The sequence below is a fragment of the Nuphar pumila genome, chromosome 7 (genome assembly GCF_984573655.1).
Source record: "Nuphar pumila chromosome 7, dmNupPumi1.hap1.1, whole genome shotgun sequence".
Classification (NCBI taxonomy): domain Eukaryota; kingdom Viridiplantae; phylum Streptophyta; class Magnoliopsida; order Nymphaeales; family Nymphaeaceae; genus Nuphar; species Nuphar pumila.
In genome coordinates this window covers 105,917,904-105,989,992 of record NC_143255.1, presented here as the reverse complement: position 1 = coordinate 105,989,992, position 72,089 = coordinate 105,917,904, and the positions used below count along the sequence as shown (strand labels likewise).

The window sequence follows — 72,089 nt, the reverse complement described above, 5'->3', positions numbered from 1 at the left end:
AGGGTTTTGTGAGTGATTATCAGAACTGGATGTTTCATGGAGAAGAATTTAGAAACGATTTTGATGCATGGGTGAATGTGGTGCACGATAATCCATATACGGAACTGATATTTGATGCCGCAGGAACAAAACTGGGTTCTGCTATGAGTTCTAGTGATGTAAGAACTGTCGTAGATGAAGAATCACCAAACGATGCAGCTAGTAGATTTTTTGATTTACTTAGAGATGCTGATGAGCCACTTTGGAACGATTGCGAGAGTCACACTATCTTGTCTGCAGATCTTCAACTAATGAATTTGAAGTCTGAGTATAATTTGAGTTAATCATGTTTTGACCGTTTGTACATGATTGTGAAGAGTATGTTGCTCAAAAATGAGAAATTGTCACAAAATTTCTATCGTGTGAAGGTTATGGTCAACGCTTTAGGTATGGGGTATAAAAAGATAGATGCTTGTCCAAATCACTGTATATTATATTTCAAGGATCAAGAAAACAACATATCATGCCCATCATGTAGGCATCCTCGGTTCAAGCCAAAGACAAGAGGTAATGGTAGCACGAGATCAAAAAAAGTTTCATACAAGTCGCTCTGCTACTTTCCTATCACTCCTAGATTGCAGCGATTGTATATGTCTTCAAGGACAGCTAAACATATGAGATGGCATGCAAATAAAGTTCGATACGATGAAAATAAGATCACGCATCTTGTTGACGCTGAAGCTTGGAAGCACTTTGATCGTACTCATCAGAACTTCGCAATGGAAGTGCGAAATGTTAGACTCGGTTTATGTACTGATGAATTTAATCCATTTGGGGGTAGATCAACTCCATACTCATGTTGGCCAGTATTTGTAACTCCATACAACCTTCCACCAAGCTTGTGTATGAAACGTCCAAATCTTTTCTTGTCTCTGTTGATCCGTGGTCCGACCTCACCTGGCCAAAATCTTGATATATATTTAAGGCCATTGATTAATGAACTAAAAGTACTATGGGATGACGGTGTTACCACGTATGATGCTCACAAAAAACAAAATTTCAACATAAAGGTCGTTGTTCTATGGACAATCAATAACTTCTCTGCATATGGTATGCTATCTGGTTGGAGCACACATGGGAGGTTGGTTTGTCCGTACTGCATGGAGGATTCCAAAGCTTTTAGATTGAGGCATGGAAGGAAGTCTTGCTAGTTTGAGTGTCATCGTCGATTTCTACCCAGCGACCATCCGTTCCGACGACAAAAGAATGTGTTTAAAGCAGGCACAACTGAAACGGAATGTCCATCCTCAAGATTGTCTGGCATAGAGATTCTAAGAAGATTGTGATACTTTCTAGATGTATTAACAGATGCCCGCAGTCCTACACCTTTCCGTGGATTTGGGAAGGATCAGAATTGGACAAAGAAATCTATTTTTTAGGAACTACCGTATTGGCCGACTCTATTGATACGACATAATTTGGATGTGATGCATGTGGAGAAAAATGTGTTTGATAATGTGTTCAATACAGTAATGAATGTTAAAGAAAAAACAAAGGATAATCCGAAGGCCCGTATGGATTTAAAATTAATATGTAAAAGACCAGAATTAGAACTCAAAGAGTATAATGGAAAAGTACTGAAACCAAAGGCAAAGTACGTGCTCGGACACGATCAAATAAAACATGTATGTCAATGGTTGAGACAACTGAGATTTCCAGATGGATGTCTCTAACATTGCTCGGGCTGTGAAGATTGACGATGGACAGTTATATGGGTTGAAGAACCATGATTGTCATATCTTTATGCAATGATTGATACCCCTAACATTCCATGATATGTTAGATAAACCTATATGGGAGGTATTGTCTGAGTTGAGCGGATTTTTCAGAACATTGTGTGCATCGAAGGTCGTAGTATCAGATGTAAAGAATCTCGAGGACTCTGTCATCACCACTGTTTGTCTGCTAGAAAAGATATTTCCGCCAACATTTTTCGATGTTATGGAACATTTGATTATACATCTGTCATATGAACTAAGGGTTGGTGGCCCTGTGCAATATCGATGGATGTACCCATTTGAAAGGTATATGTTTTTTTATATTTGTCTCTTTAATGACAGATATTTAAAATTTGAAATGTATATTCTTGTCAGATGTATGTTCGACCTAAAAAAAAAGGTTTGTAATAAAGCAAGAGTAGAAGGCTCTATTTGTGAGGCGTACACTTTAGAAGAGATTTCAAATTTCTCATCTATGTACTTCGAACCTCATATTGCAACACGTTACACATGTCCGCCCCATAACGATGATAGAGAACAAGTAATTGTTCCTGACAAGCTGACGATTTTTCAACCACTTGGGCATGCATTTGGTAGTTGTCGATCAAGGCTATTGACAGATCAAGAGCAAGACGCAGCACACATCTATATTCTTTTTAATTGCTCAGCAATCAACCCATACATTGAGTAAGTATATGTAGATGCAACACAATTATAAATCCTTTTATGTTCTATATGTGGATACATGGCTCGGTAATATAAGTATTTGTGGTTTGGAGACGATTTGATCTGGAGTTGCAAAGAGAAGTTTCACATCTCACTGATGCAGAAGTACAAAAAGAACGTGAAACTAAGTTTGTGGAGTGGTTGAAACAGTTGGTAAAGAAGCTAACATAAATTTTGTACTTATAAACAACACTAAGTTACTTAATTGATCATGATCACAATCATTGTTTATGTCTGTGCGTAGGTCCACCATGGTGATGTTAAAGATCAAGGAATATGTGATTTAGAAAATGGTCTGACCAAAGTTGTGCAATGCTACAACGGGTACATCGTAAATGGTTATTGATTTCATACAAAAGATTCCGGTATAAACAAATCAACGATAAATAGTGGCTTGTGTGTCAAGGGTAGCAGTTACGGTGAAAATGAACATGATTACTACGGTGTTATAGAGGAAATAATGGAGTTAACTTACTTAGGCATAAATAACAGGGTAACTTTATTCAAGTGTCATTGGTTTGATCCAACTGCAACAAGACTCGACAAAGCTTCAGGCATTGTGGAGGTGAATCATAAATCCAGGTTTGGAACATATGAACCATTCATATTAGCCTCGCAAGCTCAACAAGTTTATTATACTTCATATCCGAGTATAAAAAAGTCAGATAGAAATGAATGGTGGGCAGTTTGCAAGGTGAAGTTCAAATTATACCCCGAGTATGATCAGTTACAGGAAGATGAGTTAGCTGAAGACAACAATTACTATCAATCAGATGATGTCTATGACTTCGCTTATGGTCACAATGTTGTGCATGATATGCATGTCATATCTCCATTGGCCGATGAAACATTCATAGAGGAATGTGATCCAAATGTTGTACCAAGTGAATGGGCAAACAATGAAGTAGAAGAAGAAGAAGAAAGTCAAACTAGTGACGAAGAAGAATGCTCAAGCTAGTGAGCAAAATCTTGTACTACAAACCTCTATTTAAATGCATTGCAATACTTGATGTGAATGATTTGAATTATTTGAATGTATTGTAATACTTGATGCAAATGAATGAGTTGTATTGCAATACTTGGTGTGAATGATTAAAAATTTTATTTGGATGTCTTGTAATACTTGATACGAATGATTCGAATGCATTGCAATACTTGATGTGAATGATTTGAATTATTTGAATGTATTGTAATACTTGATGTGAATGCATGAGTTGTATTGCAACACTTGATGTGAATGATTAAAAATTTTATTTAAATGTATTGTGATACTTGATACGAATTATTTGAATGCATTGTAATACTTGATGTGAATGATTTGAATTGTTTGAATGTATTGTAATACTTGATTCGAATGCATTGCAATACTTGATGTGAATGATTTAAATTATTTGAATGTATTGTAATTTATGCAACGAATGATTTGAATTATTGCAATACTTGATGTGAATGATTTGAATTATTTGAATGTATTGTAATACTTGATGTGAATGATTTGAATGCATTGCAATGCTTGATGTGAATGACTTGAATGCATTGCAGTACCTAATATGAATGATTTGAATTATTATAATACTTGATGCAAATGACTTGAATGTATTGTAATACTTGATGTGAATTATTTGAATGTATTGTATGACATATGTTATTTGTTAGAATATGGTTCGTAGAGGTTACAGTGGTAGCTCATCCAGTAGTAGCTAGGCCCAACCTTCATCTTCACAGGCTCCTGTGATAGGTATATTGATTAACTAATTGGATGCTTGATTAGTTCAAATGCGCATTCTGAGAACTTCTAGCGTAGTTTTTTACAGATGATGTTTCGCTATACACGACCCACCTACACCAGTTAATCACACAAGTCAGGAGCCAACACAGGAAGCAGTGTCTTCTCAGTCTAGCACAAGAAGACTCATTCGAATAGTGTATATCGATAATCAGCCGTAAGTATTTTATTTTCAATTATTGCATATCTTATAAATATTTTATATTGATATTTATTGTGTAACAATTCATGTGCAGGACGAGGTTTGAGTCACAAGAAGTAGTATGGGAGATTAGGAATTCACTTCTTTAATATCTACCAGGACTGGTTGCTCAATGGAAAAAGTACCCAAAGGAGGTGTTAGACAGATTGTGGTCCTCATTAACGGTATACAGTTGTTCTTCATAGTTAATGTGTTTCATATTTAATTTTTTTAAGTAATGTCTACTAACTTTCTGAAAATATTTGTAGGCTTCGAATCAGTTCGCAACTACGGTGGAAGAAAATTATGCAAGGAAGGTGTGGCAGAAGGTGGTTGTCAATCGTTTTGCAGACATGCTGCACATTATGAAGACTGCAGCAAAAAAAGCATCTGGTGTAGTAGATGATCCACTACTGTGGAAGGGCCATGTCCCTATTACTATCAGGAGAGATTACTGGAATGAAATGTGCGATAAGTGGGCAGGAGATGCATTTAGAAATCGCTTTGCGAAGGCTGCACAAAATCGAGCGAAGATGCCCGAAGCCCATCTACACACAGGTGGATCTAAGACATTTGAGAGCCACCTGAAGAAAATGGTAACTCATCAATATATAATATTAAATTTATAAGTATTGTTGCAAACTTGTGTACTAAATCTTTTGTTCTTTAACTTCACAGGAAGCAGAAAAAGGAGGCAGTGTACCATATAAGAATGTGTTTGTTGAAACACATAAACGGAAGACCACGGGAGTCTTCGTATCAGAGAAGGCAAGAACAACGACGGTATATATTTATTCTATTAATAATCATTGCAATATACAAGTTATCATAATGTTATCATTAATTATTAATGCACACTTTAAACATTATTTTGTAGGAGGCATATGAGCAACAGATGGTAGAGCGATATAGCGATGACGCTACTCAACATCCATCATTTGATCCTGCAGCATGGGTGACTGCAGCAGGTGAACCCAAAAAAGGTCGTGTGTTCGGGTTTGGGAGTAATCTGAACACTTCACCAGTTATTGCTTCTTCTAGTTACGGCTCACAGGCTACTTTCATCGACATAAGCTTCAAGCAGCAGCCTATTCTTTCTGGTGATGATGTACGTCAGATCATTAAGAACATAATGAATGACTACTTCCATGACATTGTCGCCCCCTTTCTCCGAGATGAGATCACCAGTATTGTGTTGAATAGAGGATCTTCGATTGCAGGTCTCTCTCAGGTATAATCACATATTCAGTTTTTTGACTGCCTTAGCACACATATGAGCATTATAGAATCACATATATAACTTTTTGCCTGCCTTAGAGCACATATGAGCATGATAGAATCACATATTCAGTTTTTTTGCCTGCCTTAGAGCACATATGAACATGCTATAATCACATATTCAGTTTTTTGACTGCCTAAGAACATATGAGTATGATAGAATCACATATAAAGTTTTTTTGATTGCCTTAGAACACATATGAGCATGTTATAATCACATATTCAGTTTTTTGATATCCTAAGAACATATATGAGCATGTTATAATCACATATTCAGTTTTTTGACTACCTTAAAACACATATGAGCATGCCAAAATCACATATAGAGTTTTTTTACTGCCTTAGAACATATATCATTTATGATAGAATCACATATAAATTTTTTTTCTTTGACTGCCTTAGAGCACATATGAGCATGCTATAATCACATATTTAATTTTTTGACTGCCTTAGCACACATATGAGCATGATCGAATCACATATATAGCTTTTTGCCTGCCTTAAAGCACATCTGAGCATGGTAGAATCACATATAGAGTTTTTCTAGTTGTCTTAGAACACATATGAACATGCTATAATCACATATTCAATTTTTTGACTACCTTAGCACACATATGAGCATGATAGAATCACATATATAACTTTTTGCATGCCTTAGAGCACATATGAGTATGATAGAATCACATATAGAGTTTTTTTATTGCCTTAGAACACATATGAGCACATGATAGAATCACATATTGTGTGTAATTTATTTCATTATATTTTGTTTATCAATACTGACTGTTCTTTTCTTGTGTAGGCTGTCAGCGATAATCAGCGTAGCGGAGCTGAAGGGACGGATAAAGGCAATGAACAAGAAGATGCACAAAATCTTGGCGATGATTAGATTAATGTGTTGAAGAAGTTCTATTTTTTTATGTTTCCTAATTGTAATTATTGAATTGTAAATAATTAAACTTGTTAATTTTAAGGTGGAACGATTAATTGTTGTAAATTCCTTTTATATGGAATTTTTTGTGTGGTTTGTTTTTTATTTACAGGAAATATAAATTGTACCATTCTCGGTATTTAATTTTCAAATATTTTTTTTAATTTTTTTTCGTGTTTGCGATGAATTAGCGACGGAACCATCTGTCGGTATGTATATAAATATAGCGACGTCTTAGCAACGGATGTAAATCCATCGCCAAGCCGAGGTCGCCGTTTAGTACCGGCGGATTGGCGACGGAATAAAGCGCTCGTTAGTCTGTCGCAATTAGCGACGGATTTATTCCGTCGTCAGTTAGCGTCAAAAAATTTGCGACGTAAGCATATCGTCTCCTCGTCGTCGCTAATCTGTTGCTACACCTGTTAGCGACGGATTAGTGATGGATTCGCGACGAAATGTGGTCGTCGCTAATCTACTGCTTTGTTGTAGTGGGAGAAGAGCCGGGGGGTGGGGGGGATGTGGGTTTGAATAAGAACACAATATAAAAATAAAGGTGATATTTTATACAAATTATTTAAAATTATTTTTAGTTTTGAAATTTCCCATTTTTTTTACCCCTTAATAAGGCGTTATATGGAAAAGAACTTAGCAATACCATTAAAAAAAACTAATCTAAATTGTTAAAAAAACTAAAAATATCATAAATGTTTTTAAACAGACCACACATGTTACAGTGCAGATTGAGAAGGGGACTTGTCCCAAAAAAATATGATTTCAGACTCAAACAGACCAGGCTCAACTGATTCCAGCTCAACCGAATCTAGCAACATCATTTTGAGAAAGTTTTCTGACTCCAATCAATCCAGCAAGATCAGCTCTTGTGAGACCTTGAAAGCTAAATTGGGAAAGGCCAGCAATTACATCCTTAGTGAAAAATCAAATGAAGAAGGCAAGACTATCAATTACTGTGAGAAGCCAAGGAAAATGTTAGAAAGATTTTCAAATCAATTCAGTCTAAATGAAAAATCAGGAAGGTATGCCAGCCATGATAAATCAGGAAATGAAGAAGGCAAGTCTGCTAGTCATTACGGGAAGTCAAGGAAGGTTTTCAATGGAAAAAGAAAATTTGTAAGCTCCAGCACAAGCAAGAAGCTGTTGAAGAATTAAGAAAGAATTCAGTCAATGAAATCTGGCTTGATGGGAGTGAATTCAAATGCTATGTGTAGAAGATCCAACCTATGCATAGAAATAAACACTAGTAAAATCAACGTGAAGGACTGGCAAATTTATACTGTCCTTATCAAAAGAAAAAAACGTTGAAAGAGAACTATTTATGCCTGTATTGTTGAAAAAGTGAAACTAAAAAACAAGAGGACGACCTTTCCCATCGTGGACTTAGGCTCAGTTGGCTGAACCACGTTAATCCCTTGTCTCTGGTCTTTCTCTCTGATTTCCATGTTTTTGTTCATGGTATCAGTGCTGCAACTGTCAATCATTACCGGTTGATCACAGCCTCATCCTGGGTGCAGACACCATCACCCAAGTATGCGTACACAGCCAATCTTAACGTTGCCAACTTCGTTTCCATCAAACTGACTCATGCCATCTACCTGCTGTGGAAAACGCAGGTGCTTGGTTTGATTAAAAGCCAAGACCTTCAAGGTTTTGTCAATGGAGGCACTCCTATGCCTGAGCCCTTTTTAGTTGGCAGCAATGGAGAAAAGATTGAAAATCCCGATCACACTCTATGGAGGATATTAGATCCACTATTATGTGGCTGGATAACAGGTACACTATCCTAGGAAGTTCTTGGATTCGTGGTTGGTCTTGAGACAGCATCTCAAGTTTGGGGCGCTATTGAAGAAGAATTTGCCTTTGATTCACAAGAACGTGATCCAAATGCATTGCCAGAGGAATCAGTCCATTGCCGAATATATTACCTCATTCAAAAGCATCTGCAATGAATTGGCTGCCATAGCTGGGTAAGCCAGTTCCAAACAGCAGCAAGGTATTTTTTTTCTCTATGGGCTCGGACAAGAATACGAATCCTTTGTTACTACTTCAATGCTTAAAGCCACCATTTCCGTCATTCAAGAAGATCTTCTCACTTCTCGAGAGTCACGAGATGATGAGAACCATTAGAAGTTGGGAAGGTAATGTTTCGATAAATAAAAATGTGGCTTTTGTGAGTCAACGCCAAGAAAAAAAATTTATCCAACGGGAGGGATTTTAATAACAAATTCATGTCAAAAGGATGTGGGTTTTCCTAGATCGGTCTACAATCATCCAGATGCAATCTGGTCAAAATCAAAACCAGATCCAACAATTTCCATGGCAAACAACCTCAGTCCCCTCAAAACAAATAAAACACAAATCAAAAGTACAAGGGTTTGATTTGCCAAATTTGTTTCAAGCCAAACCATGAAGCATTAAAATGTCATCATTGATTTAATCAAATGTATCACACTGCAGATATTCCTCAAGCACTTGCGGCTATGTCCGTTTCTGACAACCAAGATCATGGATGGTTTCCAGACACTTTTGCTAGCTCTCATGTCACTGTGGACCCAAATAAGCTTTAAAATCTTTTTCAATATCATGGTCCAAAGAAAATCATGGGAGGAGATGGCAGTTAGCCACATCGTATCAACATTCATCGATGTCGGAAAAGAAAAAATAAATCTTCAAAATGTCTTAGTTGTTTCAGAAATAAAACAAAATCTTATTTTCGTTTGTAAACTAACTGCCAAACAATCTCTTGTTTTTGAATTTTTCTGCTGACAAATTTTTTATTAAGGACAAAAGGACCAGGAAAGTGATGGCTTCAGGGCGTAGATGCAGAGATGTTCTTTTTGGTGTGCCTGAAAGTGGTTACTCCTGATATCTGGCATCAATGATTGGGACACCCAAGTATAGATATTGTTGATTATTTGCGAAGAAAGAACTTTATTATTAGTTCGAAAACAATAAATAAGAACATTGGCTCTAGTTGTATTTCTTTATCTGAATCTAGTTGTAAGTGACCTTTCGACTCTGATTTATGCGGCCCTGCACCTATTGATTCCATTCAGGGGTTCAAATATTATGCAATATTAGTTGGTGATTGCACTCGTTTTATCTGGTTTTTTCCTTTGAAACGTAAGTCTGAGTTTTATGCACGCTTTATTTCATTTCATAAGATAGTTTCAAACTATTTTCAAAAGAATATCAAAAATCTTTCAATTTGAGGGACGAGGTGAATTTATTGGAAAAGAGTTTAAAAGCTATCTTCAAGATAATAGGATTCATCACAATATGTCATGCCCACACACTCACCAACAACATGGTCGGGCTGAGAGGCGACATAAAAGCATCGTTGGTCTCTCCATGATTTTTCAAAGCCAACATACCTAAAATATATTGGGTTGAAGCTTTTTATCCTGTTGTTTGCTTCTTAATCGGCTGCCAAGTACTCACTCTTTTATACATGATTTCACCTTATGAGTGTCTTTTTAATAAAGACTTGACTATTAGTATCTATATGTTTTTTGATCTAGTTGTGACCCATATCTAAGAAATTATGCAAAAAAATAAGTTTGAACCACATTATTTGTCTTTTATTTTCATGTTTCGTAAGGGATATCGTTGTCTTCATGTTGCAACAGTTTACATGAGTAGACATGTTATATTTTATGAGGGCATCTTTCCTTTTAATGACCTGCAAAACAAATCTAACGATAGCACTGAGACTACAACTTTTTGTGAATATGAAAACAGTGGTCTAAAATATAATCAGCGATATCAGATGCTATTAATGCTGGCAGTCCAGATGTTGATCGGCATATCAGCATCCAAGATCATCTTCACAATCAGGATCAACGCCATGTTATCTCTCACGTTGGACCAGACGCTGACCAGCATAGCTCAGGACGTCAAGCTCCTTCCTGCCATGATCCGTCTCCTGCAGCATGATGGATCAGATGATGAACAACATAGCACTGCTCAAGCCCTGTTTCCTGATTCAGAACAGTGTCCCATGGTCTCTTATGATGCAGGTGAACATTCAGATGGTTCATGCAATGACCTGTCTCATGATCAATGCAATGAACTCCCTGTCCAACCTGTCAACTCTGCTGATCCTAATCATACCGAAGCAGGTTATATGTTACACCCCCCCCCCCCCCCCCCCCCACCCACCCACCCACCCACCCAACAGGGCATCTCATGCTCGGGGGTCCCAAAAAGCACCACGTATTTAAGCATGTGTCTCGTATCCCCATGTTTGTCAGCATTAATTAGCGTTGGAGTTTGATGCGATTGCAAAGACTTAAGTACCCTCTCCTCCATTGGTGCAAAAAAAAATGATGATTCTAGAAAAGGAGTGGTTGTAAAGACTTAAGTGCCCCAAAGATGATTATTTAAGACCCAATCTCTGCAATGCAGGATTATCCGAGAAATAAATCTTCTTTTGAGGAGGTCATGAACATCAACCCTCTCACTCTCTCTCTTCCTTCTCTTTCTGCTTTTGTGCACATCCAGCATAAGATCCTACATTGCTCCATCAAACACCGACTCACCTGCACATTGACTGTTGTGGAGCCTAATTCAGAGTTTTTACCCTTACAGAATGAGGGTTTGGGGGCTCCTCCCAGCGTGGGTAGCATCGTTCAACTTGATGAGTTGTGGAGCCTGATTCATAGTTTTTGCCCTTATAGGAGGGGGTCTGAGGGCTCCTCTCAGCGTAAGTAGCATCATTCAACTTGATGAGTTGTGAAACCTGATTCATAGTTTTTGCCCTTACAGGAGGGGGTTTGGGGGCTCCTCCCAGCATGGGTAGCATCATTCAACTTGATGAGTTGTGGAGCCTGATTTAGAGTTTTTGCCCTTACAGGAGGGGGGTCCGAGGGCTCTCTCTCTCCCCCCCCCCCCCGGACGCGGGTTCGGATAACACTATAAATCACTGTGGAGCTTGTTGAAGACCCGAAAACACTATAAATTCATGTAGAAAGGCCCGACAATACTACAATTCGCAGTTGGAAGGCCGGATAACACTATAAATCATTGTGGGGCTCGTTGGAGACCCGAAAGCACTACAAATCATTGTAGGAAGGCCTGACAATACTACAAATCATTGTTGGAAGACCAGACAACACTATAAATCGTTATGGGGCTTGTTGGAGACCCGACAACACTAACAATCGTTGTAGAGGAGTCATTGAAAAAATTGTGGGAAAGAAATAGAAAAAGAAAAATAGAAAAATCATGGGAAGGGGTGTTACGAAAACCTCGAACAAGAAACTACTGAAGGAAACATGAGTCACACGATTAAACAAAACGCTTTATTGCTCTTTTTCGATAGTTAAAAGAGGGAAAGAAAAAAAAATTGGACAAGGCCCCAACAACATGGTCGTACCCGCGTCGGGGGGGGGGAGCCCCCGAACCTCCCTCCTGTAAGGGCAAAAACTCTAAATCAGGCTCCACAACTTATCAAGTTGAATGATGCTACCCACGCTAAGAGGAGCCCCCAAACCTGCTCTTGTAAGAGCAAAAACTATGAATCAGGCTCCCCAACTCATCAAGTTGAATGATGCTACAGTCAGTGTGCATGTCAGTCGGTGTTTGATGGAGCAATGTAGGATCGTCTGCTGGATGTGCACAGAAGTAGAAAGAGAAGGGAGAGAGAGTGAGAGGGTTGATGTTCATGGCCTTCTCCAGGGGGAACTTTTTGCCTCCCTTGATTTCTTCTCTAGAGAGAGAGGGGGTTTTACAGTGTTTTACGGAGAAAAAAGAAGATGACGATGAAAAGTTCAAACAGACATTTTTGATGGCTTAGGTTCGTTTCGTCGGATGACCATCGGATCGCCCGTTCACCATCAGATCGTCGGCTCACCATCGGTTCGCCGGATCACCACCGGTGAAACGATTAAGGTTTGCTTCGCTGTGTAGACTTTGAAGAGTCAACATCATCCTCGACTTTCTGGATGGAGGACAAGTTTATCCTTTTTTTGAACTGTTTGTTTTTCCTTTTTTGAATGAAGGGAATTTTTGTCATTTTCTCAAATTGTCATTTTATGAGAAGAATAGCAAGAAAGGGTATTTAAGTCTTTACAACCACACCAGACTCCAATGCTAAGTGATGTCAACATACATGGGAATACGAGCCCCATGTGCTTGTATACGTGGTGCTAATTCAGACCCCCGAACACAGACATGGGATTGAGTGAATCATCGGGGGAGAACATACACCACCCGATCAACGTGAACAGTTTGAACCTTATGTTCTCAACCTGAACAAATCTAATGATTTCCAAGATCCACCGCCCCTAGCAGTCATGCTATGGTGACCCATTACAAGGTAGGGATTGTGAAACCCAATCCAAAAATTTTTTGGCCCTTCCAGACATTCTTTATGAACCAAAAAAGTGTCAAATCAGCCCTTAAACATCATAGTTGGCATTAGGCTATGCACAAAGAAATTACAGTCCTGCACCAAAGTGGGACTTGGGATCTTGTCCCTTGTACCAACGATATGAATGTTGTTGGTAGTAAGTGGGGTTTTAAGGCCAAACTTACGGTTGAAGGCCCTTTGGATTGTCTTAAGGCCCAATTGGTGGCCAAGGGTTTTAATCAACTTTGGGGATTGACTTCATAGAGACCTTTTCTTCTGTGATCAAGCCAACTACCATTTAAGTTGTTTTGTCCATCACCCTCGCTAATGGTTGGAACATTTGACAATTACACATTAAAAATGCCTTCTTACATGGGGTTTTGCTAAAACTTGTGTTCATGTAACCTCTTGGTTACGTTGATGATGTAGGCTCAAACGAGCATTGTATGGGCTTAAGCAGTCCTCTTGGACTTGGTTTGGCAAGTTTAGTGTCTTCCTTCTCAGCATGGGCTTCTATTGTAGCGTCCCTAACTCTTCTCTTTTCGTATCTTATGATTCTCGGGGATGGGTTGATCTGCTCCTGTATATTGACGATATTATTGTCACAGGTAGTGATAATGAGTTACTTAATTAACTCATTTCCCACATGAGTCAGGAATTGGCCATGAAAGATTTCAGATATATTCATCATTTCCTTAGAGTTAAGTCCAAAAGTTTGATGGAGGGCTCTTTCTAAATCAAATTGATTATGCCAATAGTATCCTAGACAAAGCTCAAATGAAGGATTGTCGTCCTATATCAATGCCTATGATCGAAAAAGCTCCCCCCCCCCCTCTCATTGATGAACATTTTGAGGATATCAAATTTTACCAAAGTCTTTTAAGAAGCCTTCAATACCTTACCTTCACTGACCTGACTTGTCGTACAACGTGAATTACATGTGTCAATTCATGCATGCTCCCAACAAATTCCACTTTCAGCTTGTGAAATGCATTCTAAGGTACATTAAAGAAACTATTCGATATGGGATTCATCTTCTTGCTCGAAATCATATGGTCGTATATGGGTTTTTAGATGTTGATTGGGTTGGATGCCCTCTTACTCGGAGGTCTACTATTGGTTATTGTGTCTACCTTGATGGCAATAATATCTCTTGGAGCACCAAGAAGCAACCCATTGTTGCTCGCTCAACCTCAGAAGCTGAATACAGGGCTCCTCCACCATTATAGAAACCACCTAGTTTACATTTATTCTTCAAGATTTGGAGTATTTATTGTCCAATCACCTATTGTAACGGGCCTATTTCTTCAATAGGCCAGTGCGGTGCGACGGTCCTTCCTTACCGTCGCAAGCCTTTCTATCATTCTATCTCAGGCATAGAATGTTTCGCAAACCCGTGATGCGCCAAGCTGCCCAATTTGCCTAGCCTAATGGTCAAAGGCTGCGTACCAATACCTTTCTATGTGATGAATCATTTTCATTGGCCTTGCGTACCACCCCGTGCGCAACTGCCTGCAGAAGTTGATCAAGTGCATTTCCAAATGCACATTCTATGTAGTTCATGCCGCTTAGTACATAACCGTCCCATACCAGCTATCACTTTTGAAAAGGGTAAAACTTGCCTTAGCCTTGCATGCCATGAAGCGTATTACGGTTTCATGCACATGACATAGCAAAACCTCACCACCGAAGGAACAAGACCTTGCAGCCTCCACTCCGAAAACCAGTTGATGATTGAACACCATAGCGAAGAGTACCACCCAGACTCATTTGTCGACACTTAGGCATTCACTCGCCTAGCCCTGAGTCACCATACTCGATTGGAACCATCTAAGGTAATCCCTGGGAGAATTAGCCTTAACCCGCATGCACCCTCGTGCGTCCAACTACTACACATGGGATATCTTGCAAGCCGAGAGGTCCTTAACCAAATCTCCAAAGGAAACATCCTTTGATCCGCTGGCACTGCTTAACCAAACAACGCTCTATGTCTGTGCCACCCCACAATGATGTAGTAACGACGATACTGATGCTTATCGCATGTCATGCTACCACCATAAGTCACCAAACAAGCAAACACATACTGCATGTTCCTACACTCGATACATTTTCCACTAAGTAGAGCTTCACACTGCACATGTTCTATTTCAAAAGATTGGCCTGAAACATTCTCTTCCACCCAAAACCATTGTCGTCCTCGACAATGCTGGTGTAGGTAAGAACGCAGTCTTCACTGATATGCCAATTTTTTTTTATACTTATTTTTGGTTTATTCTTTTTTTTTTAGCTTACTCAACTTGTTATGGTTTACATCCATCATCACCACAACCTTTAACATGTCAAGTCCCATACCTTTAATGCATCTTTGATCACTTAGATAGTGGTCTTCTGCTTTATCAACATCGAGTATTTTCTGCTCGTGAGACCCCAATGTACTCTTATACACTAACTGGTCATCCTTGCCCGCATGACAAATATGTCAACTTTATGCTCATAGATAGGGTGCCTTTCAACCTAGCAAGGACAATTCTAAGCCCTTCGTGGTCCTCGCAGAGAAAGATGACCACCAATGCATGTCGTAGGAATATAAACTCCCTTAAGCACCAACTTGCGGTTTTTCAATGGTCCAAACTAGTCTTTAAGTGGGGAACGCCTTCTTGCATATCACCCCAAAGTGGTCCTTCAAAGCATCTTCTTAGGCACTCGTCCTCATATTGGCATCTTTGGCCCAACGCTGCAACTTTTCTTCTGAAACCAACACGATATAACTCTCTCTTGGAGTCAACAAAACTTTTTCACAAGAACCGGCGAGCCACGAACAAAAACTTTTTTTGTACACACAATCCCTTGAGGATCTGTCAACTCAAGAGACCAAAACAATAAGCCTTCTGCTCAATGTAAGCACTCCACTAACCCACGATCTTGGGAGAGAAACTAAAAGTTTAGTTGAGTCTCCTATACCCAAAGATACAAATCCATCCAGCTGAATCCAACGTGCATTCTCTGCATGCACAAGGTAAACATCACGCTCCATCTATGAGCCTAACGTACAACTGATAGGAATCTTTAGTTTATCTATGTTCCCTTATCCAACTGAACAACAACCTTACACTAATGCTTGTCAATGACAAGATGTCCCATATCATTCTACCAACATTTTGCTTCTATACTCGATCAACCACACTTCAACTGCAAAAATTTACGTAACCAAGATAAACCATCATTCTCCTCTTTAGTGTCACACACAATGAATAACAAAGTCTCCGTGAATCTTTCTACTCTGATGTCAATTTTTACGGGCCTATTTCTTCAATTGGCCAGTGTGGCGCGATGGTCATTTCTTACTGCCGCAAGCTTTTCTATCGCTCTGTCATGGGCATAGAATGCTTCGCAAACCCGCAATGCGTCAAGCTGCCCAATCTGGCCAGCCTAACGGCCAAAGGCCACGTACTAACACATTTTCATGTACTGAATCATTTTCATTGGCCTTGCGCAGCATCCTGTGCGCAACTGCCTAGCGGAAGCTGATCAAGCACATTTCCAAATACGCATTTCATGTAGTCCATGTTGCTTAGTGCATAGTTGTCATATACCAGCTATCACTTTCGAAAGGGGCACAAATTTGCCTTAGACTTGTGTGCCATGAAGCATATTGCAGCTCCATGCACACGATATAACAAAACCTCACCACTGAAAGAACAAGACCTTGCAGCCTTCAATTCAAAGACTAGTTGATGATTGAACACCATAGCGAAGAGCACCACCCAGACTCATTCATCGGCGCCTAGGCATTCACTCGCCTAGCCCCGAGTCACCATACTTGGTTGAAACCACCTAAGGTGATCTCTGGGGGAATTAGCCCTCACCCACACGTACTCTCGTGCTTCCAACTGCTACGCGTGGGACATCTTGCAAGTCGAGAGGTACTTAACCGAATCTTCAAAGGCAATATCCTCTGATCCGTAGACACTGCTTAACCAAACAACGCTCCACATTTGTGCTGCCACACAGCGATACACTAAAGATGAGACTGATGCCTATCTCATGTCGTGCTACCACCGCACGTCACCGATTAAGAGAACGCATACCACACGTTCTTACACTCAATTCATTTTTCAGTCAGTAGAGCTCTGTACTGCACATGTCTTATTCCGAAAGATCAGCCCAAGACACCTACGATCTTCTGCAATAATCTTTCAGCTCTACATATGACAGTTAACCCCATTTTCATAATCGATCTAAGCAAATCAAGATTGATTATCATTATTTATGTGAGAAAGTCACTCAATGACAGCGTGTTACCAGATTTGTTTCATTACAGTTACAAGTTACATACATTTTTACTAAACCGCTTACAGGCGAGTTTTTTTAGCATGCCTTCATACTCAAATGGACCAGGCTCATCAACTGAATCTAGCAACAACATTTTGAAAAAAAAAACTGACTCCAACCAATCTAGCAATATCAGCTCTTATGAGATGCTGAAAGCTAAATTGGGAAAGGTCGGCAATTACACCCTTAGTGAAAAATCAAATGAAAGAAGGCAAAACTATCAATTACTGTGAGAAGCCAAGAAAAAGTTGGAAAGATTTTCAAACCAATTCAGTCTTAATGAAAAATCAAGAAGGTATCTCAACCATGAAAAATCAATAAACAAAGAAGCTAAGTTTGCTAGCCATTACGAGAAGTCAAAGAAGGTTTCCAATGAAAAAAAAAATTGTAAGCTCCAACACAAGTAAAAGTTGTCCAAATTTGTGAAGAATTAGGAAAGAATTCAAGGAAGGAAATTTGGCCTGATGCAAAGGGAAAGATTTCAAATGCTACGTGTAGAAGATCCAACCTATGCATGGAAATAAACACTAATAAAAGCAAACTATTTATGATATATTGTTGAAAAAGTTAAACAATAAAAAACAACAGGAAGATCTTTCCCATCGTGAACCTAGGCTTAGTTGGTCGAACCCTTATCTCGGCTCTCTCTCATTTCCACGTGTTTGTTGATGATTTAGTCCATTAAAGAAAAAAAAACAAAGGATCAATGTTAGGAATATATGACCATAATATAACCATTGGAAGTGACACTGGTCACATGCCTCTCATGAAATAACTATAAATCCAAATGATGCAACCCTTGAGTCAAAGGGGCATTTCACTACAAGAAAACCGTGGATTAGCGATGGACGCTATCCATCACCAATCTGTCGCTAATCCATCGCTAAACAATTTTAGCGATGGATAACGTTCATCACAAATTTTTGGTCGCTAATAAGCGACAGAACTTATCTATCGCTAATTTCGTCGCTAATTTGTGACAGATTAGCGACAAACATGATTCGTCGTGAGTCCGTTGCTAAATAAGTATAGATTCGGTTTTGCGACGGACATTATCTGACGCTAAATTAAAAAAAAATTGCTCCCGACCGAGCGGTATTTCGACAACAATAGGTTGGACTTGTACCGCACCACACAACCATTGTGGGGTCTTCTGCACAGAACCGGTGCGCTCTTTGGCGCGCTCTCCAGTGCCCTCTTGACCTGGTTCCCCACTTGTTCGGCCTGGCCCACCACTGCAAAGAAAAGCAAAAGTCGTATCTTATCCATAACGATACACAGAGAGAGGTGCACACACCTTTCATCGTCGGCGTCGGAGAGGACATATCCGGCGATCTCGCCCACCTCGCTTATTGCCTCCCTCCAACCCTTCACCTCCTTCCCTTCGGATTGGACCTCGTGCACCCGAAACGTCGTTTCAAAGGGTCTGTTCTGGCGCTAAACGTGGGAAGGATCGACCCGGTAGAAGGCGGAAAGGATCTTGATGACATTTCTGCACCGTGCGACCACGGCCAGACTCCCGAGGTGCCGCTCTGAATCTGTGTAGGATCCGATGAAGACGGGGATACCGACAGCCAATCCCTCCGCCCTCTTCCCACCACCATATGATTCCTCTGCGAGAGCACGGATGCCCTTGAGATGGAGGGTGTCGCATAGATGCACGGTAAAGCTCCTGCCGCCACGGCGGCCCTCCTCCTCCTCCCTGCTGAAGTTGAGGAACACTTGTGGCTCCGGTGATGAGCCCATGGAGAGATGCGGATCGCCGGTTATTCTGGCGAGAGTTCTCTCGCTCGACGGACCTCAGAGACCTCAGATTTCGGTTCTCACTTGTGAGGCTTCTCAAGTAAGTTGGACGATCTGAAAGAGAAGCACGTTATCTGGCGCTTTAATAAAATGGTTGGTTTAAATTTTGCATGGAGAGAAAAGGAAATTTTTGCGCCCTAGATGGATCAGTTTAAATTGAAAAGTAGCCACGAATTAGCGACAAAAAAAAATTGTTGCTAATCCGTCGCTAATTAGAGACAGATTAGAGACGAAAAAAAATCTCTTGATAATTCTATCGCTAATTAGGGACGGATTAGAGATGAAAAAATTTTCTCGCTAATTCCGTCGCTAATTAGCATTTTTTCTTGTAATGTTTGGCGATGGAAAAATGTCGTCGCTACTTAGCGACGAAAAGTTTTTCGTCGCTAAGTTGCGATGGACACTACAAGAAAATAGGTTATTGGCAATGGAATTATTCTGTCGCTAGTTAGCAACGGATTAACGAGCGAAACACATCTGTCACTATAATCAATGAAATTTATGAAAATAGAGATGGAATATATTCCCTCACAAAAGTCGTCGCTAATTATCGACGGCCTTTGCGAGGGAATACTTTGTCATCACAGATGCAACATTTAGCGACGGCGGTTGCGACAGAAAATCTTCTGTCGCTAATTAGCAACGGAATATATTCCATCGCCATTTACGTGTTTTGATTTACGGTGGCTTAGTGATAGAATTAATCTGGCGCTAAGCTGTCGCGAATTGTCACATAACCCTAATCGCAACCCTTTTTTTCTTTTCTTCTTTCGCTGCTCCCGCTCCCGCCAGCCTTTCGTCGTTCACCGTTTCCCGGCCCCACTGTTCGCCGTTCACCGCCGCCCGGAGACAGGTATTCTAAAATACCTTAAGGGGGTCGGGCCCCCCGCGTTGTCTGGCAGGGGGTCGACCCCCTGCATTTTCTAGTAGGGGGTCGACCCCCTGCTGTTTCGGCAGGAGGTCGACCCCCTGCCAGAAATGCAGGAAGTTAACCCCCTGCCTGTTCTGGTAGGGGGTTAACCCCCTGTCTGGCAGGGGGTCGACCCCCTGTCCGGCAGGGGGTCGACCCTCTGCCGAAAAGGCAGGGGTTAACCCCCTATGTTCCGACAGGGGGTCGACCCCTGCCGGAACAGTAGGGACTCGACCCCCTGCCAGAACAGCAAGGGGTCTACCCCCCTGCCGGAATGCAGGGGGTCAACCCCCTACGTTCTGGCAGGGGGTCGACCCCCTGCGGTCTCGATAGTCATTAGGTATTGGGCTTCTCAAGGCCTATGCGAGATGCTTTCATTTGCCTCTATTTTTTTTGTGGTGACTTCATTTTAAAACATTATTTTTTGCAGATTTCTCAACGAAACCCGCTTGTGCTCAGCCACCCGTGGTAAGTAAGTGACAAAAACAATGCAAATCGGGTAAATACCCGTGGTGAGTAAGTGATGCAAGCGTATCACATGTTATTTAATTTATTAGATGTAACACTTTATTGTTCACACATTCACTTAGTTGTTGATATCTAGAGTTGCTTTGTTGGAGTTCGGAGATCATGCTGAGCATGATTTTAATGTTTGAATATAGAAGTGTTCTTATTTTTGGAGTACGGATTTCATGCTAGGCATGGTAGTAGTTAGTGGAATATTGAAGTATGTTTGTTGCAGGTACATGTTTGTCATTTGTTTGATATGAATAATTACGATGTATTGCAATGTTTGATGTAATTATATTCATGCTTGCATGTAGTTACTTTCAATTTGATTATGACTTCCATGTGAAATTGTATAATAAAAGCATGTTTCAAATGATTGTATCGTGTCATTAATAGTTTGCACATGAAAATATTAAGTTATCAATACATGCATCAAAATTCTTGTTATTGTATGACATCATATATTGTATGATAAATTTGATATTTTCTTCATCATAGCATTATGATGGTTCTTTTTTTAACTGGTTAGGTTATTATTTGTAACATCATAATAAAATGACTGCAAACCGTGAATGGATGTATCGTAGGATAGTGGACAATGAGTTATCGCATGAATATATGGATGGTGTTGAAAGTTTTATTGAATTTGCAATAGCAAGTGTCAGTACAGTGGATCTCACAGGTCGGATTAGGTGTCCCTGCAAGATTTGTAAGAATAATCGATTTGTAGAACCTCATGGCGTTAGACATCACCTATACAGGAAGGGTTTTGTGAGTGATTATTAGAATTGGACGTTTTATGGAGAAAAATTTAGAAACAATTTTGATGCATGGGTGAATATGGTACACGATAATCCATATATGGATTTGATATTTGATGTCGCAGGAACAGAACTGGGTTCTGCTATGAGTCCTAGTGATGTAAGAACTGTCGTAGATGAAGAATCACCAAACGATGCATCTAGTAGATTTTATGATTTACTAAGAGGTGCTGATGAGCCACTTTGGAACAATTGCGAGAATCACACTATCTTGTATGCAGTTTTTCAACTAATGAATTTGAAGTCCGAGTATAATTTGAGTCAATCATGTTTTGATCGTTTGTGCATGATTGTGAAGAGTATGTTGCCCAAAGATGAGAAATTGCCATAAAATTTCTATCGTACGAAAGTTATGGTGAACGCTCTCGGTATGGGGTACAAAAAGATTGATGCTTGTCCAAATCACTGCATGTTGTATTTCAAGGATCAGAAAAACAACATATCATGCCCCTCATGTGGGCATTCTCGGTTCAAGCCAAAGACAAGAGGCAATGGTAGCACGAGATCAAAGGAAGTTTCATACAAGCCGCTCTACTACTTTCCTATCACTTCTAGATTGCAACGATTGTATATGTCTTCAAGGGCAGCTAAACACATGAGATAACATGCAAATAAAGTTCGACACGATGAAAACAAGATCACGCATCCTGTTGACGTTGAAGCTTGGAAGCACTTTGATCGTACTCATCAGAACTTCGCAGTGGAAGTGCGAAATGTTAGACTCGGTCTATGTACATATGGATTTAATTCATTTGGGGGTAGATCAACTCCATACTCATGTGGGCCAGTATTTGTAACTCCATACAACCTTCCACCAAGCTTGTGTATGAAACGTCTAAATCTTTTCTTGTCTTTGTTGATCCCTGGTCCGACCTCACCTAGCTAAAATCTTGATGTATATTTAAGGTCATTGATTGATGAACTAAAAGTATTGTAGGATGACAGTGTTACCACGTATGATGCCCACAAAAAATAAAATTTCATTGTAATACTTGATGTGAATGATTTGAATGCATTGCAATACTTGATGTGAATGATTTGAATGCATTACAATACTTGATGTGAATGACTTTAATGCATTGTAATACATGATGTGAATGACTTTAATGCATTGTAATACTTGATGTGAATGACTTGAATGTATTGTAATACTTGATGCGAATGAATGAGTTGTATTGCAATACTTGATGTGAATGATTTGAATTATTTGAATGCATTGCAATACCTGATGTGAATGATTTGAATGCATTGCAGTACCTGATGCGAATGATTTGAATGCATTGCAATACTTGATGTGAATGACTTGAATGCATTGCAATACTTGATGTGAATGACTTGAATGTATTGTAATACTTGATGTGAATGACTTGAATGCATTGTAATACTTAATGTGAATGACTTGGATGTATTGTAATACTTGATGTGAATGAATGAGTTGTATTGCAATACTTGATGTGAATGATTTGAATTATTTGAATGCATTGCAATAGCTAATGTGAATGATTTGAATGCATTGCAGTACCTGATGTGAATGATTTGAATGCATTGCAATACTTGATGTGAATGACTTGAATGTATTGAAATACTTGATGTGAATGACTTGAATGTATTGTAATACTTAATGTGAATGACTTGAATGTATTGTAATACTTGATGCGAATGAATGAGTTGTAATGTACTTGATGTGAATGATTTGAATTATTTGAATGTATTGTAATACTTGTTGCGAATCATTTGAATGTATTGCAATACTTGATGCGAATGATTTGATTGTATTGTAATACTTGATGTGAATTATTTGAATGTATTGTATGACATTTGTTATTTGTTAGAATATAGTTCGTGGAGGTTACAATGGTCGTTCATCCAGTAGTAGTCAGGCCCAGCCTTCATCTTCACGGGCTCCTGTGATAGGTATATCATTTAACTAATTGGATGCTTGATTAGTTGAAATGCGCATTCTGAGAATTTTTAACATATTTTTTTACAGATGATGTTTCGCCTGTACACGACCGACCTACACCAGTTGATCACACAAGTCAGGAGCCAACACAGGATGCAGAGTCTTCTCAGTCTGGCACAAGAAGACTCATTCGAATAGTGTATATCGATAATCAACCGTAAGTATTTCATTTTCAATTATTGCATATCTTATAAATATTTTATATTGATATTTATCGTGTATCAATTCATACACAGCACGAGGTTTGAGCAACAAGAAGTAGTACGCGAGATTAGGAATTCACTTCTTCAACATCTACCAGGACCAGTCGCTCAATGGAAAGAGTATCCAAAAGAGGTGATAGATAGATTGTGGTCGTCATTCACGGTATACAGTTGTTTCTCATAGTTAATGTGTTTCATATTTAATTTTTTTTAGTCATGTCTACTAACTTTCTGAAAATATTTGTAGGCTTCGAATCGCTTTGCAACTACGGTGGAGAAAAATGATGCAAGGAAGGTGTGACAAAAGGTGGTTGTCAATCGATTTGCAGACATGCTGCACAATATAAAGACTGCAGCAAAAAAAGCATCTAGCGGAATAGATGATCAATTACAGTGGAAGGGTCATGGCCGTATTACTATCAGGAGAGATTATTGGGATGGAATGTGCGATAAGTGGGCGGGGGATGCATTTTGAAATCGCTCTGCGAAGGCTGCACAAAATCGAGCGAAAATGCCCGAAGCCCATCTACACACAGGTGGATCTAAGACATTTGGGAGCCACCTGAAGAAAATGGCAACTCATCAATATATAATATTAATTTTATAAGTATTGTTGCAAATTTGTTAACTAAATCTTTTATCATTTAACTTCGCAGGAAGCAAAAAAAGGAGGCATTGTACCATATAAGGATGTGTTTGTTGAAACACATAAACGGAAGATTACGGGAGACTTCGTATCAGAGAAGGCAAGAACGACAACGGTATGTATTTATTCTATTAATAATCATTGTAATATGCAAGTTATCATAATGTTATCATTAATTATTAATGCATACTTTAAACATTATTTTGTAGGAGGCATATAAGCAACAGATGGTAGACCGATATGGCGATGACGCTACTCAGCATCCATCATTTGATCCTACAACATGGGTGACTGCAGCAGGTGAACCCAAAAAGGGTCATGTGTTCGAGTTTGGGAGTAATATAAATACTTCACCTGTTATTGATTCTTCCAGTTACGGCTCACAGACTTCTTCCGTCGACATAAGCTCCAAGCAGCAGCCTATTCTTTCCGGTGATGATGTACGCCAGATCGTTAAGGACACAATGCGTGACTCCTTCCATCAAATCGTCGACGATGTTCTCCGAGCTGAGTTCAACAGTTTTTTGCTGAATAGGGGAACTTCGATTGCAGGTCCCTCTCAGGTATAAAAGTTTCATACAATATATTGCATGTCGTTAGATTTCATGTAACTTTGATTTCCTTAACATATTCAGTTTTTTTGACTGCCTTAGAACACATATGAGCATGCTATAATCACATATTCAGTTTTTTGACTGCCGTAGAACACATATGAGTATGCTAGAATCACATATACAATTTTTTAACTGCCTTAGAGCACATATGAGCATGGTAGAATCACATATAGAGTTTTTCTGACTGCCTTAGAACACATATGAGCATGATATAATCACATATTCAGTTTTTTGACTGCCTTAGAACACATATGAGCATGATCGAATCACATATATAACTTTTTGCTTGCCTTAGAGCACATATGAGCATAGTAGAATCACATATAGAGTTTTTTGTCTACCTTAGAGCACATATGAGCATGCTATAATCACATATAAAGTTTTTTGTCTGCCTTAGAGCACATATGAGCATGATAGAATCACATATAAAGTTTTTTTGAGTGCCTTAGAACACATATGGGCATGCTATAATCACATATTCAGTTTTTTAACTGCCTTAGAACACATATGAGCATGCTATAATCATATATTCAGTTTTTTTACTGCCTTAAAACACATATGAGCATGCTAGAATCACATATAGAGTTTTTTTGTTGCCTTGGAACACATATCATCCATGATAGAATCACATATAAAGTTTTTTGCTTTGCCTGCCTTAGAGCACATATGAGAATGATAGATACACATATACAGTTTTTCTGACTGCCTTAGAACACATATGAGCATGCTATAATCACATATTCAATTTTTTGACTGCCTTAGAACACATATGAGCATAATCGAATCACATATATAGTTTTTTGCCTGCCTTAGACACATATGAGCATGATAGAATCACATATAGAGTTTTTCTGACTGCCTTAGAACACATATGAGCATGATATAATCACATATAGAGTTTTTTTACTGCCTTAGAACACATGTCATTCATGATAGAATCATATATAGAGTTTTTTGTTTGCCTTAGAGCACATATGAGCATGATAGAATCACATATAGAGTTTTTTGTCTGCCTTAGAGCACATATGAGCATGATAGAATCACATATAGAGTTTTTTTACTGCCTTAGAACACATATGAGCACATGATAGAATCACATATAGTGTATAATTTATTTTAATATATTTTGTTTATCAATATTGATTGTTCTTTTCTTGTGTAGGTTGCTAGCAATAATCAGCGCAGCGGAGCTGAAGGGACAGATCAAGGCAATGAACAAGAAGATGCACAAAATCTTGGCGATGATTAGATTAATGTGTTGAATTTGTTCTATTTTTTTTTCGAAAATGTAATTGTTGAATTGTAAATAATTAAACTGGAACGATTAATTGTTTTAGTTTCTTTTTATATGAAATTTTATGTGTACTTTATTTTTTATTTACAGAAAATATAAATTATACAGGAAATATAAATTGTAGCGTTTTCGATATTTAATTTTCAAATAATTTTTTTATTTTTTTCTTGTTTGCGACAGATTAGTGACGGATATATCTGCCGCTATATATATAATTTAGCGACGGCTGTAAATCCGTCGCGAAGTCGAGGTCGCCGTTTAGTACCGGCGGATTTGCGATGGAATACGTCGTTCATTATTCTGTCGCAGTTAGCGGCGGAACTGGCGACGGATTTATGTTGTTGCCAGTTAGCGTAAAAAAATTTGCGACGTAAGCTATCCGTTGCTAAGCATGTTAGCGACGGAATCGCGATGGAATGAGGTCGTCGCTAATCTAATACTTTGTTGTAGTGGGAGTTTGAGACATAATTTTTTCGTCGCGCGAATCCGTCGCTAATTAGCAATGGATTCGATGTGAAATATTTTTCGTTGCTAATTTCATAAATATTTTGAATATTAGCGACGGAGAGTTTTTTATGGCTAATCGATCGCTAAGTCGCGACGAAAAAAATCTATTACAAATTTTCGTCGTTAATTAGCATTTTTCTTGTAGTGTCTCTTCTTTGAGCACACTCTAATCCAACCCCTTTTTAAGATTATAAGAAGAGCCTTAAGGTTGGTTTCTAAGTGATGCAAGTGCATGAAAATACATAAAATTAAGAATTTTGTAAACAAAAAATTGTACTGTAAAAGGTTGAGGTTGTGATTCAAAGTCCTTTCGATTTGGCAATTTATTATGTAAATGCATACACCCTTTGATTCGGGTTTACCCTCTTCCACAATCTAACAATTAAGACCATTTTTAAGTTATTGAAATAGAATTGATTCAAACATGAGCAAGTCACTAACTCTTAACTCATACACTGTTATACACGCTACATACCATTGGACAGTAGCAGATACCATATGGCGCTTGATGAATGTTGCCAAATAGTAGATAAATTAGAGCTCATGAACTTGGTCATATTTCATGATGCCACACTTGTATACTAATGGCAATCCATTAGGTGAGCTCCACGCGGACTGTCAGCCAATAAATAAATGTCGTTTTAATAGCAACCCCAGCTTGCTAGTCCGAAAAAAGAATCTACTCAAATGAGCTAAAATGAAAGACGCACAGTCACCAACAAGGGCCCGGCTTGTTTGGTACTTTGGTAGGAGCTGTTAGTGCACGTCACCATGTGTTGCGACGTTGCAAGTTCAAAACCCAATGGTATGTTGATGTAACTGGTTGAGGTCTGCCTAACCCCAGCTTGACTTTAAGAAAAAAAAAAGACACACCGAGTCAAGATCAAGACAAACCACCTCAAACAACCTTTGTTTGTTTGTTTCTTTTTTATGTTAGATAACCGGGCACCCACTAGACCCAGCTTTGGCCTCGCGACAGAATATGCACTCCGTTGGGTTTTGAACTCATGATTTATCGTCAGCTTGGTGACTTGCAGAAGTCACTCCTACCAGATGAGGTGAGCCCTTGAGGGTCGCCACAACCAACTTGTCAGGTCGATTCCACCAAACCCAAACATAAAAGTCTTGCCAAACAGGATTTTTCACTTAATTTTATTGTGAACACCGTCTCCCTGTATAGATATCAAAATCTCAGCAGCTCTTTGAATTGCGTGAAGGTTGGAACATATGTCATGAATATCGGTGGCATTTTATAAGTATCGATTTTTAAAATGTTATCCCCAAAAAGATCATGATTTTTTTAAGTCATTATTTATTTTTTTAAATATTGGATCTTAGCATGATAAATCCTTTATGATGCATATATTTTTATAATATACAGCATTTATGTACCCAGTATTTTTTCCAAGACTTTTCTTTTAGAAATTCCTCGCCATAAAGAAAAATGATCCAAGTGCAGATTTTTACTGACCGAAATATGTTTTTTAAGGGTAGCAAACATTAAGGCACACACACACTATATATATATATATAGGCGGAGCTTTGGGGGGGGGGGGGGGGCGCAGGACTGGGCTGTAGCCCAGTCCTGCCTGCGGGCTCAGTTAAAAAAAAAAATTAAAAGCCCAGCCCTGACTGCAGCAAATAGTTTGATTTGTCCATATGAAATAGATTTTTATTAATAATTGTAGCCATTTTTTATTTTATCTAAAAAAAAATTTCTGGGGGCGCTGCCTCCGAACCCCAGACTATCACACCAAATTTTCTTTTTTCTACACCCCTGTTTGCCCCCCTCCTCACATGAATCCTAGCTATGCCCATATATATATATATATATATATATATATATATATATATATATATATATATATATATATATATATATATATATATATATATATATATATATATATATATATATAATAAGTCTTTGGTGCCGATGAAACTCATAGGCACAAGTTGTTTTGACTCAATATGACCCTGCAGATTGCTTCTCAAAAAAATATGGCCCTGCAAATGTGTTCAACATAATCTATTTGTTAGAGAACAGACCTAGGGTCATGTTTCCTTGATTTTTTTTATATTTACACAAAGAAACCGCCTTGAGGATCAGAGACCTAGCTGTGTTGGCTCTGCCTGCCGTGCATATGATCACTTTGCTGGCAGCATAAAACTCAGTGGGCTTAACTCTTGCTCCCAGGGAGTCACCACTCTTCGGCTTGCGCAAGGGATGACACCCATGGGATTTGAACCTAGACCGCCTGCCTAGCGGCCTAGGCCCCATCCCACTACCTCAAACCCCTTTGAGGCCATGTTTTATTAACTTAAAAATGTCTTTTTGTAAGTTTTAAAAAATTGGTGCATTTTTTTGCTATTGATTTTTGGATCACCAAAAATTCCTATACATACTTCAAATTCTGGTGATTTAAAACTCGTTCTCCACTAAACAGACCATGCAGATTATATTTGTAAGGCTAGATTCATTTAAAAAAAACATGAGCAATATCTTATATTGCTCATTTGAACTCATTGATACTGTGTACTCATCTGCACCAGAGCCCGACACACACACACACACACATATATATATATATATATATATATATATAGAGAGAGAGAGAGAGAGAGAGCAATGTTCTAGTCAGGTCCCAAGTTACGTCCTAGCAAAACATGTTGTATGTGTCTTTTGTTGAATCTGAACTTGTAGATGTGTTCACAATTGTTTATTTATCTAAAAATATGTTTTGGATCCAATCAATTTTACCAAAAAAAATTAAAATCTTCTGTCATTGAGAGAGAGAGAGAGAGAGAGAGAGCAATGTTCTAGTCAGGTCCCAAGTTACGTCCTAGCAAAACATGTAGTTGTATGTGTCTTTTGTTGAATCTGAACTTGTAGATGTGTTCACAATTGTTTATTTATCTAAAAATATGTTTTGGATCCAATCAATTTTACCAAAAAAAATAAAATCTTCTGTCATTAAAATTTAGCACAATATGAGCCACAGTTTTTTCACTCTAAAAAAACACTCATGTGCATGAAAAATACCTAATTGAATACATGTTAACTACTAAGTAAACTGTGCTAAACATATCCATGTGTTTAGACCAAGCAAAAATCACCTGCAGTAGCATTTTTTATGGGATTTAACTTGGGGCCTAACTAGAACATTCTTAGTGTATATGTATAAGATACAGAATCTGTGCTAAATATGACACAATGCTAAATGAAATATTTTATCAGATTTGTTATTGAATGATTTGATTTCATTACATGGATAGGTTTTTATAAGTTTTCAAATATCAACTGCCTACAATTTTTATAGATTTTTGAGGCTCCAAATATCATTTTTCATTCAAAATATATGATCCAAGTGTCTTGAACACACACTACAAGAAACCTGTGGATTAACAACGACCTAAATTCCCCAGTAATCCGACGCTAATCAGTTTAGCGGCGAATTAGCATCGGATTAGCGATGGATAGCTTTCATTGCAAAATTTTCGTTGCTAAGTAGCAACGAAACTTATTTGTCGCTACTTTCATCACGAATTTGCGATGGATTAGCCACGGATATGATTTGTTGCGAGTCTGTCGCTATTTTAAATTAGCGACGGACAATATATGTCGCTAATTCATCACTAAATTTTAAAAATAAAAATAAAAAAATTTGTTCCCTGCCTGCGGTATTTCGGCAGCAATAGGCTGGACTTGTATCGCACCACACATGCGTTGCACCAGAGCGGCCCGGCCCACCACTGCGGGGTCTTTTGCACAGAACCGATGCGCTCTCCGACGCATTCTCCGACCTCCATCAAAATCTTCAAAGGATTCCTCTTATTTTTATGTTCATGAGTTCCCAATACTCCCTGAGATCCACCATCACTTTATCCATTAGCCATCAATCCAAAGAAAAAATTGTTTTCTTCAACTGCAATAACAATGAAAAAAGGAAGCACATAAAGAAGTACCATACACAAACTAAGAAGGAACTAAATTGATCGAAGTTTGAATTTTCGCTTCTTGTTGTTACCTTCAGAATATAAAAATGGTGAGCGTATCGTATGATTCATCAAACGGTGGTCAGATTGGTCGGAGATACCTTTTTCGGTAATGCTGAAATGACAGGATGTTGGCTGCCACGGTGATGGTGACCAAGACTCCGGCAAGCTTCATTGCAGAGAGGATTAAGCCAAGCACAGACTCTGGCATGCTTCGTCGCAGAGCGGATTAAGCCAAGCACAGTCATGAGAGAGAGAGAGAAGAGGAAGCAGTAGAGCCCGTTATAGGACAGTTTAAATTTTGAACGAGGAGAGAGGGAAAATTTCACGCCTTTGATGGGACTGTTTAAATAAAAAATTAGTGACGGAATTAGCGAGAGAATTTTTCCTTTGCTAATTTCGTCGCTAATTAGCATTTTCCTTGTAGTGACACCTGTATATTATAATTTAAAAAAATATATAAAAAATCTGATTAAATATTTTATTTAGCATCATCCCATATTTATTATGAATCCTATATCATATATACACATATATGGGTTTATGTTTGGTATAAATGATTGTACTTAATGCCAGTTGTTTTGACACAACCTCAGAGATGTGTTCAACATGAACGATTTAGTTGGAATTGACTATTGGATCATATTTTTTAATAAAAAAAATATGTTTTTTATTAGTTAGAAAAAATTGATGCCTTCTTGGTCATTGATTTTTGCATCACCGGAAAAACATATATACATGTTGGATTCCAGTGATTCAAAAGTCAGTTCCCATTAAACAAAACCTATAGATCACAACTATGATGTTAGATGTGAGAAAAAATAAAGGGTGATTCGCCCCATTTGCTAGGTCGTTCGCATATACAAACGACTATGGCAAACATACATGCTAATGAATTTTTGTTTTTGTTTTTAAATTTTGACCCTATAGATGTGTTTAGCATGATTGATTGACTAGAAATAGAAACTTGGATCATGCATTTTGGATTGAAAAAATGGTATTTGGAGCTTCAAAATTTATGAAAATTATAGCTTGTTGATTTTTAAAACCTTATAAAAATCTTCTATGCATAGGAATCAAATGCTTCAAGAAGTTGTTCCTATAAAAACAAGCATATAAATCACACCTATACAATCAGAATTGTAAAAGAAAACCAAAATTCTTTTAGCATGTTTTATTTAATATCATGCCCATATATATATATATATATATATATATAGTTACTAGAATATGAGAACTTAAAATAAGAGAACTAATGTGTGAACTGCAATTTTCGTAGAGTTTTTGTTCTTTTCTCTTGAATATAATGGTATGGATATGATCTACATGCTTGATTTTATAAGAACTTGATCTTGAATCATCTGATTTTGATGCATAAACGAGATTTTTTTAAGGCTTTAAAATAAATAGCGCATAATCCTTATAAATATTCAAGCATTCAAAAATCACATTTTTTCATCAAAAATACATTATCCAATGGTTGATTCTTAGCAAATTCACCATGCCAAGCACATCTACATGGTTGGATTTGCAAAAAAAAAGTGTTGGAAATGTCCATACTTCTTATTCTCATATTTTAATTCTCATATTGTAGTGACTATATATATAAGAAAACTGGAATATGTAAAACAATAAAATATGTAAACTAGTATGAACCAAGACTTTTATAGAGTTTTTTGCAAATCTAACCCTGCAAATGCATTCAGCACTGTCCATTTGCTTAGAATTGACTGATGGATCATGGATCATTGTAATCAAATCAAGAAATGTGATTTTGTATGTTTGAATATTTATGAAAATTCTAAGTCGTTCGTTTTCAAGCCTTAAAATATCCTTCTTATTAGGGGTGTCAATGGGTGGGGTTTGGTTCGGACCCAAGTCTAACCAAACTCAAACCAGATTTGAGATGATGGTACCATGTTCGAATCTGGGTCTAATCGGAGAACCATAAGAGAAACCATACCTGGATCCTATAAGGAGTACATGAACCCGACCTCGACCAGGTAAAATAATATTTTGTATCATTTTTACTTTGAAAAGTATGGATCTTGGTCGGGATTGGGTTTGGTACAAAATTTCACAAACCATACCCTGCTCAATGTATTAATCGGACCCTTCGGGTCCAACCCAGATTCTAATTGGGTCTTTTTATTTATCACCCAACCCTAACCTATAGGGTTTGGTATGTATCGGGTCTGGATTAAACCTGACCCGTTGACACCCCTAGTTCTTATGCATTGTAATCAGATGATCTAAGAGACTATTTCTTTAAAACCAAACATTTAAATTGCATCTTTACAGTGAAATTTTAGAAAAAAATAAAAAAAAACCTATGAAAATCTCGTGTGTGTGTGTATATATATAATATAAAAACTAATGTATGAACTGTAATTTTCATAGATTTTTAGTTCTTTTCTTTTGAATCTAACCTTACTGCTGTGATCTACATGCTTGGTTTCATAAGAACCTGCTCTTGAATCATTCAATTTTTAATCATAAACAAGATTTTGTAAGTCTTCAAAATCAATGGCTCATCATCTTCATAGATGTTCAAGAATTCAAAAATCACATTTTTTCATCAAAAATACACTATTCAATGGTTGATTTTCTGCAAATTCACCTTGCCAAGCACATCCACATGGTTGGATTTGTAACAAAAGTGTTGAAAATACCCATATTTCCAGTTCTCATATTCTAGTGACTTATATATGTATATGGGTAAAACGCACCGACTTCACTGTAACAACTTGGATGAAGTGGTGCAACATATGTATTATAATATGACATAATTGTAAGTAGGGTTGAAAAGTCACAGGGACATTCATGAACAGAGGAGGTAGGTCACTCCCCCCTTATCTTATCTCTGCACCTTCCCTCAAATGTTTATATTCACAAGTTGCGAATCAAGTTGTTGGACAATGAAGTCGGTCATTGAATAGAGCAAGAAAGCAGTCGGCATCATAAATTTTCTTAATGTTGGAATGAAATGCTTGGTTAAGGCGTTGGGGCAAGAGAGTGGATGAGGTCATCTGTTAGGGGTCCCTCTGATGTCATTCATCAAGCACCTTTAATGCATTGTTTACCTTGTTGAGATCCATTTATCTTCCATGATAAACGGTTGAAAACAAAAGGGGAAACAAAACTCTATATTTATAATGCCTTTCATGACATAGGTGAGCTGACAGAGGGACCACTAATTAATATTGAAATGACTGAAATGTTGATGCCTAGTCTGTGAATAGCGCCCCAAAGGGGTTTGGCTTAGTGCGATGGAAACTGGGCTGCTAAGCAAGCAGTCTAGGTTCAAATCCCATGGGTGTCGCCCCTTTGTGCAAGCCCAAGCATGGCGACTGCCTGGGGGGCTAGGGTAAGCTCATAGAGTTTTAGGTTGTTAGGACAGGCCGAGCAAGCACGACTAGGCCTCTGATCTTGGGAGTGGTTTCTCCAAGTAAATATCAAAAAAAAAAAGAAAAAAAAAAGTGATGGACATATCTTATCATAATTTGACCCACAAACACACAGGATTACTAAGGAAAAAAATTCATTAAGGGCCAATCTTCTGCCCCTAATTCTAAAAATGAATCTCACATTTCTGAATTTCTGATATGAGCTTTTGTTTTTCTGAAAACTGCCTACCAAAGGCCTAGTTTTATCATTATCTATTTACTCAGGTTAAATCATAAGTCAATTTACAATAATAGCTTTCATAATTAAATGTTCAAATTTTGTCTTTTCTTTGTATGAGGATAAATTAGTATTTTTAATTTTAAAGGATAACATAAGAAAAAAAATCATGTTTTTCAAGATGATGGATGTTAATCTGAGATCGCTATTTGAGAGTTTCCAGAAAACAAGAGACCCTTATCAAGAATTTCAGAAAAGTGAGCAGATTTTTTGGAATTAATGGGCAAAAGGTTGGCCCTGAATAATTTTTTTTCTAATTTTATATAATAAGCTAGTGTTGGATGTGTATAAAGACGGTATAACTGATCCATTTTGAAACCCTTAGCTTAGATCCCCAAGTCCAACTTGCATGGAATAATTTGATTCCAATAGTCTAACTAATAATACATAGCAAAATGTGAGCCATATCCAGGTGTAGTAGCCACCTTAATTTTGACCAATTTTTGACAAAAAAATAAATTTTCCTAAAGAAAATTCAATTAGTTTTAGCCGAAACTTTGCTTGAAAAAAAACTTTGTTTTCCCATTTTGGGTAAGATTCGGAACCCCCCCAATTCATGTTTTTTTGTTTCTTGAAGCTGAGAAATTAAATAAAGTTCCAAAAATTAACTTTTCAACCCCTCTAAATTATGCTTGCAAAAACAACAGATTTTGTACCGATCAAAATTCTTGTAAGCAACCAACAGGAGCGCCGCTTGTCTGGTAGGAGCAGTTAGTGCACGTCAACTTGTGTTGGGACGTTGCAGGTTCAAAACCCAATGGTATTGTTGTATAACTGGTAACGGTCTGCCTAAGCCAAGCTTGCCTTTCAAAAAAAAAAAAACCTTGTAAGCACCAGTTAAAAATCTTTTGACATTGGACACATCAACAAATGGAAGAGCAAAGTGTTCCTCTTTAATTCGGATCCCCTTGCTGCTGCTACGGCTTCGACCTTATTTGGTTGCAGGATGGGTTCATTGCCTACAAATTAATTATCTGGGCGGCCCGATTGACGACGGTTTGGTCCGGGCACCTCTTTGAACACTGGTGGCTTGATAATATCGACTCGGACCTGCAGCATTGGCAACTCCAAGTACCTTTCCATAGCTGGGAGGCTCGCCTAATTAGGTCGGTCCTCTCCACTCCACTCTTCGTTACCCTGATACTTCATGACTAGGGATGGCAGTGGACCGGGGGAAAGCGGGGCCCCGCCCCACCTCGCCCCGTTTGGACAGGGGATGAAACGGGGATGGAGGCGGGGGTGGAGGATAAAATCCATCCCCGCCGCGGAGGCGGGGCGGGGGTGGACGTGCACTTTTCCCCGCCCCGCCACGATCCCCGCCCCGACCACTTTTCCCCGCAATATCCCCGCCTCATCCCCGTTTGGACCGGGGATGAAGGGTATGAAACGGGGATGGAGGCGGGGGTGGAGGATAAAATCCATCCCCGCCGCGGAGGCGGGGCAGGGGTGGAAACCTTGTCCCCCGCCCCGCCCCACTGCCATCCCTATTCATGACAGTTTATAAAATGCTGTCTAAATTATAAAAAAGGCCATAATCAAGAAGCTCATATCCTTTCTATTGGGGGGCATAGTCCTGATTGGCCCTTGTCAGATCAGTCACTCAGTCGCTGCGGAGAGGAAGTGTTGGGATCAATTCTCTTCCACTCAGGAACGCTGCGTTGATGACTGAGTGGTGGTGGAACATTCCACAGCCCAGTGGTGAGGTTGCAATTTATTTTAGCAAAACGTATCAGTTGTCTCGTCACCCATGCCAATGAGTCCTTTACACAAACCGGCAAGCATTCTACTTTCGATGTGAGATGCATCTAAAACCTCACTATAAAACAAAAGTTAATCCAATATCTAAATGGGTCTTATGTTATAACATGGTAGCCAAAAACAAGATTTAAAGTCCTGAGCTGCAAACATCGTTCAAGCTAAACAGGGGTGTGTCATTGCAGAACCACAAATTATGTGAGTCGTGTATATGAAGAACTTATCATTGAACCACCTATAACTAAAGAGTTAGTACTTTAAAGTCATTCTAGATGGGAGACTTGCCAGGGCCATGGTAGACATGGTGCCATGCACAACTTTGTTTCTCTTGAAGAAGCGAAGTGAATGAAATTGTTGCATTGGTTAAATAAGGAGAGTCGAATGAAGGCGGTAAACTTTGAAGCCAAATTTATCTACAGTGTTATCTGTGATGCACTAGTAGGTATCTTGAGTTGATATGAAAGTATCATATTTTTTTAGCCCTAATGAATGATTTTGAGGTCATCTTTAGAATAGAATTCTCGCGAAGCAACAAGGCAGCATTGATGCCTCATCTGGATGTCATCAGTTTTGAGGATGAGAAATTATCTTGCATGATTGTCACATTGCCTGCAAAGAAGCCTTGTGAGTGTTTGGTGTATGCCCTCCAACTAAAGAAAGGTGAAGGGTCCTTACTTATGCCGATTTGTGAAGTGAAGTAGGAGATGCGGTTGATGTTCCATGAACCATAGTACCTAGTATTCAAGGAGTTTGATAATGTGATGATCATCAAATTATCGAACAAGGTACTTCTACAATGTGAGGTAGATCACCAAATGAGTTGGTGTCATGTGCATGGCCAGGTGTAATTGCACCATACCGCATGACGACTACTGAGCTAGTGAAACTATGAAAGCAACTCGATGGCATACTTGAAGTCGAGATTATTTGACTATCCAAAGCTCCCTTTGGAACACCCATGTTGTTTCAAGTAAAGCATGATAGCTCAAAGTGCTTGTGTGTTTACTTTTGAGCATTGAACAAATTAATGATAAAGAACAAGTATCTACTTAATTTGATCATAAACTTATTTAATCGACTTGAAAATGCTCAGTTCTTTTTTAAATTAGACTTGAGGTGAGGTTATTGATAGATAAGAATTGTTGAACGAGATGAAGCCAAGACCACCTATGTGACACGCTATAGGGCATTCGACTTCCTCATGATGTTATTCAGTTTGATGAACGCGCTTGTGACCTCTATCCTGATGAACAAGATATTTAATTTATTTTTTGACAAGTTCATTGTAGTTTATTTAAACGACATAGTTGTATACAACAACTCGATGGATATGCATGTTCAACACCTTCAGATTATATTTCAGACTTTGAAAGAGTTGTACGTCAAGCAGGAAAAGTGTTTATTCAGTAAAATAAATAAATTTTTGGCCATGTTATGAGAGGAGGCATGCTGAAAATGTTAGGAAAGTTTTAAAATATTAATGATCACTACCAAAAGAGTTTTGAAAAAGTTTAGTCCCATATCTAAGAGAGAAAAGTTTTTCAAGAGGTTTAAATAGAGAGCTTGTTATCTATTCTTTACTTTGGTAAGCCTTGATTCTTTAGGTGGATTGCGGACGTTGCTACGCATCGTGCAGCAATGGATGCGTCGTTCGCGCGCGCGTGCGCAAGGGCGCTTGAGGCGCAATGTGGCGTTTTGATGGCGCACTTTGCACTTCGCTCGCAGCGGTGCGAGGTGCTTATGAGGTGAAAATATCCGTTTTATTTTTCGGTTTGAGTTATCTGGCCGTTTGAAAAGCTTTAAGTTGCATGCATATCGAGTTAATGTTGCATTGTGACTGTTGGGCGGTTTTGGAGGCCTTTGATTGACAGTCAAAGGTGGGTGACCGTTCAGGTACTTTTTCATCCTGTTTTCAAACCGTCAGATTTATGGCCATTAATCTCATTTATCGCAAAACGTTTTGGCCTCTCTAAAAGTTTATAAATATCTTCTATTTTCGTCTTTTGAAGAGACAAGAATTTTACGACTCTCCAAAATCTTCTTCTTCCTTCTTTTCGATTTGGCTTGCAGAGTACAATTGTGGTAGAGATCATCTGTCCTTGCAAAGCAGTGACTCTCTGGAGGTTCAAGCCTAGTTGTATCCTGGGAACTCAGTCGCATCAAACCCCTTTTCGCATCTTCGGTCTTCCCGGAGTGGGGCGATTGAAGTTCTAAAGATAGCGATCTTAAGAACGTGCCTCTAAGCTTGAGATCTCTTTTCTGAAATCCATTTTCACAAGGTTGCTGTAACAGAAAATAGATCACCAGAATGTCAATGTCATTGAAGAGTGGGAGCCGCATGTTAAGGTTTCTAAGTTGCACTCTTTCTTGAGACTTGCCAATTACTATTGACGATACATTCAAGGGTATTCACGTATCTCAACCTCACTCATTGATCGGTCAAAGAAAGACAAGCCATGGTTGTAGATTGATGCTTGCAAAGAGGCATTCGAGAAGCTGAAACATACATTGACAGAAGAACTCATGTTATAGTTGTCTGACTGCCAAAATTCATTTGAAGTGCTGTATATATATAACCTTTAGATATGAAATTTTAATCCCATATTGAAGAGGCAACGGGTCCCCCCTCTCCGCCTATAAAAGTCCCATCGAAGGTGTTGTGCTTTCGCGCTTAAAATATTGTGCCTATTCTCCTTTGAGGGCTTGCTCATGTGGCAAAGTGTTTATATCCTACTTTATTAAAAAATTATAATATAAATATGAGAAAATTAATTTGAGCAATATTTTGTATAATATGGGGAAAACTAGAAAAGATATTTACCATGTTTTTTCCATGCGAAATTGAAAAAAAAAATTGGCCATATTTGTGGTTATGAGCTTATGATCACGATTCACCCACTTTTCATGTTGGCAGCATCTCACTTTTGAGCATTCAAGAGGATTCATATCCACCTTATCAAAACCCTAGCTAAGGGTACATTTTCATGTACAGGGTACCATTTTTTAGAAACAAATTTCCTGTAAAGCTTTTAAAATTTGAAAAAGAAACATATAATTTCATGCTTGTAAAACTAACTACTTTTTGTTTTTTTATTTATAACCTGAAAAAACTGCATCGAGTACGAAGACCAGGTTGTACTGGCTTAGCCTATCATACCTAAGCGGCAGCATAAAACTCCCAAGCTAGGACCTTCCTACCCAGGCCTATGCTGGGTCGACTTGCATATAGAAGAGATGCACATGGGATCAAATCAGGGCCCCACCCCACTACTCCAACCCCATTGGGGTTTTGTAAAACCAACTACTTGCAATATGAACTTAGAAGTTTAAGAAATTTAGGGCAACCATACTCCCAGCCGTCTCAATAACTGGGACCTTGTCAGCAACATTTTTTCTCTCTTTAGTGTACCAGGGAGGTTTTTATAGGTTTTTTTTATTTTTTAATTTTAATTTTATCATACAGATGCGATCTAGATACTTGGTTTTATAGAAAACACTCTTAGATCAACGGATTACAATGTATAAAAAAAAAATCTTTTAAGACTTAAAAATCTACTGCTCAAAATTTTTATAAATATTTAAGCCTACAAAATCACATTTCTTGATCCAATTATATGATCCAATAGTCGATTTCAAGCAAATATACCACACCAAATGCTTCTAAAGGGTTAGATTTGCAAAAACCCTATAAAAAGCTTGGTTCATACTAGTTTACATATTTTGTTGGTTTACAGTTTTTTTTTATGGTAGACAAATAAAAAATATGATAGTTCAAATGATTTGATACATTTGGACTAAGTCCAACAAGGTCATAAGCTTGCCAACCTAGTTAGACATGCCTATTCAAGACTTGAAACCATCGATGGGTTTCCGTCAGGGTGAGCTCAACAACGCTGGGACCATTGATGGGTTTCCATCACGGTGAGCTCTCAAGTCACACCCAGCTGGATAGGTTGAGGCTCGGGCCATCGGGCTTGCCTTACATGGTTAGGTTGTTAGAGGATCATTTTCATATAATGAACAGTGATAACACAATACTAGACATGCTGCAAGACATGAGTAGACTTGGCCCGCTCTAAATCTAGGCCGGGCTGGTATGTAAGGTCCGTTCCAGTTGCTGTGGATTTGACTGGCATGAACTCAGTCAGTTGTCTTTAAGGCACTGAGCTAATAAATGCTGAGATACATTTTACTAAAAATGATTGTATTTTCTTGTAAAAATGATGTATTCTTGCAAAAACTTACAAATATGCTAAAATTCTTTGCATGTCCAAAATCATTAATTCCTAACTTATTTAGAACCATTTTATCCTTCACCACATATTTGTGCAAACTTTTTGATGTTGGCACAAATAGTTGTGAACATTTAAATATATTTGTATGGACCTTTTGACATTCATACAAATATTTTGTGAGCCTTCAAATATATTTAAAATCATTGAAGAGGGTCGCAACCTGCTTATGTGAACCACAAATATGTTGTGAACTTTCAAACATGATTAAAATTACACAAGAGATTTACAACATATTTGTGCGAATCTCTTAATGTTTGCACATATTTGTGCAAACCTTCAAATATTGTTAAAATCACTTATAAGATTCACATAATATCTTAGTGGGCCTCCTAACATTTACACAATTACCATGAGAAAACCTCTAAATATGGTGAAAATCATTGAGAAGATTTGCATAATAGTTGTACGGACCTATTGATATTTGCACAAATCATTCAAAAATTATGGAGAGTTGAAGGATAACACAGTTAGGGTTCTTTTGAAAGGCAAAAAGAGTCATATGTAAATCTCTGAAGTGATTTTAACTACATTTTGAGGTTCACAACATATTTGGGTGGACGTGAGGAGGTTCACACAAATATATTGTGAATCTCTTTGATGATTTTTAACCATATTTTAGAGGTTCACAATATATTTGTGTGAATGTCAAGAGGTTCCTTGATGATTTTAACCATATTTAGAGGTTTGCAAATAGGGATGCACAACAAATCAAACTAGCTTGAGTTTGGCTCGGTTAAGCTGAGCCCGAAGCTCGTCCATGCTTTAAATGAGCCGGGCTTGAACATGATTCTAAGGCTCGAATGAGCAAATGAGTCGAGCTTGATCATCCTATCAAGCTCAATAAGGCTTAGTAGTCTCAATAAGGTATGATATATATATATATATATATATATATATATATATATATATATATATATATATATATATATATATATATATATATATATTATGTTTATAGAAATAATCAATAAGTTATTGTTACTGTAATGGGTAATCAAGTGTTGAGTTCAAATTTAGTTTAATTTTTTCTGTAGAGTAGTTTTAGTATGTATATATTATTTTCGGTTTCAACAAATAAAATATAAGCTTTGGCTTAACGGTGGGTTGCTTGTGAAACTTTGAGAGATGTTAGGGTTCAAATCTCACCTTCTCTAAAAAATTTAAAAGTTGATTTTTTTTGGAATGCCTTGAAGCTTGGCTCGAGCTCGGAACCCAACAGAGTCTGAACACTTCAGTCAAGCTCAACTTCAAGCTTAGCTTGGACATAAACATTTTGAACTGAGTCGAGTTGGAACAGCTCAGGCTCTTCTTGAACTCAACTTGTGTGCGTCTCTATTTGCAACACCTTTGTACTAACGTCAAAAGGTCTGTGCAAATATATTGTGAATCACCTTGGTCATTTTTACCACATTGAGAGAGAACGTGAGAGATATCCATTGAAACTAGTTTAAACTGTAGTTAACTCTTGGTTAGTTAGATGGAAGTGTGGGTAGGCCCCACTAAGTGAGATGCACGGCTCCCAAATAAGATGAGCGGTGGGGATCATATACAATATGACGTGATCTCCTGTCGCAATTGTGCCAGAGCAACTTGTGTGAGGGGGAATCAAACCAGTTGGCCAAAAAAGAAATTTTAAATTTATAAAAGTCCTTTTTTTAGACAGAAAGCTAGGGTTAGGCACCAGATACAACTGTACCATTGGGATTCGAACTTGCAACATTCCATCCCAAGGTGAAGTGTCCTGCCAGACAAGCCGAACCTTAATTGATCCCCTACCCACCAAGTAGAGCCCCAATTCTGAACTGAATCAACTAATTTTTTTAATCAGCAAATGACACGTGTCAAAAGTATTTAAAACTATTTTTGAAATTTTATTTAAAAATAAACCGAATCAGCTTATTTTCATATCGGTTTTGACTAATACAACATGAATGGAATGATTCATGCCAATTCTCAACTACTCTTGAATGTTTCAACTTTACAAAAAAAAGTCTCAACCTCTCATTTTGACTTATTTCAAATAAAAAACTCGTCCAAACAATAAAAAAATACAACAATAAGAACCAAAGAGAAACATATAAGATATACATGGCTTATTTTAATGACTTACATCTCCACGTTAATAATAAAAGCAAAGTTTCACAATGATGAATAAAAGAGACACACACAAACCTTCACTGGCAAAAACCCACGAAAGAAGCTCTATGAAAAAAGTCGCTCTTTCGCTTCTCCCAAACGCAACCCTTCCTTCAATGCCAATGGTCAAAGTAGTCTATTTGTTAGATTAGGTTTTCACATGTGATTATGAAACCGAGTTGTCATGGGTTTTTTTTATTTCAATATTCTTTCAAATAGAAACAGGTAAAAAGAAGCGAAGCATGTCTAGAATTCAAGATACAAGTAACAACCGCTCTTTAGCTTCTCCCAAACGCAACCCCTTCAATTCCCATGGTCTACAAACTTGGGCTCCTTGAGAAGCCGAAACAAAGAAAGGAAAATGTGATGGAAAAATATGAATCATTGGAGGAGACAAAAGCTAATTCCAACTAAAATATGAATCATTTACTACTTGTTTACCTTCGTTCTTGAGTGGGATATATATATATATATATATATATTAATTTAACACACACTCATCTAAAAATCTAAGGCTACGTTTGAACACCTCGGTTCTCATATCCGATGGATCAACGTTTTCAGATACTGACCTCCCAGGTTGGGTTGGCTCTCAGATCCGGACCCCCTCTCCCTTTGGAAACTGGTATCCAAGAGAGACTTGCTTGCTCCGATTCTCAAGTGAATCGTTCTGAAAAGACTAAAAAATTAATTCATGTCAATCAAAACGTAACACGTGTTCAAATAATTAAAATAATATTAAAATTTAATTTTAAGCATTTTTTTTTATATTTATTAAAAAAATAGCCGATTTTTACTGACAAGTGCCTAAACTCTTATCCAAGCTGTCAATTCCAAAAACGTCCACCAGGTAGCTGTTTGACCAAGTGCAGTGCATACACTCTCATCCCAAACAGCTGTCAGTTTTAGTGAATGTGAAACATGGTGTAGAGTCCACGGCACCTTGTATAGTGGACCTGAGGAAACGGGGCCCCACCTGCGTTGCCCCGTTTGGACCGGCTACCCACATCTGGATTTCCTCCTTGTCTCACCCCCGTCCCCTCTCCAATCCTTGTAAGAGATAGCAATGGATGGAGGGAAAAACGGAACCCTGCCCGGCCTTGCCCCCCATTTGGACTTTGGACTGGAGATCCAAACTTGTGAGGGATGGATTTTGAGACGAGACAGGGGGTGAAGACCTTGTATGGGCTCTCAAATACAGCCTAAAATATACTTAGAAAAGCTACATCTTATAGAGGGAGGTGTCACTCCCAAACGAGGGGAGCTTGACTCTTAAGTTTTTTCTTCGATCAAACGTAGGGTGTAGCCATCAATTCAACGCTTCGGAAAAGGTAAGAATAGTAACTTTTACGACCCACTGGGCAGACCGCATTCGGTTTAGACTTTAGGAAAACCGTGTTTTTCTTCTAAAATAATTAGTCAAAATTTTAGGATATGAAAAAAAAAATTAAGGGTAGACCAGAAGTGGAAGAAACTTTGACTTTTCTTCGTATATGGAGGATGGTAATGGCTGGCAGGAAGGAAGATGGAACGGTAAACGTTAACAAAGAATCGTTCCTCCCCCGTTGATTGAGGAGGGTAGGGCTACTTCTTCCTCTTTTATCCAATTCCAAGTTTCCACCGACACCCATCATCTCCCTTCCCCCCTCCAGCATACCCCCTTTCCTCTCTGTCATCGGCGGCGGTGGTGGTTGGAAGGAAGAGACGGCGATGGGGGACGCTGCGGCGCTGAAGCAGCGGCTGGCGAGGCCGATCCAGCTGGCGGACCAGGTGACTAAGGCGGCTGACGAGTCGCAGCACTCTTACCGGCAGGAGTGCGGGGAGCTCAAGTCGAAGACGGAGCGGCTGGCCGACCTGCTCCGGCAGGCCGCGCGCGCATCCTCCGACCTCTACGAGCGTCCGACGCGCCGGATCCTCGACGACACCGAACAGGCGCTGGAGAGGGCCCTGGCGCTGGTGGTCAAGTGCCGGGCGGCGGGGCCCGTGCGGCGCGTCTTCACCATCATCCCCACGGCGGCCTTCAAGAAGGCGTCCTCCCAGCTCGACAACTCCGTCGGCGACGTCTCGTGGCTGCTCCGGGTCTCGGCCGTCGGCGGCGACCGCGTTGGCGTGGGGTATCTTGGCCTGCCTCCCATCGCGGCCAACGAGCCCATCCTGGGCCTCATCTGGGAGCAGGTGGCCGCCCTCCAGACGGGCTCCGCCGACGAGCGCGCCGATGCCGCCGCCTCCCTTGTCTCACTCGCCCGCGACAATGACCGCAACGGCAAGCTCATCATCGAGGAGGGCGGCGTCCCTCCCCTCCTCCGGCTCGTCAAGGAGGGCCGCGTCGAGGCCCAGGAGAACGCCGCACGCGCCATCGGCCTCCTCGGCCGCGACCCGGACAGCGTTGAGCAGATGGTGATCTCCGGCGTCTGCTCCACCTTCGCCAAGGTGCTCAAGGAGGGACCCATGAAGGCCCAGATCGTCGTCGCCTGGGCCGTCTCCGAGCTCGCCTCCAACCACCCCAAGTGCCAGGACGACTTCTTTCAGAGCAACACCGTCCGCCTCCTCGTGAGCCACCTCGCCTTCGAGACGGTCCAGGAGCACAGCAAGTACGCCATCCCCTCCCACAGGAACATGCACGCCGTCGTGGCCACCACCATGAAGAACCACCAGTACCACCACATCGACAACGGGAACGGCAACGCCCCTCCCACCAACAAGAGGTCGCTCGCGGCGGCGACGAGCATCAAGGGAAGGGAGTATGAGGACCCCGAGAAGAAGGCGGCCATGAAGGCCATGGCCGCCAGGGCGCTGTGGAAGCTCGCGGCCGGGAACGCGCAGATCTGCCGCAGCATCACCGAGTCAAGGGCGCTGCTCTGCTTCTCGGTGCTGCTGGAGAAGGGGACGGAGGACGTGCGCCTCAATTCGGCCACGGCGCTCACAGAGATCACGGCGATGGCGGAGCAGGACGCCGAGCTTCGGCGATCGGCGTTCAAGCCGAATTCTCCGGCCGCCAGGGCGGTGGTGGACCAGCTGCTGAGGGTGGTGATGGACGAGGGGTCGGAGACGGCGCTGCTTCTGCCGTGCATCAGGGCGATCGGGTGCCTGGCGAGGACCTTCCCAGCGAGGGAGACGCGCCTGATCCCGCCTCTCGTCCGGCTGCTCGACGAGAGGGAAGTGGAGGTGATGAGGGAGGCAGCGGTGGCGCTCGCCAAGTTCGCCGGGGAGGAGAATTACCTCCGCGTCGACCACTCGAAGGCCATCACCGAGATAGGCGGGGCGAAGCACTTGGTTCAGTTGGTGTATTTCGGGGAGCAGCTTGTGCAGGTCGCGGCGTTGGTCCTGCTCTGCTGCGTCGCGTTCAGCGTGCCCGATAGTGCGGCCCTCGCAGACGCTCAAGCGCTCAGCGTGCTCGAGTGGGCGTCGAAGCAAGCGAACATGATTCAGGACGCTGTGGTGGACCAATTGCTGCGGGAGGCCAAGTCTAAATTGGAGGTGTACCAATCGAGAGGACACAAGGGAGGATTCCACTGAGAAGAGAGAGATGGTTGGTTGGTTTTGTATTGTTAGAGGAAAAGAAACATGGTGATGATGATGATGATGATGAAAAGAAGAAGAAGAAAACCAACTTGTTTTCTTCTTGGCTTTGCCTAGCTTTTTTGTGTTTTTTCATGGGGAGGTGTATATATAGATTCTGGAGATACTTTTGTCCTTCTCTTCTGCATTTTCAGTCTTGATGTTGTTTCTATTCAATTGATTATTTATTATTGGGCTTCTTGATATCGGATGAGTTAAAGATGGTGCTCAAGACCTTGCAAGTATATCAAAGTAGAATTTTGAGTTGGAGTGATGATGGTTTTGGGGTTTTCAAATGGAGAACCGGGAAGAGAGGAGGATGCGCTGTGTGAAGACCTTAATTCTTCCTTACGAGTTCAAGTGAGCTCTTTGTTGGGGTACAAATGGATCTTTTTGCATGTAAGAATCATATGAAAGTGTTCTATTCTGCCTTTTTAAAGATTTTCTTCAGTAACCAATAGATTGATACATGTGACAACTTGTTTCTTCTTCTGTGCTGAAGATAGTGGGTTTGTTGTTCAGCTTCATTGCTCGTGGAATTCCAAGCTGCTAATTGTTTTTCAGTCCGTTGCATTCACGATCATTTTATATTTGATTCCCACATGCCCCTTCAAATACATGTCTTTGATTCCCATAAATACATAATTAAGCTGTCTAAATACTGTTCTGGTTAATGACAATGAACAATTCATGACTGCAGAGTTGTGTCAGCAGGAAATATACCAACATTGTAGCTGATTCACTGAGATGAAGCCCGAGGTATGATGGTACTTGAATGTGGAGACTTTGGTAGCCAGCGTATCTGCAGAATATTGCACAAGTTGTTGCCAACATTGTTGAAGAATCATTTGTTGAGGCTAATTGGTGGACTTGATGTAATCCCTTATGAAAATTTCATCATTTTCAAAACTTGGGATCTTAAGGCCTTGTTGATTATGAGAAAATAATACAATGTTTTAATTATATTTACCCAGATGAGGATAACATCATCTGCAGAGTGCAGACGGCACATTCTAACCTATTCTAATTTTTTATGAACATTTGGTGAAGGCAGAGCAACTTCAGCTTATGCGTGCACAGTCTTTTACACTGGTTGAACTAACAGCATCAGGTTAGGTTTAGAATGATTGAACCTTTCCCGCAGATACGAGCATGTGTCCATTCCAATATCTTACGCATTTCTTCTGTTTGGAAGGACCCATCTTGCATACAATGCAATGTGGCCGAAGACGTTCCAGACAGTCTCTTGTTCTCGGTGCATGGCAAAGGAGTTGGTCTTTACAAGAGCAGATGAGGTAAGATGGTGTTTTACATTGCTACTGTGAAACACCAACACAAGGCATTACTCTTGCTCTGTTTTAGCATGCAAAAAGCTGAGTATACCACTACATAGGAGAAGTATTACTGCTTTACCTGATCCGCATTGAATCTTTACAGCTTTCCAGTCTGCCATCGTAAGGAGCACAGAGAATGCTTTTTAACGAAAACAATATGCTCTCAAAAAATCCAAATTATTTTGATTTCTCAACGACCCTAATCCGTCAGAGATCCCTCTGCATCCCAATTCCCAAATACCATCCATCTAACTATGTTTTAGGCTGTTCATTTTGCAAAACTCTAGGTGCCGTTCATTCAGGGGATCTTAAGAAAACATGCAACCCATCTAAAAATATAGAGATTTATTTTGATTGCTGTTCATAGCATGGATTAATCACATTAGAGCGACCTCTGACGGATTACCATCACTCACTAGTCGCTGTCATTTCCTTTCTTCAACCGTTGGGACTACTGCCACCACTGCCTACTTATCTCTTCTACCACCGTTCATGTTTGCCCCCTCCCTGAAGGTTATGAGCACAAAATGGCTTCCTTCAAAGGGTTTTTTTTTTTGTGTGTGTGTGTGTGTATTTTTCTGTGCACAGACTGGAATCTTATAGCCACCTTGGGTTGCCATTTCATCCCAATCTTGAACAGCTTTCTCAAAATCATTTACTAAAATGTTTTCCAGGTATCCAGAAAATTAAAACAAAAACCTGGTTTTGTTTCTAAAATTGTTTTAACAATCAATTTGTTAAAGACGTTTTGGATATGCTCATGATACAAGCAAATATAAGAGAGTGGGCCCATCTCTCTTTTTAATGCATGGCCCAAACATATGAGGCGATATGTCCACTGTAGTTGTCATTTCATGCTAACATCACTCACTTGGTTACAAGAGCTGAATTACAATAGAGTGATTTTTCTCTCACTATTTGAGTCTTGCACGCACTTGCATCAAGAAAATTTACCAATGATGCATAAAAAAAATCTAACAATGATGTATTTGCTTTACTATATTCAAGATTTAGCCAATAATACCTGGTGATTGCATGCGGCTTAGCAACCCTGTTTGTTGGAATCACATTCTCATTTTCAAACTTTTAATGACTCGTTTACAAATTTAGACAACAAAAGTGCAAAAAATTGCAATGTTTATCGTAGGAGTTGACAAATGCAACACGTAAGTTTTGAACTTACTTACCTACCAACGGGGCCTCCACTTATCTGGCAGGAGCAGTTAGTGCCCGTCACCTTCTGTTGGAACCATAGTGACAAATATCGCGGAATTTATGAAAATTTTGTGATAATGTCACGAGAAATTGCCTGAAAGTTTAAAACAGCAATTTCTTACGAGATTTTTAAAATATCGCAAGATTTATGAAAACACATGAATACCATGATTTAAACATGATATTTACGTTTAAAACGGTTATTTATTGTAAAAAAAAAGTGTATTTTTATTTTTTAAGTCATTTTTATAAATATTTTCTTATAAAAAAATTAATTTTAAAAATTATTTTTTATTGCAGAGATTTTGCCGAAAAAAAATGTGAGATTTATGAAATTTTTTTAATTTCTCACAAGTTTTTGAAAAATGAGATTTTGCCTAAAAAAATGTTTTCAAGTTAAAATCCCAATGACAGAGTTGTATAACCCCAAGCTTTCTCTGTCGAAAAAAAAAAACGTTTTGAAGTTACCTGCAGAACATTCCGTCAGGCATGACCTCCATCAAATTACCTTTCAACTTTTGGACCATGAAAAAATGCCAGTATCATAATCAAAGCATCTTAGGAAGGACTATATATCAGCTCAGGAGTAGCTAGTGTTAGAGGTCCCTCAGATGCTGTTCATCCATGTCAACGTCTTTTGTTTTTTCATCTATTTATTGAGCGATGGATGCTGTTTAATTTAGGGGACCACGAACCACTGAAATTTTTTGTGAGGCCCATCTGAGAAATGTTGTTAAAATCTGTTCACTAAGACTTAAAAAAGAACTAAAAATGGAATTGAACCACTTTTAATCAGAACATTTAAAATATAGAAATTGCCCAAAGGCTTTTATATATATGGGTTAGTGCTAAATGAAACATGCTAAATGATTTTTTCTGCTTTTTAGGTATATTTTTTTGCAGTTCCAAACCCATAAATGTGTTGGGCATTGTTGATTTACAAAGAACGCACACCTAGATCATGTGTTGGTGATGAAAAAAATGATATTTGGAGCCTCGGAAACAAAGACATTGGACAGTTGGTTTTTCAAACATTATAAAATCTCACCCATGTTTCCAAATCGAACACTTCAAGAGCTGATTCTTATAAAATCAAGTACATGGATCACATCTGCATGATTAGAATTTAAAAAAAAAACTTAAAAAAACCCTGAAAAATTCAGGTATTTCTGACCCATTACTCTCTCTAGCATCTTTCATTTAGCCGTCAGTGATTTATTGATGTAGTGTTACTACATCATCTCTATGCTTAGATCTTGTTGATATCTGAACCCTAAAAAGAGCTTAAGAAATTTAGATAAGTTACAAAAAAAATAGTGAATTTGAGGTAGTTCATATGAGAAAGCAATGATTTGCTTAATACATCTTAAGAATTATGTTTCACACAGCAGTTAGGACTCTAGGCAAACTAGGATGTAGTATGAACTACGAACCTTAGGGAGCAAGTATAGCTCTCTAGTATGACTTCCCAGCTAGCTATTGGTGGGTTATCTTTCACTACAGTGCATCATGATTCTCGTGGGAGTATAAAGAGTAATTCACACTTTAACCAACAACGTAGATTTAATACTTGCAATTTTTTAGTAAAAATTCTGAATAAAAATAAGAGGTATTTTATATAAATTTATTATATTAACCCAGAATGCAAAATGAATGAATTTTGTAGAGCCAATTAAGACCTATATATCCTCAAAGATATATGCTCCCAAAATGCGAAATAAATGAATTTTGCAAAGTTAATTAAGACATATTTATCCTCTGAGATATATGCTCAAATAGTCAATTAGCCATAACTCACTCTCGGGACAAAATTAAAAAATTTAGCAGTACCAATCTGCTTCGGCTCATCGAGATGAAGAAAATGGTATACTAACTTTTTTCATGAAAAATATCTATGAAACCCCAAAAATATCTGATAAGCTTTATATAAATATCTCATAAAAATATCTTGTAGGCCTCGTATAAATATCTCATGAAAATATCAAGTGGGCCTCATAAGGACATAGATGTCATTATATTATTTTGGTCTTAAGTTTGGATTTCGAATCAAGTTAACTAACTAGATTAGAATCAGATCAAACATGGATCCAAGATCCATATTTTTTTTATAAATAGGAGGAGACCTCCCTTAGAAATCATTCCCCTCTCTCTTCACTTTCTCTCTCTAGCATCTCTCGACTCTCTTCTATCTCTCTTCTCTTTTGATTCTAGCCTAGACCAAGACCACTTGCAGTGAGCTTGAACCTGCTTGACCTAGCTTGAGCCTAGTTGGGTCAAGTAAACTTGACCTACTAGGTCAGCCTTTCTCTATCTTCCTTTATTTTGGTATTAGCCTAGTTCAAGCTCACTTGACCTAGACTAAACCAAATTGAGGTGAGCTTGGACCCACCTAACCTAAACTAAACGTAGTTGGGTCAAGACCCCTTGGCTCTGACTATTTGACCTCATTACTTTTTCGTTGACTAGGTCCAATCAAGTTAACCTATCCTATCTCACTTGAGTTAGGTTCGAACTTAGTTGGACCTAAACTATGTTCAATCCATTTTTTACCTAAACCTCATCGTTTTGCCACACCGATAAATTTTGCAAGCGACACACTTGGTTGTAACCGTACCGAACGTAAGGACGTCAACCACGACTTAAGAGTTTCTCAAACAATGCGTTGAGCCACCACTGTCGAATCTTGGTAAGTTTGCTCATTGTTCTCTCTCTTTCAAGTTATTTGGTAAAATGCTTGTTGTGTGCGGTGTGATTTTTCTTTTCGTACACCTTTCAAAAATTACATATAATCTTAGTCCTTGGCTTATGCTTTTTAGGGCACCGCAAGCTTGTTTCAGTGTTCACACACGAACATTTACGACTATCACTCGATATTTACTTTGAACTAAGTGTCACAGGGTCTTAGTCATTGATTTACGCCCTCTAGGTCATCACAAGCTTACTTCAGTGTTCACATGCATATCCTTGAGACTAATTTTCTATTTACTATATGTACAAAAATATACATATACTTTGCTTTACAGAATCTACTTAGTCTGATGTGTGGTTTCATTCATCAGGCCTTGCTTACACACTTTACTTTGATGTTACGTTGTTATGATTTCAGACTTTTGTTTTACGCAATTTACTTAACCCGATACATGGTTTCAGTGAGCCTTGCTTATGCATTTTACTTAGCCCAATGTGTTGTTTTATTCACCAGGCCTTGCTTATGCACTTTATTTTGTCATCGCATTGTTATGTGTACATGCACTTGCTTTTACTAAATATAGCTATGTTATAATAAACATACAAATGATGACGGGTCTCTTTCGCCAAAACGATTTCAAATATTTAACCTATCACGTCTTTTACCCAACAATTATTTTTACTCAATTTGACCTCTTTAGTTACGAGAGTACTAACTGACTTCAATTACTTATTCTAAATTTTTTGAATATACAACAACAACAACAACAACTACGCCTTCGTCCCAGAAGAATTGGGGTCAGCGATATAAACCAAAAAAGAAAGTCATTCTGGGTCCTCCACATGAATCTTTCTCCTCCAATCATTTTTATCCAATGTCATGTCCTCGGTGAGGTACAAAGCATTCATATTTTTTCCTATCATCTCCATCCAAGTCTTCTTAGGCCTACCTCGACCTCTTTTGACTAATATATTTTTTCATTTGTCCATCCTTCTAACTGGAGCATCATTTGACCTTCGCCGAATATGTTCAAACCACCGTAAATGATTCTTTTTCAAATTTTCACAAATATATTTTTTTATTTTTTGAGTATACGATCAATATATTTTTCTTGAATTAAGCTCACAAGTTTAGATTTTTCTTTCTCGTGTAATTTTTATTCTAAGAATGTAGGATATTTCTTTCATGTTTTTTATTTTAAATTAAAAATGTAACCACGACTTGGTTTTGATAATCATTTTATTGTTGTTTCAAGTCAAAAGAATATTATCCACATATAGAATAAAAAATTGTCTTACTTTTTCAAATATAATTGCAATGGTCACATCTATTTGTCATATATCTGCGTGTAGTAATTGCCTTATGAAATGTCAAATACCATTCACATTGTGATTTTTTAAGTTCATATAGAGATTTTCAAGCTATACGCTTTATCCCCTTGACCTTTAACAATATAAGTTTTAACAACAACAACAACAACGCCTTCATCTCAAAACAATTGGGGTCGGCGATATGAACCAACAAAGAAAATCATTATGTGTCTTCCACATGAATCCTTCTCCTCCAATCATTTCTATCCAATGTCATGTCCTCGATGAGGTTCAAAGCATTCATATTCTTTCCTATCATCATCCAAGTCTTCCTAGGCCTACTCCGACCTCTTTTAACTAATATATTTTCCCATTTCTCCATCCGTCTAACTGGAGCATCATTAGGTCTGTCGAAAAAAAAAAAGTTTTGAACTTACCTGAACTGACAACATTCCGTGCATGACCTCCATCAAATTACCTTTCAACTTTTTGGACCACGAAGAAATGCCAGTATCATAATCAAAGCATCTTAGGAAGGACTACATATCAGCTCAGGAGTAGCTAGTGTTAGAGGTCCCTCAGATGCTGTTCATCCATGTCAACGTCTTTTGTTTTTTCATCTATTTATTGAGCCATGGATGCTGTTTAATTTAGGGGACCACGAACCACTGAAATTTTTTGTGAGGCCCATCTGAGCAATGTTGTTAAAATCTGTTCACTAAGACTTAAAAAAGAACTAGAAAATGGAATTGAATTCCACTTTTAATCAGAACATTTAAAATATAGAAATAGCCCAAAGGCTTTTATATATATGGGTTAGTGCTAAATGAAACATGCTAAATGATTTTTTCTGCTTTTTAGGTATATTTTTTTGCAGTTCCAAACCCATAAATGTGTTGGGCATTGTTGATTTACAAAGAACGCACACCTAGATCATGTGTTGGTGATGAAAAAAATGATATTTGGAGCCTCGGAAACAAAGACATTGGACAGTTGGTTTTTCAAACATTGTAAAATCTCACCCATGTTTCCAAATCGAACACTTCAAGAGCTGATTCTTATAAAATCAAGTACACGGATCACATCTGCATGATTAGAATTTTTTAAAAAAACTTAAAAAAAACCTGAAAATTTCAGGTATTTCTGACCCATTACTCTCTCTAGCATGTTTCATTTAGCACTTCTCTCTCTCTCTCTCTCTCTCTCTCTCTCTCTATCTATATATATATATATATATATATATTGAAATTTTGTGTGTACGAAATTTCTCTTGTATTTGGTACTTATCTTCTTCGTCAAGGGTTAAGTTTTTCCCTATAAACCTAATCGAAGGTCCCATAAAGTTGGTAAAAGAGTATTTCATCCAAGGATAAGGCTCTGTTGGAGTTGACATCTGTCCAGCTAAGAACATAGTGAAACATCCAAGGTTAACTATGGCATGGTTAATTGTCCGATCCATCACTATCATCATCATAATTAACCATGGCGGCTGGTAAACTCATTTAAACATGTCCAACCCTGAGGTCCAGCTTGATCTTCAAACCGACGAAGCTCAAAATTTCCATCAATTTTTTTGCGGTTGGCCATCCTTTCTTCCCTCCGGATATGCACATGGACACCCTAGGATCCTCCTTAGCGGTTCCAAATGTTCAAGAGCTTGCTAAAGGGAACATTTCAGTTGTCCCAGAGCGATACATCCGTCCAGATCAAGATGCAACCAATGTCTGCAACACCCATCAGCTCTCAAACATTCCAGTCATAGACTTTCAATCCCTTTTTCATAGAGAATCTGCTCAATCTGAGAAAGAGAGGCTTCACCATGCTTGCAAGGAATGGGGTTTCTTCCAGGTGAGTTTCGTGCGCTAACCCTCTCATTTGTATTATTCTTTATATATATATATATATATATATAGCCCCAATTAGTGAAGGAACAGAGAAGCTCTTCAGTTATGAGGTCGGGTATAGAACCAATAGGGGATGCTTGGATATTACCCCCACTCATCTCCCGAGACTTCCATGGATGCTTGATGACAGCATACGTGGTTATTGGGTTTCGTTCTGGGTCTCTGGGTTCTAGTTTCCTGCTCACCTTTCCACCTGAAGGCCTGGGCTCATCCAGAGCGTCGATTCGCTGAGAAAAATGCCGACAACCCACATCCACTGAAGATTCCTGCGGCTAAGTGACGCTCTCCCTTTATGTTTTTCGCCAACAGGAAGGACTATTCAAGGAAGATCTATTCAGATTCCTAATGGAGTATAGTTCATTAGAAAAGATAATGGAAAGTTATTCCAATCCTCTCGTAGTGCCTCGGCTGACAATAAACTTCTCATTTCTGTTTGTGTTGTTTTAGATTCAATCTCATAAAGTAGGCAGATATTTTGGAATAAGTATGATACAAATGATTCGCACAAAAATGCAATTTTTCCTACAAATTTGAAAAATATAGGTTCCTTTCATTTTGGTACAAGTTCCACTAAAATTTATTTCATTTGCCAGATTATGAGGCTTTCAAAATTTCACTTTCTTTTGCAGTTAATAAACCATGAGGTAAGCTTAAAAATAATTGAAAAAATGAAGGGAGAGATACGGGGATTCTTTGACAGCCCATTTGAAGAAAAGCAAAACCTTTCACAGCTCCATGGTGAGATTGAGGGATATGGACAAGCATTTGTTGTGTCAGATGATCAAAGGCTTGATTGGGCAGATTTGTTCTTCTTGGTAACTCTCCCTGTTCAGCTTAGAAAGCCACACATTTGGCAGAAGCTTTCCCCATCCTTCAGGTGAAACCCCAACCAGCTGACCCTCAACAACTTCCCATGAATGTGTTTCTTATGCTCGCTAATTCATTGTTTTGCTTGTTTCCATACTATTTACTTTTGCACAAACCCTAACAAATTTATACTTGTAATTAGTCCCATCACAGTTTATTGCAGTATTGCTTGCAAATTTTCATTGAACTTGCCACAAGCAATTTTATTGGGGGATTTTAATATTGATTTTGAACTTTTGAAAATATATGATAGGATAGCAATAGAGGATTATGCAATCGAAACTCGAACCCTTGCAATGACATTATTGGAGGTGATGGCTGGCAATTTAGGGATGGAGAAGGAAGAAATTCACGAGAGCTTTGATGACGGTATGCAATCAATGAGAATGAACTATTATCCACCATGTCCTCAGCCTGAGTTGGTTATAGGCCTCGGTTCACATTCTGATGCTGTGGGGCTTACTTTGCTTCTTCAAGTAAGTGATGTTCAAGGACTGCAGATGAGGAAAGATGGAGCATGGTTACCCATTTCGCCATTGCCAAATGCATTTGTGGTTAATATTGGGGACGTCGTAGAGGTAATGTCAAAAGGTTTTCGTTCTCTTATTCCTTCGTAGTATATCAATCTTGGTGCCAAAGTTGCAGCTACCTTTCTAGAGGCAAAACTGTTTTCTTGGCAATTAAATTGGCCAAGGTTAACAAAGGCTTGCTCAATTATATATAATATTTGCTAATCCTTGTGAAACTGAGCCCGCTGCCAATTTACTTTTGCACAAGAAAACATGAAGTCCTATCGGGTTGCAACAATTAATATATATATATATATATATGGGAAATGGAAACCTACAAAATGGGCACGTAGCTAAACAAAACATGATACTGAATTTTTGGTGTTTTTTTTTTTTCAAATTTGTGTTCCGGTAGATGTGTTCAGCAAGATTGATTTACTAGAAATCAACACTTCATGCATTTCGGATGAAAGAATAGTATTTAGAGCCTCAAAAATTTATGAAAATTGTAGGCTATTGATTTTTTGAAACCTTATAAAAATCTATCCATGCATCAGAATCAAATGCTCCAAGAAGTGATTCCTATAAAAACAAACATAAACATATGTAAAATGCGTAGGATCTATGGCAACACAACACTAGAGGGGGGTGAATAGTGTTCAGAAAATAAAACACAAAAATTAAAACAGCAAAACACAAACGACAAGGAGGAACAAATTTTCTATCCTGGTTCGGTCCTTCAGACCTACGTTCAGTCCCCAAGCATAACTTGACTTGGGATTTCACTAAACTTGATCTTGAAAGCAAGATCAAAGCCAGTACAAGCCACTCTTTGCAGCAACCTTGACAGAACAGCCTTTGCCATGCAAAGAACACTTCTCTCACAGCCGGAAGAACCTTATAGCAGTTAAAAGAAAAATTGCAGAAACTTGTACAGGGATCCTATTGTTAAAATGTATATATATATATATATATATATATACTGTATATTACATCAATACCTGATAGGGGTATTTTTGTAATTTCACGTAGTTGTTTTAGAAAACAACTATTTTCCTTTTTTGATAAAATGTATTTTTATTTTTTATTTTTTTAATTCTTTTTTTATTTCTTTTAAAGACTAAAAGGGGCTCCAACCTTAGAGTCGTTGGAGCCCCCAACGGTCACAAATGTGACCGTTGGGGGCTCCCAACGACTCTATGGGAGCCCCCTTTTGGTTCTTATTTTTGAGGCCTTTTGGCCATCCATTTTCTCCTCTCCCTCTTGTATAAATAGGGGTGAACCCTTGTATATTTCTCATTCTTGAGAGCTTTCTCTCTTCTCAATAAGAGGCTTTTTATATTGTTGCCTTCTTAAAGGTTTGTGCTTGTATTGTCCCTTTGTGGACTTGTAATATTGTTTTTTTTATTCATTGTTGTAAGTGCTTGTATGCACTCTTTATATTTCTGCAGTATCTCATTACACCTATAAGCCTCTTGAACAAAACAGTGAATGAGATGGGAACAGTGAATGAGATGGGCTATAGTTCTTCTCAAAAACATTGGATTTTTCTTTCTTTGAATCACACACTGATTTCTTTCTTTTTCTTTAGTAATAGTTGTGTTCTAATTTCTTTCAAAAGGTACATATAAGAAGGTTTCAAAAAAGACGTTGGAAGGGATGTGTCTCTTCACACGTCTTTTGCTATAAGTTTTTATTAAAGAAAACAAATTTTAATTGTTTTAAACTGTCTTCAACGTTTTGCTTTCAAAAATGTTTCTCAAAAGTCATCTTTTATAAAACTTGTCTTTTTCAAAAAAATTGTCAAAAGGTTTATAAAAAAAAACATATTTTAACAGTTAAAAATTGTTTCTGCGTCGTCTTCCTCTTTCAAAACTATTTCAACATCTTCCTTTTTTAAACTGTCACGTCTCTTAAAAGAAAATCTTCTCCAAAAGACGTCTCTCGTAAAAAAAAAAAAAAAATCAAAACTTGTTTCTCTCAAAACTCAAAAGACATCTTTCTCTCAAAAGTATCTTTTTTTCAATTTGTCTTTTTCAAAATGCCCTTTTTAGAAACGACCTTCATGAAAATAACTTTCTTTAAAAAAATCACGTGAACAAAAAAATTTCTTAAACTATTTTTATAAAATACGTGAAACAAAAATACATGTTCTAAATGATTTTGTAATAAAATTTTGTCTAAAAAAATATTTTTAATCTAGACATATTCTAATATTCTTTGATTTATTTTTAACACTAAGTGATGTGTGTGATGTGTATCTCATACAAGGGCTTTTAACATGTAGTCTAAAAAATAAAATTAATTTTAGAGACATTTTGATGAGCACGTCACTATTCTTTGAGTCTTCATTATCTCATCATTTTGATACACGTGTGCATCTTCTTCTTCACTTGTATATATCAAGGGGATGGTCAGCCTTATGCGAGCAAGCTTATTTTTCAAATACTAACATTCATAAGGGCTCAACTTGACATCCTGCAAGACTAGTTAGTCTATCATGATGGTTATTAGCATTAAAACATTTTCGAATCCTCTTAGTGAAAAAACACCGAAAATCCAATAGGATGTTTTGTTTAACACCTGGTCTATTTTGTAGGTTTTCATCTCTCTCTCTCATTCATATATATATATATATATGAGCTAGATCCAACCACATAGATGTGATTGACGTGGTTTGTTTAGTAAAAAACTTGTTTTGAATAATGCAATTATGACAAGTAATTAAGTTTTTAAAGGAGTCAAAAAAATCAATGGATTACTTTTTTACATCAGAAAAACATGATCCAAGGCTTGATCCTTAGCAAACAAATCATGTTTCTATGTGGTTAGATTGAGCCGATACAACTTGCACTGATGATTTCTAGCTCATTAGTACCGTACTTTCATTAGTAGCCAAAATTAACCCATATATATATATATATATATGTGTGTGTGTGAGTGTGTGTGTGGTAATCTTTGTTGTCTTCGTGTGTAAGGAACCCCTTAATGAATTTTTTAAATATTTTTATGTTTTTCTGCTTTTTTGGCACATGTGACCCTTTAGATATGATCTACATATTATGTTCATCAGAAACTGACATTTGGATCATGCTTTCTGATGTATATGCAGATTTTGCTAGTGTTGAAAACCCAACATCGTACATTTTGCAAAATTTCAAAACTAAAAGAAAAGACATTTTTACGTTGAACGAACTGAACATGGTCACTGAAATCGTGACTCAGTCATGTTCATGCTTGGGTAGTTTACCAGTTGACTGGGCTCACCAATTGGGTCGTGCTAGCGTTTAGTCGAACCCAGTTCTAACTCGCCTTCTTCTTGAATATTGAGACAAACCTAACACTTGCTTGCACATGTAAAATAATTCATGTTAATTATTACATGGAATTATATATATATATATATTCCACTTAAAATTTTATGTAGTTTATATATTACACATAATATTTCATATTTTATATATTTTATGCATTTTTCTCTTTAAATATTACACCTAAAATATATATATACTTTCTCTATAAGAGCTCACTCAAGGCAAACACCCTGTGTTGGGCTCGACTTGTTTAAGCTGAATTAGCTGCTCGTAGCTCGACTCGCGGGTTATGTGAACTGATCACCAATGAGTTAATGACGAACCAAATTGAGCCTAATCAGTTTGTTTACCAGACTTACCCTTAGCACTAAACATTAAAATTCAAAGGGTTTAATCATGTGGCATGACATCTTTTCCTTTCTTTTTGCAGATAATAAGCAATGGCATATATCGCAGCATCGAACACAGGGCTGTTGTTAGTCATGATATTGAACGATTGTCCATTGCTACCTTCTTGAGTCCTAATTTGATGAAAGAGATTGGTCCTGCACGAAGCCTTCTAACTCTACAAAATCCCCCACAATTTAAAAGAATTGGCACAGCCCAATATTTGAAGGATCTTTTTGCACGTAAATTGCAAGGTAAGTCATATATACATGATCTGCGTATTGAGCAAAGCGATGTTGCAGCCCCTACTGGATCATCCTAGCTTTATTCGTATTAAGCCATAAGTTAGTTTGTATTGGATTCAAGCAAGATGTGACAATTAAATATAAAATGTGTGCCTAATAATTATGCATTGTATTGGCACAGCCCAGTATTGTATTGTATTGGCACTTAATAATAATTAGACTACGTACTAACACAAATGTAATTGAAAGTTGAATTTGCTATGTAATATGTTTTCATGGTGTTGGAAGCTCAAAACTTGCTGCTGCTTTCTTTTCTTTTACTTTTTTCTACTATTCTTTTAAACCTTCAATTATTCCATGCTAATCCATTATTAAGTTTTAGATTTGGTAACGACGGCTCACTAGAGCAAATCAAGTACCCAAATAAGGATACCTTAAAGTGTAGGAGAAATCAGAAAAGTGTCGTATCACATTTAGACCTAAGGGTTTTCTGGTTGATGGTAGAACAAAGCTGGGGATATGGTTTTTTATACGATTATTTTATGTAAAACAACAACTATTGAAAATATATAAAATTGGGTATTTTTAAAATCTTGTGGAATAAAGTGGGTAATCTCTAGATAATCATATAACTTGAGCTATAGGGATGATTGGCCAAATTTTCATAATAGTATGATTTTAAAATCAAGGTGGGATCCACCAATAGAGAAATTAAGTAGGTACCGACATTCTTTTAAGATATTTTTCAACTCCTATGACCAAGCTCATTTTTTTTTTTGAGATTTTAACAGAAAATGGATTAACTTTGGCTTAGACCATAAAATTCGGTTTTTCCCTGGTTGTTAACCATGTTTTCCTCACCTCATGTCTAAAATTGAGCCATGAAGCTTGTTTAGGATTTCTTAAAGAGCATTGCACTATGACAAATAAATCTTTAATTCATTTAATCATTGAATTGATCCATATTTTTTTTATAAATACGAGGAGACCTCCCTTAGAAATCATTCCCCTCTCTCTCTTCACTTTCTCTCTCTAGCATCTCTTGACTCTCTCCTATCTCTCTTCTCTTTTGATTCTAGCCTAGACCAAGCTCACTTGCAGTGAGCTTGAACCTACTTGGCCTAGCCTAAGCCTAGTTGGGTCAAGTAAACTTAACCTATCAGGTCAGCCTTTCTCTATCTTCCTTTATTTTGGTATTAGCCTAGGTCAAGCTCACTTGACCTAGACTAAACTTAATTGAGGTGAGCTTGGACCCACCTAACCTAAACTAAACGTAGTTGGGTCAAGACCCCTTGGCCCTGACAATTTGACCTCATCTACTTTTTTGTTGACTAGGTCCAACCCATTTAACCTATATCTCACTTGAGTTAGGTTTGAACTTAGTTGGACCTAAACTAGGTTCAATCCATTTTTGACCTAAACCTTGCCGTTTCTTCGTACCGATAAATTCTGCAAGAGATGCACTTGGTTGTAACTATACCGAACGTAAGGATATGTCAGCCACGACCTAAGAGTGTCTCAAACAATGCATTGAGCCACCACTGTCGAATCTTGGTAAGTTGGTCCATTATTCTCTCTCTTTCAAGTTATTTGGTAAAATACTTGTTGTGTGTGGTGTGATTTTTCTTCTCGTACACCTTTCAAAAATAACATATGATCCTATTCCTTGGCTTATGTCCTCTAGGGCACTGCAAGCTTGTTTCAGTGTTCACGCACGAATATTTACGACTATCGCTCGATATTTACTTTGAACTAAGTGTCACAGGGTCTTAGTCCTTGGTTTACGCCATCTAGGTCACCACAAGCCTGCTTCAGTGTTCACGCACGTATCCTTGTGACTAATTATCTATTTACTATATATATACAAAAATATACATATACTTTGCTCTACAGAATCTACTTAGTCTGATATGTGGTTTCATTAATCGGGCCTTGCTTACGTACTTTACTTTGACATCACGTTGTTATGATCTCAGGCTTCTGTTTTATGCAATTTACATAACCCGATACATGGTTTCAGTCACCGAGCCTTGCTTATGCATTTTACTTAGCCCAATGTGTTGTTTCATTCATCAGGCTTTGCTTATGCACTTTATTTTGTCGTCGCATTGTTATGTGTACATGCATCTGCTTTTACTAAATATAGCTATGTTATAATAAACATACAAATGATGAATGATCTCTTTCGCCAAAACGATTTCAAATGCCTTGTTTCATTCAAAATATTGTTTAGCGATGAAACTTCTATTAGAAAGGTTTCAGATTTTGCGTAAAACCGTTTTTGCATAAACATCTAAGTCATAAGTGTATGGACTGACTAAGGTTTCCAATAAACCATGGAGAAAGCAAAGTACGCACAATGGTGCACATTTATCCAAAAATGAACATAATGATTTCTTCGTTAAACAGGAGAGATGTTGAAATTTCTGACAAGATATTCTCCGAGCTTAAAGGAGCATAGCGATTTTTTTGTTAAACAGGGAAGACACTGCTTAAATATCAAACAAGATGCTATCTAAGCTTAAATAAGCATATCTATTTTTTTGTTAAGCAAGAGAAATGCTACCAAAATTTCTCACAAGATGCCCTCAAGCAAAAAGCAATGTCGTGCTTCCTCCGTCAAATAGAGGAGGTGCTGTTAAAATTTTCTAGCAAATTACTTAACTGAGTTAGTATAAATGACACGATGATGCCTTCATTGTTGGAACCTTGCATGGATGGCTCGTTCCATTTTTTCTTCAAGGGTACCATAGTCGTAAGGGCTGATGCGCTAGAGTAGTCATTGTACCTTTTAAGGTCAGTACTCGATGCAGCTAAATAGTCCTAGCAGTCGATCCAAAGTGATCCTTGTTGAGGAGATATCTGAATGCGACTAATATCTTAACCTGAATACATGTAAAGTCGAATTTGAAGAAAGTCAGATCTGGATTTGGTTTTAGCTGATTCTGTTCACAACCATATTCAATTATGCTAGATCCACATTACATCGGCCATACCGCTTAAATTTGACCCAAGTCCGATTCGACCCAAGTCCGATTCGACCCAAGTCCGACCCGTTTACGGTTTACCTCCCTAGCGCCAATAAATTCGGTGAGCTCGCCCAGATCATGCAGCACCACACCACACGTCGAGCCAAGTCGGGCTCTGGTTGACCTTGCGACCAAGCCCAGGCTCCGACTCAAACGCGCCGCCCTATGTCAGACCAGATCCCGCAGGCGACTTCTCTGCTTCCAGGCGATGGCTTCGGCGTGCCGTCGACGCGTTCGCGCTTCGATCTATCGCATCTCTGTGTGTTTCTTCAGAAGCAAGGCTTCGTCGTCGGGAACGAAGAAGAAGAGGGTGGCCGACTCTTGCGTCGCCCGCACCCTCGCGAAGCTCTGCTCCGAAGGTAAACTCGAAGAGGCCGTCGACTCCCTAGACCTCCTCGCCGAACGCGGCCTCCGCCTCGACTCTCACACTCTCGCCTTTCTCTTGCAGACCTGCGCCCACTCCAACGCCCTCTCCCACGGCAGGTGGGTGCACCTCCACATCCTTCGGACCGGCACCACCCTCACCCTGTTCGTCTCCAACCACCTCCTCCACATGTACTCGAGGTGCGGCAGCCCGGGCGACGCTCTCAAGGTGTTCGACAAAATGCCTCTGAGAAACGTGTTCTCTTGGAACGCCATGCTCGCTGGGTACGCGAGAGCTGGTTTGGTTGATCCTGCACTCCGGTTGTTCCACGAAATGCCTGAGAGAGATGTGGTGTCTTGGAACACCATGGTGGTGGCTCTGGCTCAGGGTGGTTTGTGCGTTGACGCGATTAAGTTGTTTGTGGAGATGCGGAGGACAGGCGTTGGGGTTAGCCTGTTCAGCTTCGCCGCCATGCTTATTGCGTGCGTTGTGTTGTTGGCGATGGGGATCATTAGACAGGTTCATGCTCTGGTTCTTCGTGCTGGGTTTATGCGTAACAAGATGGCAGCGAGTTTGTTGGTTGATGGGTATGCTAAATGCGGGGAGATCAATGATGCACGAGACTTGTTTGATAAAATGCATTTGAGAGATGTGACGTGTTGGTCCACCATGGTGTCTGGTTATGGCAATTCCGGGAATGTGGTGGAGGTAAGGAGATTGTTTGAAATTATGCCTGAGAGGAATGTGGTTTGCTGGACTGCCATGATAGTGGCTTGTGCACAGAATGAACTCGGGTGGGAGGCATTGGACCTGTTAGCAGGCTTGAAACCTGACCAGTTTACTTATAGTGGGAGTCTGAGGGCGTGCTCGAGTATTGCCGCACTTGAACAGGGCAAATAAATACATGCTCGTTTGTTGAAAACTGTTTTAGACCAAATATAGTGGTTGTGAGTTGTATGATTGATATGTATTCAAAATGCGGAAGTTTGGAATGCGGCAGGAAAATTTTTCCTGGTTTGAGTAAGATGGATATCGCTGCATGTAACATGATGGTTGCTGCCTTTGCTCATCATGGCTGCGGGGAAGAGGCTATAGAAGTCGTTGAGGGGATGTTAAAGCAAGGTGTGAAACCAGATTCAGTCACATTTCTTGCAATCCTCACCGCTTGCTACCATTCTGGTTTTGTTGAGGAGTGGATTTGCTACTTTAAATCAATGTCCAACTATCATGGTGTAATTCCTGAACGTGAGCATTATGCATGTTTGATCAATCTTTTCGGCCGTGCTGGGTGCTTTGATGAAACAATCACTTGCATTGGAGATACACCACTGAAAGCTGGTGTTAGGATTTGGAATGCGTTACTTGGGACAAGTAGAATTCATGGCAATTTTGAAAGGGAAACTGAATTAGTTGAGCAGCTTGTCAAGTTAGAGCCACAATTTTCTGCAACATAATATGATCTATTCTCAAGCAATACAACTGATGCAAGATGGAACTCTGTGGAGAAGGTGAGAAACCTGATAAAGGAGAGGCAACCTCAAGGCGTTAGTTGGATTGAACTAGATAATAAGTTGCATGTTGTTCATCTCAATTGTAACAAGCCCGCAGCAAGGTTTGCAGCAGATCATAGTCTGAAAACCAACACTGGTAAGTTTCTTGTGTTTGAACAAGAAGTTAACCTCACAAACAATTCCACAGGCTCTCTGCTTCCCAAATTTATGGGTGGAGAAACAATAAGTTTCCATCCTTATAATGATGTAGAAACTGGCATGGATCCCAAAATTTGGTCTGCGAGCTCATCTTAATTTTCTGTAACTTCATCATTTTACTTTCTCTTGACTGCTCCATTCTTCATTCCTGTTGCAACTAAAATGGTTGAATTCCTGTGGCAGCCCTTTGCAGGATTGTCACATAAATAATTGTCTCGACACTGCTACAGCTATGCCAATTTTTTTCCAGGAACTAGGATCAGACCTTGCACCAAAGAAAGTATGCTTGACTCGCCCTTGCAGTTAATGTGTGCTCGTACTCCTACTCGGAGAATTTGATAGAGTTGGAATCATTTCTAAATTACTCTTTGTGGCTGGAAAATGGTTGGTCCAATTTATCCGAATCAGGTTCCAATTCCACCTAACCATGAATCCAAACGCCCCGTAAAAGTGTGTTTTGCAGCAGGCAATTCATAACTATCGACAACTTAATTCTTCGAAAAAAAGATGTCTATCAAGAGGGTGGGTTCGTCAAATGAGTCAAAACGTTGTTTTCTCTTTGGCCGAATGAATTCTTGAATCTTGACAAGGAGCCATACTTGCCTGTCTCGTTCTCAAGAGTTTCTTGTCAAGGAAAATCTTGTGAAATCATGAAAAATGTTCGTTTTGAGAAAATACCAGAAAATCTTATTAAATCTAAAATAAAAAGGAAATATGAAATTGCGTAAATAAAACACAAAAACTTGTAAAACATTGGGCTAAAGTCACAAAATTGTGATATTGTAAAGGGTCAATAATTTAAGTTTGTTTACGATTTTAACATCAACTGACATTTTCTGAATTTAGTGATTTACCATGCTAAATTCGAACTACTACCTGTGTTTGTGACCATTAGAATATAAGTTGTTGGCTCCAGGAGGTTGATGATACCACCCACTCATCTGAGATGTCCATTAATGTGTAGATGCTGATCAGTTTATGAGGTCTTTCATAGATTGTACTACTGAGAACAAGAGGCATCTGGTGCTATTCCCAGCCCCATGTAGATTTGATGATTCTTGATGATGATAGTGACGCACCTGGTGCCATTTGCACATTGTTTCCATCTATATGGAGATTTGCTTTTTCTAGTTATATTGTGGTTTTTTCCTTTTCTAACCTTCCAATCTAATATCCAAAACCAAAATCTAACCTTTGGATCATGTTTGGCATGCTTTGTTTACTATTTTCATGTGATAAAGTTGACTCCAAATTGATATTTTATATCACCCCCCTTTCATGAATTGTAATCCCTTGATTGTTCTCTCTCAGAAATCGGATCTTATGGTATGTTAGACATGATCCAACCTCCTAACATAATATATAAACCATCTTAAACATATCTCTACTGCTCTGCAGTTAGATATACTATTTTGTGGTTAGATTCATACAAACAAGACTGTGTACTATCATAATACAGAACCACCATATATTTTCTCATGTATACGAATTAATATTTGGTCAGGTCACCATGAAGCACAAAACATATATACACTTTCATAATCTATCTAAATCTGATACATTACCTTCGGAAGTAGATCTTAAAGCAGAACCCAGATGTGTTTATAAATTGGGTTCGTATGGATGGACTCTTTTGGATTTTTTCTTGGGTTCATGTCAGTATTTTCTATCAGATACATATGCGGGTCCAAATCAAATCCACATATTTTGTACCTTTTAAATGCAAAATACATGCTTTCGATCTATTTATGCTGAATCTTGCAGCAGCAGAACTGTATCCGGGTCCAAATCTCTACTTCATGGGAGCTATTTGTAGGACTTAAGGCTTAAAATTTGTATCCGGATCGGATCAATCATGATTTGGCCGTTTCCGATCCATATGCGCCACTAAGGCACCCACCCCTTACCGGCCTTACGTAACACATAGCAGCGATATTTTGAAAGTATCACTTTTTTTTACAGAAGCCGACAGAATTCAAAAAATCGTAATGTTTTTTTTAGTACATCTTCTAATTTGCAAAGAACAAGTTACTAGCGCTGTAATAAACATTTGGTAAAATTTTCCTAGATTTTTTACAGTTCCTTTATATTTCTGTATATTTTCGTCATTACGCAAAGCATTATATTTTGTGACGTTTTACACGAGTTTCTCCCAAACAACGAAAAATATAACAATTTATCGCGACCCAAAAAATTCCCGATACCGAGATTTGTGACATTGGAATCCTTTTTCTAGCTGGCCTATATCTTGCTTCTTTCTTTACTTGGTAATTGTTTAGGTCTAACGATCAAAGACTGAATTTGGGATCCCTTGGTTTCTAATTTTTCGCTCTTTTTCTATATGCATATTGTTCCTGGAATCCCAAATCTGAGTTCTTGAATCCTATATCCTTGATGGTAGAGAGCGTTAAATCACTTGGGGTTTAGATGAGCTCCACTTCAAAGGTTGGAAGGGTATAGTCCATTGGTGTGCTTGTTGGTGCAGTTGTGATTTGAAAGGTGTCTTTTCCCTCCTTGATATTGTTACTTCTAGGTTTTTCTCTTCTTGGTAAGATAAAAGGAAGTTACTTGCCCCTTCTTTTGTATTCTCTTCTTTCATAAGAACTCTTGTTCTTGCCTCAAAAACGGCAAAACACATTCAAGAAAGAACTGCAATGAGAAAGTTATTTCAACCAGTCGAACAAACATGGGCATATTCGCAAACAATAAGTGAAGAAGTCATGCAGGTCCAAACCAAAGTCTTAGAATTAGTAAAATTTTGATAAAATGGAATTTGGCAGCTGTTTGGGATTATTTAGACGGAAAATTTAAGTGCATGTCATTTGATAGAGATCTAAGCTTTAAGGGCCCATCTCTTTTATTTCAATGTTACATGATAAGATGCTTACCATGACATGCCATGGATGGTAAACCTCTGTTTCAATAGACATTCATCAATTTTTGTGTATAGATTTCTCACATATGCACAGAATCAAATTTTCAAGTATTCAATGATCATATACATATTATTTTGTTTCCTGGTCTCTTATTCTATGTTATGTGTGGTCTAGTCCATGTTCTCCGTTGATTCTTTATCCTCTTGGCTTAAGCTTTTAAGTATTATCACTTTTGTTGAGACTTCTGACTTCTTAAGAGGCATATTGTTAAGTAGTAATATCTGCTCATTCGTTATTAATCAGTCTAAAAGCTAATTAGTTGTTTTTCACTTGAAACGCAGATTATCACCACCATCTGTGACAACTGAAAGAGTTGCTCATAGTCCAAAGAAACTGCTCTGCAAGTGGCTAATGCTGAATGGAGGTGACTGTTGCCAAAAGAAGGAAAAGAGGATAATTTGTCCTTGATAAAAGATTTGAAACTGCCAGCACTTTATTTCTGCTTCATGGGAGCTTAATTATATGTGAATTCCAGATTTCTTGGGAAAGAAGAGTATCCATGTTCTCACATTATCTTCTACTAAGATAAACCATATTCTAATCAGAAAGTTGATATATGAAGATTGTTATTTGTAATCTGAATGGCCTTAGGTGACGTATCTGTCAACATGACACCCTTCGTAACCTGCTAAACTGTCTTTGATGCGATGCTGATATCATTTGCTTCCAGGTATGTATATTTGTCTTGATGCTGATAACATAAAAGATGTTCTTGAAGAGAAGAATAGAGTCATCTGTTGCCAATTCTAATATCCTTCCCCAAGTTGTGCCTCGTCCTTCTGCATGGGCAACTTGGATTTTATTATCAAACCTGAATTTGTGCTAGACCTTTAGAAAAAAGAAAAACCCAGCAATTTGTTTTGTTATAACATATTTTTCTTGCAAGTCCTAATCTTCAATTATTTGTCTTTTGAATTGATGATCTATCTTAATAGGTTTCATTCTTCCATGATGAGCGTGATTTAAAGAGATATTCGACATACTTTGACTAGCACAAAATAATATCAATTTTGTCTTCTCTCTTACTATGCACTAAGAATATGCCAATTCCATGTAAATTATGATGTAATTGCTTTCATGATTTTTTTCTTCTTTTTATTCCATGGGCAGTCAACCATAGTTTGTAGGTTCTTTCTCATGCATACAACAATTACTCTATTACTGTGACTCTTCATCATAAAATTTGAAATTACAGAAAATGATGCATCGATACGAGCAAATCAAAAGATAAATATAATGACTTAATGATTTAGTTTATACGTATGAAATGATAGCTATAACATGTCGGATGAGGGTGGCTCTCAAACAATAGGAGAAGACCAAGGAACATATCTCATGGGACAATTAATGGCGGATGCAAATATTGCAAAAATGATAATTGAAAAGTTAAATCTTTGGTAAATTGTGTAATCTATATAAGTATTTATTAGGCATTACAATTATTTTTTTCTATTAATGAGACATGATTGAATAGCTTCTCGTTCAGTCAATTTTTATACAATGAACAACTAAATTTATTAAAGTAGAGGCATCTAAAATGGTTGAAGAGTTTCAAAATAAAAATCTTAATGACTAAGAATATTTTCAGTAGTTAACAACAGACTCAAATAATAGAGATATTGTTGCGAGCCAAAGGTTTAATGATCTAAAGCATTATCAGAATTTTTTTAAAGATTATGTGATCAGGTATAACTATAAAACAGAATTAAAATAACACATACATCTCAAACATAGATTACACAATCCAATAAATTGTACTTTATTGTGTCATCCGCTTTGAAAGGAAGCTGCATTATTGCACTAACATCATTAGCACTGGTTTGTTGGCGTACTTGCATATTCTTTGCACACATCACATGATCATGTACAATATTAATTGTTTTTGCAAGTTAAACATTGTATGTACGTACAACATCTATATCCCTAATTGGTTGAGACAACTACATGCTTTTCGTATGCATGTTATGAACATCTATATTACCAACTGTTTGGGAGAGTTTGATGTTTGTTGTATGATTGTCCTCAACAGATATTGTCTAAGATAAATGCATATTCTCTATACGTTTTTCATCATCATTTAAATCACTACTTTGGTGGCTATTTTGTTCATTAACCGCTTCTTGAAATTTACTATCAACTGCTTCTATTTAACTTTGTTATGTAGTGTGATGAAAATAATCAAGTAAACATCATTAGTCATAGAGTCTACATCATCATCATCATCCAAAACGAGTATCAATCTTTTTTAGCTTTTTATATTTGCAAAATAACTATACTGAAAGTTCATATACTCTTTGACATATCTGGTTTTACGAGACATCAAAGTCATAAATTCATTAAATCTGCTATTTTGGATACCTTAAGAGTCATCAATGAGATGTATACTTTAACCCTTTTTTAGGCCAACATTAACGGATTACACCAACCACACAATATATCATGTATTAAAGAAAAATATCATGTAACAAAAGTCCATTCATATAGCCTTTATACATTTAATCAACACAACTACCTACACCAACCATGATTGTTGTCTCATACTGAAAACCAGTCAGTTTAACCCTAGCCTCATTACCTCAATTAAATGCTTGTGCACAATCAACATTAACCTCATTATCCCAAAATAAATCAATCATAAATGTATAATTTTATGCCAAATATTAAATAAAATACAAGCAAATAAATATAAAACATCCACGGTAATAACCAAACACAAATCAATAAATATAAACCTTAAGAATGCAAGATAATATGTGCAACTCACTTTTTGTCTTAAGTTTTAGGGGCCGAACGATGGGGATGGTTAACCAAAAAGTTATTGCAACCTCGCTGAAATGATGCAAGTACACAGAAATCGGACGCATGGAGAGAGGAAAATAGGTTAAGGTTTTAACGAAAAGCAAAAGGCAAAAAAGCAAAACAAACCGTCAAAATAAAATGACTTTATATATAAATAAGAAAACATGCAAAGGTAATGAAATTCAAACATTAAAAGATTGACACTTCATTAACAAGAGGTTCATATACATTATTTATGAAAATCATGTCATACATTTGCATACATCCTGACTTTATGTGCTTTTTAGTTAAAGGAGGTTCACATGGTATTTGTGCGAAGGTCGAGACGTCCACAAATATATGGCGTGAACTCACCAAGCTTGAATTAGAAAACATGCAAAGTTAAGTACATTCATAACACACATTTGTGAAGGTCACAACATACATTTGCAGACGTACATCCTAACTTTAAGTGAGTTTTTAGTTAAAGGAGGTACGCATGACATCTGCCCAAAAGTCAAGACATCCACAAATGTATGGAGCAAACTTACTGAGCTTAAACTTTTAAATCCTAGAAGGTTCACATTGGTCATGTGAATCTCAAAAGATCCACACATTTCATATATGAATCTCATGTATTGAGATTCAAGTTAGCACATTAGCAATTATTTTATGAAAATTGACTATATTGTCCTTACAAAAATGACATGTTTTCTGAAATGTCTCACAATTTGCATTATCCCCCCATGTCTACAATCGTGGGTGCCCCACTTTTTAGGACATTTTTACTCTTCGCATGCCCGAATCTTCTAAGGTTTGTGTGTTGCCATGCGAATGTCCTCATGTCACTCGCAATATCTATCATTGCCTTCATCTAACAAAACAAGAACCCAAACCAAATCCCACAACTAGTTATTTGGATGAGTTTGAGTATACCCACGATGGGCTGACAACCATAATATTAAATATCAATTTGTTATTGCCATGCAATTTCTCTATTCACTATCTATCTATCATAAAAAATTGAACAAGATCTCTAACTCAGTTGCAGGTTCATAAATGAAGTAGTAATTATTTTACACATTATATATATATATATATATATATATATATATATATATATATATATATATATATATATATATATATATTATACATTCAAACATTCAGAATCAAAACTTATAACATTCATATTTACATATCTCCTTGACGATCAATTACTTAAAGGATATTTGCATCATAGCTCACAAATGTTGTACTATATATATGCGAACATCACCACAGATTTGTGGACCTCCTTGATGACCAGTCACTAAAAGAAGATACACATTGTAGATTGCAAATGTCGTATTATATATATATGTGAATATCACCACACATTTGTGGACCTCCTTTAAGATCTGATTTACTTATTTGCATGGTAGCTCGCGAATGTCATACTATATA

General features: G+C 38.2%; 2 protein-coding genes and 1 pseudogene across 4 annotated transcripts; all 3 read left to right on the top strand.

The window, feature by feature from the left end:
- The first annotated feature begins 43,979 nt into the window (after positions 1–43,979).
- LOC149832779 (uncharacterized) lies at positions 43,980–46,500 on the top strand. The gene has a single exon (XM_090014708.1). It carries the CDS (start codon positions 44,206–44,208, stop codon positions 46,009–46,011), a length of 1,806 nt encoding a protein of 601 aa, XP_089870834.1. The 5' UTR covers positions 43,980–44,205; the 3' UTR covers positions 46,012–46,500.
- Positions 46,501–47,084: 584 nt separating this feature from the next.
- Positions 47,085–60,122, top strand: LOC149832778 (oxoglutarate-dependent flavonoid 7-O-demethylase 1-like). Of its 3 annotated transcripts, XM_090014711.1 has the most exons (5): positions 47,090–47,164; positions 47,249–47,348; positions 55,135–55,382; positions 55,626–55,950; positions 59,626–60,122. In XM_090014711.1, exons 2-5 carry the CDS (start codon positions 47,271–47,273, stop codon positions 59,902–59,904), a joined length of 930 nt encoding a protein of 309 aa, XP_089870837.1. In that variant the 5' UTR covers positions 47,090–47,164; positions 47,249–47,270; the 3' UTR covers positions 59,905–60,122. The 3 variants fall into 3 exon arrangements, with proteins under 3 accessions (XP_089870836.1, XP_089870837.1, XP_089870835.1); XM_090014710.1 differs by having other exon boundaries at positions 47,085–47,348; XM_090014709.1 differs by lacking the exons at positions 47,090–47,164; positions 47,249–47,348 and adding an exon at positions 54,126–54,449.
- A 2,942-nt stretch (positions 60,123–63,064) lies between these two features.
- LOC149832777 (pentatricopeptide repeat-containing protein At2g21090 pseudogene) lies at positions 63,065–64,120 on the top strand (annotated as a pseudogene).
- Positions 64,121–72,089: the final 7,969 nt, after the last annotated feature.

Bases quoted from the DNA above. Each gene is read 5' to 3' on its own strand.
- LOC149832778 (XM_090014709.1), top strand. From the start codon at position 54,207: ATGCACATGGACACCCTAGGATCCTCCTTAGCGGTTCCAAATGTTCAA. The intron at 55,383-55,625 runs GTGAAACCCCAA...AATATATGATAG, and splicing joins AAGCTTTCCCCATCCTTCAG to GATAGCAATAGAGGATTATG. The intron at 55,951-59,625 runs GTAATGTCAAAA...TTCTTTTTGCAG, and splicing joins ATATTGGGGACGTCGTAGAG to ATAATAAGCAATGGCATATA.
- LOC149832779 (XM_090014708.1), top strand. From the start codon at position 44,206: ATGGGGGACGCTGCGGCGCTGAAGCAGCGGCTGGCGAGGCCGATCCAG.